This window comes from Trachypithecus francoisi, unplaced genomic scaffold, assembly GCF_009764315.1.
Source record: "Trachypithecus francoisi isolate TF-2019V2 unplaced genomic scaffold, Tfra_2.0 Lachesis_group13, whole genome shotgun sequence".
In the NCBI taxonomy this organism is placed as follows: domain Eukaryota; kingdom Metazoa; phylum Chordata; class Mammalia; order Primates; family Cercopithecidae; genus Trachypithecus; species Trachypithecus francoisi.
In genome coordinates, this window is record NW_022681458.1 from 82003696 (window position 1) to 82075784 (window position 72089).

Genomic DNA, 72089 nt, shown 5'->3' on the forward strand with positions numbered 1-72089 from the left:
TAAATGAGCTCATCAAAGTTGTGGGATATAAGAACAAAATACAAAAAGCTACTGTATTTATGCACTAGCTATGAAAACTCAAAATATAAAACTAAGAAAAATATTACATTTATAATAGCATCAAAAAGAATAAAATGGAGATGGGGTATGGTGGCTCATGCCTGTAATCTCAGCACTTTGGAAGGCCAAGGTGGGAGGATTGTTTGAGCTCAGAAGTTTGAGATGGGCCTGGGCAACACGGTGAGACACCATCTCTACAAAAAAACACAAAAATTAGTCAGCTGTGATGCCATGTGCCTGTCGTCCCAGCTACTTGGGATGCTGAGACTGAAGGATCTCTTGAACCCAGGAGGTTGAGGCTGCAGTGAGCTATGATCATACCACTGCACTCTAGCCTGGACAACAGAGTGAAACCCTGTCTCAAAATTAATTAATTAATTAATAATAAATAAATTAAATAAAATAGAAATAAATTTAACAAAGAAATATAAAGCATTGCTGAATGTTATTTGAGAAAATATAAGTGGAAGACACTCCAAGTTCATGGATAAGAAGATTTAATATTATTAAGATGGCAATATGCCCCAAACTAATCTACAGATTCCATGCAACTCATATCAAATTTTAAACTAGGCTTTTGCAAATATAGACAGGCTGATCTTGAAAATCATGTGGAAACTCAAAGAACCCGGAATAGCCAAAAACAATCTGGAAAAGAATAAATAAAATTGGAGAACTCTGATTTTCCAATTTCCAAATGTTATACAAAGCCACAGTAATCAAAACTGAATGACACTGACACAAGTATAGTGAATTGATTTTCATCAAGAGTGCCAAGACAATTCAATGGTGAAAGAACAGTCTTTTCAACAAATGATACTGGGACAACTGGATAGGCATATGCAAAAGATAAAGTTGAGTCCCTTCTTCATATTATACACAAAAATTAATTCAAAATAGATCATATCTAACATCACACCTAGAGGAACTAGAAAAATAAGAATAAACTAAGCAAAAAGCTAGCAGAAAAAACAAGTAAAATTAAAAGAGAGTTGAACAAAACTGATACCACAATTCTTAGAAGAAATTATCAAAACCAAAAGTTTGTTCTTTGAAAGGATAAACAAAATTCATAGAACACTAGCTAGATTAACAAAGAAAAGAGGACAGAAGATCCAAATAAGCATAATCAGAAGCAACAAAGGTAACATTACAACCAATCCCACAGAAATACAAAAGATCCTCAGAGACTCTTATAAACACCTCTATGTACACAAATTAGACTATCTAGAGGAAATAAATTTCTGGAAACATATAACCTTCCAAGGTTGAACCAGAAAGAAACTGACCAGATCAATATCAAGTTCTGAAATTGAACCAATAAAAAACTTACCAACCCAAAAAAGCCCCAGACCAGATGAATTCACATCCAAATTCTACCTGACATACAAAGAAGAGCTGGTACCAATTCTAATGCAATTATTCCAAAAAAAACGAGGAGGAGGGACTCCTCCCTAACTCATTCTATGAAGCTAGCATTATCCTGATACCAAAACACAGCAAAGACACAATGAAAAATGAAAACTGCAGGCCAATATCCCTAATGATCACAGATGTAAAAATCCTCAGTAAAATATTGGCAAGCTAAGTCTGGCAGCATATCAAAAAGTAAATTCATGGCCGGGCGTGGTGGCTCACATCTGTAATCCCAGCACTTTGGGAGGCTGAGGCCGGCAGATCACGAGGTCAGGAGATCGAGACCAACCTGGCTAACACAGTGAAATCCCGTCTCTACTAAAAAAAAATACAAAACATTAGCCATGCGTGGTGGCGGGCACCTGTAGTCCCAGCTACTTGGGAGATTGAGGCAGGAGAATGATGAACCCAGGAGGTAGAGCTTGCAGTAAGCCGAGATTGCACCACTGCACTCCAGCCTGGGTGACTGAGTGAGACTCCACCTCAAAAAAAAAAAAAAAAGTAAATTCACCACAATCAAGTAGGCTTCATTCCTGGGATGCAAGGATGGTTCAACATATGAAAATCAATAAATGTGATTCACCACATAAACAGAATTAAAAACAAAAATTTTATGACATAGAAAAAGCTTTCAATAAAATGCAACATACCCTCATGACAAAAACTCTCAACAACTTGGCATCAAGGGAACATGTCTCAAAATAATAAGAGCCATCTATGACAAACCCACAGCCAACATCATACTGAAAGGGCAAAAGCTGGAGGCATTTCCCTTGAGAACTGGAACAAGCCAAGTATGTCCACTCTCACCACTCCTATTCTATGTAGTACTAAAAGTCCTAGTCAGAGCAATCAGGCAAGAGAAATAAATAAAAGGCATCCAAATAGGAAAAGAGGAAGTCAAGTTAACTCTCTACACTGATGATACGATTCCATACCTATCAGTTGGCTTGCTCCTAAAAGTAAAAAACAAACAAACAAAAAATGATTCTATCCCTAGAAAACCCTAAGGACTCTGCCAAAAGGTTCCTGAAACTGATCAATGACTTTGGTAAAGTTTTAGGATACAAAATCAATGTACAAAAATCAGTAGAATTTCTATACAGCAATAATGTTCAAAGTGAGAGCTAAATAAAAAATGCAATCCTATTTACAATAGCCACAAAAAAAAAAAAAATACAATACCTAGGAATACCTCTTAACCAAGCAGGTGAATGATCTCTATAGGAGAACTATGAAATACTACTGAAAGAAATCACAGGTGACACAAACAAATGGAATAAACTTCAATGCTCCTGGATTGGAAGAACCAGTGTTCAAATGGCCATACTGTCCAAAGCAAACCACAGATTCAATGCTATTCCTATCAAATTACCAACATCATTTTTCACAGAATTAGGAAAAACTATTATAAAATTCATAGGAAACCAAAAAAAGAGTGTGAATAGCCAAAGCAATCCTAAGCAAAAAGAACAAAGTTAGAGACATCACATTTCTTAACTTCAAACTATACTACAAGGCTACAGTAACCAAAACAGCATGGCATCTGTACAAAAACAGACACATAGACCAATGGAACAGAATAAAGAATCCAGAAATAAAGCTGCACAGCTGCAGCCTTACCTTGGACAAAGTGCACACGAATTAGCAGTGAGAAAAGGACTCCCTATTCAATAAATGGTTCTGGGATAGCTGGCTAGGCATATGCAGAAAAATGAAACTCAACCCCTACTTTTTACCATATACAAAACTTAACTCCAGGTAGATTAAAGGCTTAAATGTAGGACTTCAAACTATAAAAATCGTAGAAGAAACTCTAGGAAATACCATTCTGGACATCAGCCTTGGGAAATAATTTATAACTAAGTCCTTAAAAGCAACTGCAACACAAACAAAAACTGACAATTGAGAACTAATTAAAGAACTTCTGTACAGCAAAATAAACTATGAATAGAGTACACTGACAACCTACAGAATGGAAGAAAAGTATTCACAAACTATGCATCTGACAAATATTTAATATCCACGATCTACAAGGAACTTAATTCAACAAGCAAAAAACAAATAACCCCATTCAAAACTAGGCAACACACATGAACAGACACTTCTTTAAAGAAGACATATAAGTGGCCAACAAACATATAAAAAAATGCTCAACATCACTCATCATTAGAGAAATGCAAATCAAACCCACAATGAAATACTATCTCACACCTGTCAGAATGGCTATTATGAAAAAGTCAAAAAATAACAGGCAAGACAGTGAGAAAAAGAGAACACATATATACTGTTGGTAGGAATGTAAATCAGTTTAACACTTTGGAAGGCAGTTTGGAGATTTCTCAAAGAACATAAAGCAGAACTACCATTTGACCCAACAATCCCATTACTGGATGTATACCCAAAGGAAAATAAATTCAAAAAGATACATGCACTCGTATGTTCTACCAAAAAGACAGTGCTATTCACAATAGCAAAGACATGGAATCAACCTAGGGTCTCATCAACAGTGGATTAGATAGAGAAAATGTGGTATATATCCACCATGGAATACTACACAGCCATCAAAAAGAATGAAATCAAGTTCTCTGGGGCAACATGAATGCAGCTGGAGGCCATTATCCCAAGTGAATTTACTCAGGAACAGAAAACCATATACCATATATTGTAACTTGTAAGTGGAGCTAAGCATTGGGTACACATGGACATAAAAATGGAAACAATAGGCACTCAGGACTACTAGAATGGGAAGAGAGGCAGAAGGGCAAAGGCTGAAAAAGTACCTACTGGGTGTTGTACTCACTGCCTGGATGAAGGGATCATTTGTACTCCAAACTTCAGCACCATGCAATATACCCATGTAACAAACCTGCATGTGTACCCTCTGAATCTAAGACAGAAGTTGAAATTATTAAAAAAAAAAAAAGACAAGAAATGAATTTTAGCTTTAAAAAATGCATTATACACCTAAATATAAGACCTAAAACCATAAAATTATTAAAGTATGAGAATAAGGGTGGCTACAGTTAACAATATTGCATTTTATATTCCAAAATCGCTAGAAGAAGGGATGTTGAATGTTTTCACCATAAAGAAATGATTAGTGTATAAGATTATGGTCATGTTAAATACTCTGCTTTGGTTCTCACACACTGTTTAAATGTATCAAAACTGTATGCCATAAATATGTACAATTATTATGTGTCAATAAAAAACAAAGGAGAAAAGTATGGGAGTACATCTTCGTGACCGTGGATGAGGTAAATCTTCTTAGATATGACACTGAAAGCATAAGAAACAAAAAATAAAATGGGTAAATTGAACTTGATTAAAATTTAAACTTTTGTACATGAAAGGATACTTTTAAGAAAGTGAAATGGCACCCCACAGAACAGGATAAACTAATATGCAAATCAGATAAGGGTCTAGTATCCAGAATATATAAAAAGAACTCTTACAGTTCAATAATAAAACACAAATAGCCCAATTTAAAAATTAGCAAAGGACTTGATAAATATTTCTCCAAAGAAGATATACTAATAGCCAACCTGAAGCTTTCTTACCAGCTGATTCTCAATAATTTGTCTTTCCTCCACTCTTGCTTCCACATTCCCCTGGCTACACCCCAAAAGGGGACATCACAAGAAATTGTACTCTTTGAAAATCTGAAGTACTTTAATCCCAATGTTTCATCACTAACTGTGCCTACTTCATTGCTTTTTCAATCTCCTGAGCCCTCTCATCTCTTTTTTCCCGTCTATCAATGCTTCTCCTGCATACACACATAAGTACACATACAAAGGAATGATGCTGGGTATTATATCCCTAGTGATGGACAAATAAACAAGGTGACAATGATGACAATGATTCTGATAAATGTATACCAGTAAGTGATCAAAGGCCTCCCTGGAGGAAACTCCATCTCCCCGGTGGGAATGTACTTCACCCCCTTTCCAAAATCAACAGAACCTGATCAAAGCAAAAGGATATGTTATGCCTCAAGTAACCTCCTAGTAGCTAATGGCTTTGCCAGTGTTATTGTTCTAAGCCCAATCACTTCAAATAAAATTATCATGCCACATTCTGAGACCTAAAGCATTTCCTTTCTCTGCTAACTTTGTCTCCTTTTCTCCCTCACCCTCCCTTGAAAACCTCTTTCTTTCTTAGAGTTCCCGCTACCCCATGTGTCTTCATCTTGGCTAGGAACGCATGCTGGTCCCTCTGAGGGAAATGTCCATTTAGCAGCCCTCGTTTCTCCGTGTGTTTTTGGTCTCCATAGGCTGCTCCTATGACTTCTTATGCCTGCTCTCTAGACAGCTGATACTTATCAGCAGTGAAAACCTGCCCCAGTGTGATAAATAAAATTTTCGTCCGTTTGGCAGCAGGTTACACCCAAGGAAGTGCACAGAAAGCTGCTAAGAGGTACATATTCCCAGGGTTACCTGGCTAACAAGCAACGATGAGGGAACAAAAGATCAAATGAATTGGGTAAATGCAGTAGAGAGAGAGGGAAGAGGCTCAATGTATGATAAATTGTAAAAGATGCAGGTTTTGAAAAAAATGGACCAACTTTAATAAAGAAGATTTTAAAAGTTGTTTAGATGTGTTAACTGGCGTCTTTAAAAAACACACACACACACATAAAACATTTCTTGAATTTCCTGCTAAAAAGTTTAAATCATTACAGTTCTATTTTGTTAATTTTTGCAATACTTAAACAAAAAATGGCATAAAAAACCCCACCTTAGAAGACCCTGTTCAGAACTGTTTTCTCTGTCCCTCTCGAGTTCACACTAATTGGTGTCCTCTTTCTGCAGGGGCCTTGTATCTGTTCTGAGCCACATCATTACGTAAATGCTCTGAAGTATGAGGTAGGAGTGGTTCCCTGGCAGTGGTCTATGTTTGCATACCCACAACGATTCTAGAAAACATCTGGGCCATATGGTGCTCAAGTCCTGGATGCCAATTTGGATGCACTGAAAGAACTGAAAGACAGAAGTAGAGATGCCAAGCAGGAACCAGGGTAAGAGCAGGTGACGTTTCTTAGGTTCTTCTCTTGCTGGGGGGACCGCAAACCCTACCAGACCACCCAGCATTGCAAAACCCTTCCTGCCAGGGCTGCAATCTGGAAGTGCAATTCCACACCTCACCCTAACCCAGGTCTGAACTACCACGCAGGGGGCAGGGGTCAAAGCTTCCCATTCATACCCACATTCTCCGATTTGCAATCTTAGCCTCAGCCTCTGTGTTGTCATTCAATTCAGAGAAAGCCTTTCAACGAGGCCACAAAGGTCATGGAGACGACTCAAGCTCTTGGGAAGGCGGAGTTTCCCATTTCCTGACTTAACATCTGCCACTCAGTTTGAGGCTCTCTTTCTTCCTCTTAGCTTTAAAGAAGAAAAATTATTGAATAGCCCAGGGCTAGGGGTAGCAAAAAAATCTCATTACTTCTTCTCTGCTGTCTTCTCTCAGGATGCATTTCCTAGTCAATATTCTTGCAACAAATCATTTTTAATTTGAAAGTCACACTCATCCATAAAAATGTACACAAATATTAGGAGGCTAGGCAGGGAATTGCTGTGCTCAGCATACTGTAAATACAAGAACTGTTTCCCTAATGCAAGAGGAATAAATTATCAATTTATCTTTCCATGGCTGTTTCATCTGGTTATAAATGATAGCAGAGCTTTAACTAAATATAAATATAGAAGTTCATTAAACAACTAAGATTTCATCCAAAAACAAAAAACAAAACAGTGGAAAACTGGGACTTATGTCACATCTAAGCAAATGAAAATAGGGTAAAAATTGGTTTAAATTAAAGAAAATAATAATTAAATGTTGCTTGGAAGTTGATTTAAAAAACAAAGTAAACCTAAAGACTTGAATAAAGATGAAAATGACCTTTAAATTACTTTTACTTTATTACAAATGGAATTAAAACTAGTTATTGTCCCAGTACGGTGGCTCACGCCTGTAATCCCACCACTTTGGGAGACAGGCAGGCAGATCAACTGAGGTCAGGAGTTTGAGACTAGCCTGGCTAACATGGTAAAACCCCGTTTCTACTAAAAATACAGAAAAAAAAATTAGCTGAGCCTGGTGGCACACACCTGTAATCCCAGTTACTCGGGAGGCTGAGGCAGGAGAATTGCTTAAACCTAGGAGGCAGAGGTGGCAGTGAGCCGAGATCACGCCATTGCACTCCAGCTTGGGCAACAAGAGTGAAAAACTCCGTCTCAGAAAAACTAGTTATTTACTTGCAAATAATTTCTGAGATTCTATGAAGTTTAATTCTGAAAGTAATATTTGTATGTTGCTTATCATAGACTAAACCAGGAAGAATAAAAGTTATTTTTGTGTTTTTCCATGGACTTAGGGAACACAGCCTGAGAGATACTCCATGTGTGAGTTCAAGTAAAGGAGGATCAGTGTTTTACATTTCTGAGTATCAATGTGGGTGTGAGTGTATGTAAGTGTATGCATTTATGCGAGGGGTAGGTGTACATGAATAAAAACACTTTAAGGTTTTATTTTATTTACTTCTGTATAGTTTGAATTTTTGGTAAAATGAAAAATAATATAATCTCTGCAAATCATTTGAGAATTGATAAAACATATGAGTCATTATCTCTTCCTCCCCTAATTTTACCCATAAGCCAGTGAAGACCCAGAGGCAGCCAGTGGTTCTCATTCAATCTACAGTGTAGAACTCAGGCAGCCTCTTCATGATGCTATTTTCATGGTGCAGTCTTCTCAGGGCCTTCCTATTTTTTGTTTGTTACCACTTAAAATTTTAATTTTTTAAATAAAAAAGTATAAGAGGAAAACCAAGTAGAATCCATATGAGAGAAAACCCATTTCTGCACACTTGTTGTAAACTGTGGATCCTTTGCCCTCAGGTGAACATGTCAGTGATCAAGCTTTCATGGAATCAACAAAGTTCACTTCAGAAAGACTCACATTTTAATTTACTTTGAACATCTTAAAGATGCTCCACATGTATACAAAGAAGCACCTTTTATTCTTTTATGCTTATGAGAAATCTTTTATTCTTATGAAAAAACACTACTTTTGTGTAAAAAGTTTATCTTTTGCTAATAAAGAAGTCCTTTATTAAAAACTTTTTGTCAAAAAGAAAGAAAGAAGGAAAGAAGGAAGGAAAAGAAGGAAAAGAAAAGAAAAGAAAAAAGAGAAGAAAGAAAATGCCAAGTGGGTTATTTACTCTAGGCCTTTACGGGTGGCTACAAAACCAACCAACAAGTATCAGTTACAGTTGGTGGTGGGGGAAAACTGAAGCATCAGAGACAGAAAAGCAGTTCTGCGTGTCAAGTATCAGAGATGAAGCAAGACTATCAATAGGCAAACAAGCCAAGAGGTTGCACAATGAATGCAGGCCTCAGCTTTGGGAAAGAGAATGGGAGTCCCAATATTGTGTGGCTTTGGCTATGTGGCAAAGAGTGTTCAGAATATTTGTACATCCTCCTTGAAGCCTCTGGAAGATACAAGGAGAAAAAGCAGAAAACATTCACCCCAGAACTTCCTTTACATCATCTCCATTGATTGCACATGACACATACTGCCCTAGTCTTTGACTATTTTGTGTATTGGTTAGATAACATTTGCTCTGTAGATTGTCTTCCCCAATTAGATTATAAGCAATTTATAAATAAAGGCTAAATTTTACACAATGCAACCATCAGGATGCCTAATAAAGCTGTTTAATAATAGGCACTTATAGTATTTCTGTATAAATTACCAAATAAATTAGTAGCAGGACTTTTGCAAGATACTATTTAATCGATTATCCACCCAAAATCCAATCATATATTTATTATGCACCTATTATGTGTAAACTATTGGCATAGATGCAGGGGATAAAGAAATAAGCCATGGAAAGAAAAGAATTTCACCCTGTATGAGGCAGTCAAGCAAACACATCCTTATGATATCATATGGCTAGTGCCATGCCGAGAAGCAGTGAAAGCTGAAAACAGAGTAACCAAGCTCTTCGTGGAAAGTCTAGATGGGGTTATCAGGGAAGGCTTCATAGAAGAGGTGACTTTTTTCCCCTGAGTTTGAATGCTAAATTAGGAGCCTTTTAGGACGAGGTGCAAAAGTGTGTAAAACAACTCTTTAAGCGTATCTCCATCCCAGAGTTCTTGGGTTTAAAATGGTGAAGTATGATGCTGGAAAATAGGCATGGACCAGACTGGGAAGAGGCTTAGATGCCACAACAAGAAGTTAATCATCATCTCATGAGGCAATCATTCCTAGACTCTTGGATTTTACAGACCAGTAAATTTCAAAGACATTTGAAGATGGCCAAGTTTTTATGTTGCCAAATTAAATCATTTTTTCAAACATACATTTGCAAACATCATTTCATTTTAGAACATGATTTTTAAAAAATACCAGAAAGTAGGAAGGACATAAGTGCCAGGAAAAAACAGTCCCTTAAAAGGAGTCAATTTATTTCTATGAAGAGAAAAACCCAACAATTTTTTTTAAGTTTTGATACATTGAAACTTTTATCACAGAATGGTTGTCATTCCATGAACCTGAATCTGAGAACTTCAGATATAGCCAATGAGGAACCAATAAAAAATATCAAGTAAGAGAATTACAGAAACTTTTTTTTCCAAATAAAAATAACTCACATTCCATTTGGAACATTAGCTATGTGTTCCACAAATATTTCTATTTTATATAATTGTCTATTTCATTGTCTTAACGATATGGAGACCAGGATGTCAAAGGAGCATTAAGCATGTGGTGACAGCTATATTGAGGGCAGCAAACCCAAGGGAGATCAGATGTGGGCTTCACAGTCCACATACACTGCTAAATTTCCTCATGGAGGCAGAGTAAAGTAATCCAGAAAGTCACATCACACTCCTCAGAAAATGCTGTACTTAAACCACCCGGAAAATATTTGAAAATATAAAATTCTAAATACTTTTGAGACATAAATCTGGATCATTTTGCTCAGAGATCAATTTGATGTGTTTATTGGTTTGTTCATTTTTGCCCTTTTAACTCCAGAGGAGCCCAAGTAGCCACACTTCAAGGGATCTTGCATTTTTATGATGAATGGTGACATACAACCCAAAATCAGAGAAATGCGAAGTGATAGATGAAATTCTAAAGCTCTACAAGTTCAGTCCACTTGGAATTCACATCAAAATGTACAGAGGCATATCCCAGGCTCATGCTGAAACTGCTAAGTTGGGCAGTAAATCTAATGAGAGTTCAGCACATGAATTCTCTGGTATTTCCTGTCTTTAATTTGTCTGGAAATACTTCAAGGATAGCTTTTCTCATATTTCAGAACATGCTCTTGTAAAATGCAGACACACAGAAGATATTTGGTTTGTATTAATAAAGTTGGTTGAAATTTGGCTCAAGATTAGTTGTTATATTATTGACACCAATTAGTACATCCCCTAACCAAAGAAAACTCTTCACAAATAGCAAAAAACTATTTTGCAAGGCAACGTAAGTTCTTCTTTAATTTAAAAAAATACGACTTACAAACCCAAAGTTAAATCATAATGGCAGAAATTCATAAAGGCAGAAATAACATCATTTTTAGCTGGATGAACAAAACTTTTTTCCCAAAGCCATCAAACTCTTCACATTTAGTGTACAATGCTTTTTTTTTTTTTTTAATCATTCCCCTGCTCCCATTTTCCCTTTCTCTTTTTAGATAGCTCAAATGTCAAAATTCATTGACTCTGCAATCTATACCTGGTGCCCTCAAAATGATATATGCACATTTTTCTTAATCCAATGGTTTATTCCTTTGAGGACACGTATCTGTAATCTACAAGCATACGAGGAGAGGCATGACATAAGAAAAGAACAACAAAGAACTTACTTAAGCATTCACATTGATAAGGTACTTGACTAATTGATAAGCCTTCACCCCCATCTTTTTTTTCAAACTCTGTTGGGTTACAACCTGGGATTTGGTAAATGGTTCTAGTTAGTTTAGTGGCTGTCCTGTATAAACCTTATGCCAGCCTCTTGGCAAATAGTAAATTTGAGCTTCTCAGAGAAATAAGCATCTAGTAGACTTCATACATGGGTAGTTTCATGTTTTGTGGAATCTAAAGCTTATACAACAATTTGGAGATCCACCTTTAGGAAAAAGAATATAAAATTACAAACACAAAACTAGGCACAAATTAGGTACATTTTAGAATGAGAAAGGGAATCACAAGAAATTTTCAGTCTTGGAGATTTCTTCTGAGATCTCCCATCAGAAATGCTTAATAAAATGCTTTCCAGATTGCAACCTGACTTTCCCTGCCCACTTAGAATGCAACCAGCAGCTCCCACATCACCAGGGCTGCTGCAAGTGAGCAGAGTTTATCTTACGAAAAGGTCTTCAAGAATAAACTAAGACTTTTGCCAATTCTTACTGACTTTTACAAGCCTTTGAATGGGGCTGAGTCAAACTACTTGAATTTAGAAGACTGATGTTAGATTGGGTGTGGTGGCTCATGCCTATAATCCCAGGACTTTGGGAGCTGATTTGGGAGGACTGGTTGAGGCCAGGAGTTCAAGACCAGCCTGGCCAACATAGGGAAATCCACATCTCCACACACACAAAACATAATAATTTTTTTAAAAAATTGGCATTGATGTCTCTTTAGAATTTTATGAGACTACCACCCAGCATAAGAGAAAAGGATGGTGGTAGGAAAGATCTCTTGACTGGGCAGTTTACAATTGTCAAACAATTAAAACAAAGACAGATTTTGCCTTTTCTCCCAATCTGATAGCCATTTTTCATTACTTATCCAGCTATCAAGGGCCAACCTTCCTTAAACCAACCAAGCTTAAAAAGATTAGAAAATCAACAATTCCCTTACACATAATTAATGTAGTTTTAATATGAGAGTCTAGGGATGAGTTTAATTTAAAAAAAGAAAACCAGTCCTACTATGTAAATATTACCACAAAGAAGGACCTTGATGATTTGAATACCTAAAGTCAACCATTCTGCAACCAAATTAATAAATTTTTATGATTCGCTCCAACTTGTAACTTGTTTATGGCTAATTATTTTCACATGACAAATCTCTCCATTTGGTAACTTTGAACTGTATTTTGCAAATAATTACTTCAGAAGATATACCAAGAAGTGACAGGGATATAAAAACACAGTCTAGATGACTAGTACATACAAATCATTGTAGCTTTGGAAAAAAGCATCAGATTTTGGGATTGTGTTTGTTCATTTGTTTGCACTTTGGTGTTGGTTTAAAATTGATTTTGATGAAGTGAGAGTCCAGTCCTGCCAGTGTGAGTCCCTTGTAGGTATCCATGCGTTCAAGCACATATCCTTTTGAAATCCTTAATTTTCACAGCAAGAGGCCTACCTACCTCCACAATGCACACACACACATCCCCACACACCAAAGTTTGGCAAATGGTTAAAGTGTATGATTTGCTACTTATTCTGCATCCCAAAAAACTGTTCCCACTCAAGCAAACTGGGACAGTGGCTCACCACACTTACATGAAAACAAACATCTTGTAAAATAAGTCCTCACTCCTGCTAAACCTCAAGAATACAGATTGGGACTGGGTTCTTAACCTGGAACTTTCAAACCCTTAACTCTGTAACTCCTTTAAATGGTTGGTAAAATGTGGTGTGTATATGCAATTTTCTGCTCAGAGGTCTGCAGTTTCCATAAGATTTTTAATGTAGTTCGCCTAGAAAACAGTAGAGGAAGCCTAGCTATGAAGGATTGCCTGAAAGATGTGTGGTCCATTTATTTGTCTGAATACCCTAATTGTTTTCTTCACTATGCTTTGGAGGAGACCATCAGTTACTAGAACTACCCAGAGACATTTGCTGCTATAGGGATACTGACAAGAACATTGTTTTTCATGCTGTAAAAAACAATGGAAACAAATATCTGTCTTGTCTTGCCATCAAAATTCATTTTCTTTCTCTGGGTAAGTATGCTTTTTTCTTATGGACAAATAACTGACCACATCTGTCTCCTCTTATTATCCTCTAGACATCTTATAAAGGAGTATCTGACCTGCCTATAGAGAGCGTATAGCACTTCACAGTACATACTTTTAGTACACACTGTAGATAGATTCCTGGGTTTGCTTTATGTTCCTGCTTATGTTTTCCTTTTGTTTCATATTTCTCACTGACTGTTATTCTATCCGTTAGGCATTAGGTTTGGTTGTAAGCATGACAAACTCCTCAGATAGGGGCTTAAAAAGTAGAGTCTTATTTTGTTCACATAACCGGAGAGAAGACTATCTCCTCCACAATTGTCTTATGCTCTCAAGATGGTGGTTCTACTCCAGCACTGAATCCTCAATTCCAGGGATGAAGAGAAGAAGCACAGACATCAAAAGACATCTGCCATTTCTGCTTATTTTCATTAGCCAGAACTTTATCATGTGACCAGCCCCAGCTGGAAGGGACCCTGGGAAATGTAATTTTTTTGCTGGTCCTATTACTACCTGGACAAAATCAGGGGTTGATTGACAGAAAGAGGAGGAAAATTACAACCTACAGTGACCACCAAAATTATCTTCTGGAACTTTGTTATCTTTGTAAGCTACTTTGAGTCCTTTTAGGAGGGTGTCATAATAACAAATACATCAGATTACAATGGGCTACTGCAAAAAGCTCGCAAGTGGTTTCTGATATGATGTCATTACAACTCCAATATATGAAGTATAATTCCTGACTAACCTGGGCTCTAATTGAAAATCTCAAAGTTGTTCCATGGTGAGAATTTGGGATACTCAAGCAAAATTGAAGTAGACTGACAAAGAGATCCACTCCTCGTTTCCACTGAATATCTGCCTTATGCCAGGCACTATGCTGGGTTCAGGGACTTTGAAAATTAACCAGGTTCAGTTAATTCCTAGCCTGAAGAAGCTGAGTTAAGTATATGCAACATAGAACAGACCCACAATTGTGATAGTGTGATAAGTACATATCCATGGCACCAATGGGAGCCTGGAGAAGAGGCTGTAACCTGCCTGGGGTGGAAAGGGCAGAAGAGACCTTCTGGAGGAGAGAACACTTGACCTTGAGGATGAGTTGGGATTATCACATGGATGTGATGAAAAGGGGATTTATAGCCTGATGTATGTAAGTGGAGAGGTTGCAAATAGCCCTGAAATATGCCTGAAATGGCAAGCAAGAGATAATATTAAAGAGTTCCAGACTGCAAAAGGCATGTACACTGAGCTAAGGAGTATGGATTTTATATTCTAGACAATGGAAAAAGTAGCAAAAGTTTTTTCTCATATGGAAAAGAATCATGTTCATACACATGAGTATTAAAAAGGCTACCTTGGCAGCTGTGTACTGCATGTATTGGAGATAGGAAGAAATGTCTGGAGGCTACTGTAATGGTCCAGGCAAGAGAAGCTGAAAGACTGAGCCAGGGCAGTGTCTCTGGAGGTAGAGGAAAGGGGAGAGCTGTTTTGAAAGCTGTTAGGATTAGAAACTTGTCAGGGCATGATGACTGATCACATGGAGCAGGTGACTGTTACTAGAAGTTTAGTAACCCTATCCTCAGAATTACTATGTTCTAAATGAGGCTTTTGAGTCATAGGTTGATATCATTTACCAGAAGAGAGGATACGGGGTAAACAGCTGGGGGCGAGGAGGCTGGGGAGGAAATTTCAGGAGAGGGGTACTGAAAAGTGGAGAGAAGATTTCCATTTTTGACATATTGGAAACAACTCTGCAACACCCATGTGAAGTTGCCTAGAGGTAGTCAGAATTCCATTTCCTTCTAACGTCTCCAGGAACCTTCTGTAGCAATTATCCCCTCTCCCATCTTTATTTTCAACTTCACCTCCTCTGGGATCTCCTTCCCTATAGCCTGCCATGTTCCTCATGTGACTCCCATCCCCATCTCCACCTCCACCTCAACCACTTCCCACCTTCATTCTCTGAGCTCCAGCCACACTGTACTCCCTATTGGTTCCAGGTATGTGCCATGCTCTTTCCTACCCCATGGTCTTTGCATTGCTTTCACACTCTGCCTAAATGCTCTCTTTATTCTACTTCCTTCCTTTCACCTAGCTAACTCCTATCCACCCCTACCCAAACCCATAGGCCACCTTTGTTTTACATTCCCAGAGCACCTGATATTTCATGTCATTTTTGTCTGATTATAATGTTTTACTTAATTATTTATAATTACTTGTTTAATGCCTGTCATTCATGATGGACTTCTGCTCCATAAGGGTAAGGGCCTTCCCTTGCACAGAGCTTAGCTAAAGCACTCAGAAGACATTTGCTGACTGATGATACACAAGATTTTATCATCTTAAAAATGAAAATAGGAGGGCAGAGCAAGATGGCCAAATAGAAGCCTACACCATTCATTTCCCTTACAGGAATACCAAATTTTAACAACCACACACACAAAAAAGCACCATCATAGAACAAAAAATCAGGTAAGCTATCACAGTACCTAGTTTTAGTTTCGTATTGCTGAAAGAGGCATTGAAGTGGGTAGGAAACAGTCTTGAATCACCAAAGCCACCCCTCCTCAATCAACTGGCAGCAACCAGTGGCACAGAGAGAGAGTCTGTGCATTTGGGGGTGGGAGAGTGCAGTGACTGGTGGACTTCACATTGAACTCACTGCTGCCCTGTCACAGTAGAGTAAAGCCGTGCTGGGCTCAGCTGAAGCCTACACATGGAGGGAACATTTTGACCAGACTTAGCCGGAGGAGAATCACCCATCCCCGTGGACAGAACTTGAGCTTCTCAGAAGGCCTTGACAGCATGGGTGAAAGTGCTCTGGGGTTCTAGGTAAAGTTGAAAAAGGACTGTAATTACTATCAACTCCTAGTGCTGGGCTGGGCTTAGAGCCAGTGGACTAGGGTGGCACATGACCTAGAAAGACAACAGATAGAACAGGTAAAGGAGTGTTTGAACCACCCCTCCCCCAATCCCAGGCCGTGCTGCTGGGAGCAACAGAAGTCACTTCTTCCTTCTGCTTGAAGAGAAGAAAGTGAAGAGTAAAGAGGACTTTGTCCTGCACTTGAATACCAGCTCAGCCATGGTAGCACAGCTATAAGTGCCTACATCAAAAAGGAAGAAAAACTTCAAATAAATGACCTAACAATGCATCTTAAAGAATTAGAAAAGCAAGAGCAAATCAAACCCAAAATTAGAAGAAGGAATAAGAATCAGAGCAGAAATAAATGAAATGAAGAAAACTATACAAAATACCAACAAAACAAAACAAAAATGGTTTTTTGAAAACATAAATAAAACTGACAAATTTTTAGCCAAGCTAACCAAGAAAAAAAGAGAAGACCCAAATAAATAAAATCAAAGATGAAAAGAAGCATTACAACTGATACTGCAGAAATTCAAAGGATTGTTAGTGGCTACTATGAGCAACTATATACCAATAAACTGGAAATCTAGAGGATATGGATAAATTCCTAGACACATCCAACCTACCAAGATTGAACCACTAAGAAATACAAAACCTTAACAGACCAGTAACAACAAGATAGAAGCTGTAATAAAAACTCTCCCAGTAAAGGAAAGCCTAGAACCCAATGACTTCACTGCTGAACTCTACCAAACATAAAAGAAAAATTAATACCAATCCTACTCAAACTATTTCAAAAACTAGAGGAGGAAATACTTTCAAATTCATTCTTTAAGGCCAGTATTACCCTGATACCAAAACCAGACAAAGACACATGAAAGAAAAACTACAGGCCGTTATCTCTGATGAATATTGATGCAAAACTCCTCAACAAAATAGTAGCAAACTGAAGTCCACATTAAAAAGATCACTTATCACGACTAAGTGGGATTTTTCCCAGGGATACAAAGATGGTTCAACATATGCAAATCAATTTTTGTGATACATCACATCAACAGAATGAAGGACAAAAACCATATGATCATTTCAATTGATGCTGAAAAAGTATTTGAGGCCAGGGGCGATGGCTCACGCCTGTAACCCCAGCACTTTGGGAGGCCGAGGGGGACAGATCACAAGATCAGGAGATCAAGACCATCCTGGTTAACACGGTGAAACCCTGTCTCTACTAAAAACACAAAAAATGAGCCGGGCGAGGTGGCGGGCGCCTGTAGTCCCAGCTACTCGGGAGGCTGAGGCAGGAGAAAGGCGTGAACCCAGGAGGCAGAGCTTGCAGTGAGCCAGGATCGTGCCATTGCACTCCAGCCTGGGAGACAGTGAAACTCCATCTCAAAAAAACAAAAAGTATTTGATAAAATTCCATATTCCTTCAGGATAAAAATCCTCAAAAAACTGGGTATAGAAGGAATATACCTCAACATAATAAAAGCCATATATGACCCACCGCTAGTATCATACTGAATGGGGAAAATCTGAAAGCCTTTTCTCTAGTATCTGGAACACAACAAGGCTGTTCATTTTCACCGCTGTTATTCAACATAGTACTAGAAGTCCTAGCTAGAGCAATCAGACAAGAGAAAGAAAGGGCATCCAAATTGGAAAAGGAAAAGTCAAATTATCTTTATTTGTAGATGATATAATCTTATGTTTGGAAAAACTTAAATACTCCACCAAAAACCTATTAGAACTGATAAACAAATTCAGTTAAGTTGCAGGATATAAAATCAACATACAAAAATCTGTAGCATTTCCATATCCCAACAGTGAACAACCTGAAAAAGAAATTTAAAAAGTGGCCGGGCGCGGTGGCTCAAGCCTGTAATCCCAGCACTTTGGGAGGCCGAGACGGGCGGATCACGAGGTCAGGAGATCGAGACCATCCTGGCTAACACGGTGAACCCCGTCTCTACTAAAAATACAAAAACTAGCCGGGCGAGGTGGCGGGCGCCTGTAGTCCCAGCTACTCGGGAGGCTGAGGCAGGAGAATGGCGTAAACCCGGGAGGCGGAGCTTGCAGTGAGCTGAGATCTGGCCACTGCACTCCAGTCCGGGCGACAGAGCGAGACTCCGCCTCAAAAAAAAAAAAAAGAAATTTAAAAAGTAATCCCATTCAGAAGAGCCACAAATAAAATTAAATATCTAGGAATTAGCTTAACCAAAGAAATAAGAGATCTCTACGATAAAAACTATAATACTCTGATGGAGGAAATTGCAAACGCCAAAAAAAAAAAAAAAAAAAAAGATATTCCAAGTTCATGAATTGGAAGAATCAATACTGTTAAAATGTCCATACTACCCGAAGCAATATACAGATTCAATGCAATCCCTGTCAAAATACCAATGATGTTTTTTGCAAAAATAGAAACAAAATTCTAAAATTTATATGGAATTATAAAAGACCCAGAATAGCCAAAGCTATCCTGAGCAAAAACAAACAAACAAACAAAAAACTGGAGCAATCACATGCTCTGACTTCAAATTACACTACAGAGCTATAGTAACCAAAACACCATGGTGCTAGCATAAAAACACACATATAGAAAAATGGAACAGAATAGAAAGTCCAGAAACAAATCCATATAGCTATAGTGAACTCATTTTCAACAAAACTCCCAGGAACATATTGGCAAAGGACAGTCTCTTCAATAAATGGTGCTGGAAAAAGTGGATATCCAAATGCAGAAGAATGAAACTCGACTCCTATCTTTCTCCACATTCAAAAATCAAATCAAAATGGATTGGACTTAAAGCTAAGACCTCAAAGTATGAAACTACTACAAGAAAACATTGAGGAAACTCTCCAGTGCACTGGTCTGCACAAAAATTTCTTGAGTAATACCCCACAAGCACAGGCAGTCCAAAGCAAAGGTGGACAAATGGCATCATATCAAGTTAAAAAGCTTCTGCACAGTGAAGCAAACAATCAGCAAAGTGAAGAGACAACCCACAAAATGGGAGAAAATATTTGCAAACTATCATTTGACAGGGATTAATAACCAGAATATATAAGAAGCTTAAACAACTCCACAGGAAAAAAATATATATATCTAATAATCCAATTAAAGAATGGGCAAGAGATTTGAATAGACATTTCTCAAATGAAGACGTGCAAACAGACATATTAAAAGGTGTTCAACATCATTGATAATCAGAGAAATGCAAAGCAAAATTACAATGAGATATTGTATCACCTCAGTTACAATGACTTTTTTTTTTTTTTTTTTTTTGAGACAGAGTCTCACTCCATCATCCAGAAAGGAGTGCAATGGCGTGATCTAGTGTGCTCACTGCAATCTCTGCCTCCTGGGTTCAAGTGATTCTCATGCCTTAGCCTCCCAAATAGCTGGAGTTACAGGCACACACCACCACACCCCACTAATTTTTGTATTTTTAGTAGAGATGGGGGTTTTCCTACGTTGGCCAGGTTGGTTTCAAACTCCTGACCTCAAGTGATCCACCCACCTCGGCCTCCCAAACTGCTGGGATTACAGGTGTAAGCCACTACACCAGGCTAAAATGACTTTTATCCAAAAGATAGGCAATAACAAGTGCCGGCGAGCATGTAGAGAAAAGGGAACCCTTGTACACTGTCAGTGGGAATGTAAATTAGTACACCCACTATGAAGAACAGTTTGGAGGTCCCTCAAAAAAAACTAAAAATATAGCTACCATATAATCCAGCGATCCCAGTGTTGAGTATATACGCAAAAGAAAGGAAATCAGTATACTAAAGAAATATCTGCACTCTCATGTTTGTTGCAGCCCTGTTGACAATAGCCAAGATTTGGAAGCAATCTAAGTGTCCATCAATGGATAAATGGATAAAGAAAATGTGGTACATATACACATGGAGCACTATTCAGCAATAAAAAACAATGAGATCTTGTCATTTGCAACACAAATGGAACTGAAAGTCATTATGTTAAGTGAAATAAGTTAGGCACAGAAAGACAAACTTCTCATATTCTCACTTATTTGTGGGAGCTAAAAAATCAAAATACCTGAACTCATGGAGATAGAGAGTAGAAGGATGGTTACCAGAGGCTGAGAAGGGTAGTAGGGGTGGGGGTTGGCAGGAAGTGGAGATAGTAAATGGGTACCAAAAAAAGTAGAAAGTATGAATAAGACCTAGTATTTGATAGCACAACAGAGTGACTATAGTCAATAATTATTTAACTGTACATTTAAAAATAAATGAAAGAGTAGAATTGGATTGTTTGTAACACAAAGGATAAATGTTTGAGGGGTTGGATACCTCATTTTCCATGATGTGATTATTATGCATTGTAGGCCTATATCAAAGTTTCTCATGAATCCCATAAATATACACCTACTGTATACTCACAAAAATTAAATATTAAAAAATTTTTTAAAAATTTTATGAAAATAATCACCCAACCCAACATTCACCTTTAGTCTCTGCCATGTATTTCTCCTCTGTCTACCATCACACATCTTAAAGATGTTCCCATGCAGATTGGGAGATGGGCAGAGAAGGCAAGCATAGACCAGGCAAAGATGGCATGAAAGAGGCCTGAATACTCCCCTAAACACAAAGGGTTCTACATTCACTACTTTCATAGTATCTTCTACCACTTATCCTTTTCCCGGACCCTGTCCCTCCGCCTCCCACCCCCACTGATAATTGCTTCTCCATTCGTTCGCTTTGTTTTTGACTATCTAACAAATGCCAGGTTCTGTCCTTAGTCCCCTTAGCTTTTCCTTGTAACACTGAACTAATCTTACTAGTAATCAAGTCACAATTTGGGGTGCCACCAAAATCCCCCATGATGCCCCTGTATGGACATGTATTTCACAGGAAGAGGAAATTCCACTTCTCTCTGTGAAATACAGGTCCATACAGTGGGATTGTAGGGGATGAGATTGAAAAGGTCCAACTTAGATGTAGATAAGTTTGGAGGGTAGAGGCTTAGGAGTTTGCCTGGTGGCCTCTACTTCTTGGTGAGGAAGACAGGAGGTTTTCTGGGACTGAGGGTGGCATATGTGAAATAATGAGGAGAGAGGTAAACATGTGGAGTAGAGACTGAGAATTGGAGAAGCACCCAGCCAAGATTGTGTACTATATTGTCAAAGTACTACATTGTCAAGCACTGAGGAGTGGGGGCCATCACAGAACTGGGAGAGTTTCTCTAGAAGTTTCCAGGAGCCACTTTGGCTTAGTTCAGAAAGTCATATTGGCTGAATCTGCCCAGAGCTGGAGATTTATATGGCGGGTTTCATGGGAAAACAAGGGGGAAAGGGAAATGACAGTGCTGGGGAGAAGATAGGTGAAGACACAGAATGTAGAACCTGAGCTACAGAGGGAGAAAGAGGAGCCAGGAAGGCACTAGTAGGCTGGGAAAAAAATTAGTGATCAAAGAGTGTCTAATTCCTAGCAACTGAAGGGCTGCTCTTGAAGGATTTATCTCCATAAGAAAAGAAAAAGGAAGAGGTAGCCAATTCTCTTCCTTTTCTGACTTCAGCTTGCTTTCTCTTTGTTTTTGCATGTCCTCCTCTTACACCAGAATCATATGAACAATTGCACCATGAGCGCTAGCTTTGGAGTTATACAAATCTGGCTCCTCTATTTACCATATGATCTTCAGCAACTAGAAAAAGGTGATAAAAATAATCCTTCATTCATAAGGTTGGTGTTAGAATTAAGTGAGTCTACACATACAAAGGTCAGCAAGGTACCTGGTACATAGTAAATGCTCAATAAAAGTTAGTTCTTATTATCACTAACATCTGGGGAAATTAATATTTGCTGAGGATTATTAATTTCTGAACAGGAAAAGTTTCAGGTAATATTTCCATTAAAGTTGTAAATTCTAATAAGGATTTTCCACCGTGGGAGCATATACTTTGCTGAATTGGCAGAATACTTGAATTGGTGTGACTCATTTCAGTAGTCTAGGTCTGATTGTAAAATGCCCACATGGGCTTTTATTTCAACCTTGGAATACAGAAAGCTTGAGATTCACAAACTTTTGGAGAAACAGGCAACTTTATTCTGAAAGCATACTTCCTGGCCTGGGAGGGACAATGTACACTCCTCATTTGTCAAATTAATGTCCTCAGATTTATGGCATCACTTCAGTGTGCCTTAAGTTGGAATTTAGGGTGGATAATAACTTTCTTGAGCTGTTTTTGCCAATCACTGGAACCAAGCAACTTCTGAATTTGCTCTATCAGAATGACACTCTATTCAGTTGTCATTCTTCATAATCCTGTGAGAAGGAAGGCAATTATCAGGGTGCTTACCAGGTTGTGTTTGGGAGTCAGACAGAGGTAATGTCTAATTCTGGCTATGCTTCTTACTGGCTTGTGATTTAAAACAATCTCTGTAGGCCTCAGGGTACTTATCTCTAAAATGGGATGGTAAGAGTGCCTACCTCATAGATTTGTGATGACTATCAAGAACTATATTATACAAGAAAAAAATGTATAGTACAGCACAATCAGCACTCAGAAAATATTAGCTAATTGCAAATGTTTATTATTTTTTCATCAGTCTAACTCATGTGGTTTTATCCACCTAAGTAAAAGAGCAGCTGAAAGAAACAAAACTGAGTTACGGGGTCAGTCTTACCAAAAAGAAGTATGGCTATCTTAGCCCTCAAACTAAAGACTTCAGTAGCCTCAAATGATTTAATCACTTTAAATATGTAAGAGTAAATCAACAACATGGAAAATTTATTTTTCAAAATAGTGTATGAACAAAATGTAAGATTGTCAATCTATCTGACATTTCATGGATCAGGTGGTGCCATTTCCATGAGTGGGTTCAGCAGTCTTTGCTGTGATTGTGGTGGCTGCCACTGTGGTTGGTAGTGTTTTATGCTTGCACTACCATCTTTAGAGAGACAGTACAAGGATCAGGGGGCTGGGTACAAATCCAGAGAACAAGTCAACCCTGTCTCTGCATCTGTGGCCAAAATGCTTTTATGGGTCGTTTCGGTTCAGCTAAGATTCCTCAGTCTCTGCTGACCAGGACTAAAGAGGATAACACTGATAGAGAAGCCATTCAATAGTTCTTCCCAAGCAGAGCAAGAGATTTACAACCCATCTTTCCAGCTTGGACCTTGGAAATGATCCAACTTTAAAATATGAAAAGGATATCCCAAGCATCAAGAGTTGTTGCTTACGAGCTCTCAAGGATGGGTTCTTCTGCCTTAACTTGACTCTCTCAAAGATTAAACTACTTTCCCGTATTCTTTCCTCAAGTAGAGACAGATGGCAGAAATATATAGGCAGGCATCATGGAGAGTGAGGGGTACACAGCACATCATAATGACAGTCCATCCTTTTATATTTTATACTCTTAGAAACCTCAAATCATAGTGCATTTTTATCATATGCTTCAACATATGCTTCTCTTGATTTCGTAAAATTTATTTTAATTTTTAATTATCTTAATATTAGAAATCAATAACATATTCATCAACTCTAAAAGTATTCTTTTTGAAAATGACATGCAAATTATACTTACTGTCATTGGCAAAATGGTCATTTTCAAAAAAATAGCACTATAGATCCCACCTAACTAGATTCCATGTACTGTTGTAAACAGGCAATATTAATTTTTCAGTTAGTCTAAATAGCTGCTCAACTTCACTGGAGCCAAATTTACAAGTGGGACTTTATGGATCAAATCATATTTGATGCAACAGTTAAAAAAAAATGTTATTCTAAGAATCTGTCACTATCTCCACTAAATAAAATATTTATGTAGCCTGGTTTCTGCAGAGCACAGTTTTTTTCATTGATGGCTGCTGCATGTTACTCCAAGGTCAGTAATACTCTGAGACTACTCAACACAGACAAAAGTTCTATTCATCACGCACATTTCATTCTATGGATTTAATTTCACATTTACATTAGTTTGCCATAACTTAACAACAGAAATCCACACAAAAATTACCAACTAAGACTTCGAAAATGCTTCAGTTTATAAGCTGATATTTTCCAAACACAAGCAAAGGGAATCCTTTTGCTGACACCACAAAATCTAACCATGCCTATTACAAGATTCAGGAAAATTCCAAACTCAAAGCACAGAGAGAAACAATCTACATGAATTCAGAACACTTCCCATGCACCTCCCACCTCTGAAAAATTAGGCCTCTCGAGGTCAAGGAGGAACACCTGCCTGACTGCTAATAGGCTATCACTTGTCCTGTGTAAATTACACTTTTGCAAACCTCCAAGTGAGGTTGATAGCTGACAGAGAGGGGGTTTCCCAGTCTTCCTCCAGAAAACTCACTGGAGTTTTTAACAAGCTTTACTGGAGAGATTCTTCTTTGAATCTAAACTAAATATTTGAGACACAGACCCCTCCTTTATCTTTTTCCTCTTAGGTTTGCTTTAGCTTAGAAAATAATTCCTACTGTTTCTACTGCTATCAGGAGGGTGTGGTAAGCAGACCAGAAAGTGGAGCCAACGTCTCTGCTCAGAATGCAGCTGTTCATACCTACAAGGGTCATGCTTATCATTTACAAATGTTTTTGCAAGAGAAATTTTTGAAAGATACACACATATAAAAATACATACCTGCATGCACACACATACAGACTCTAATTCTTACAAATAAATGGTTTACACTTTTTTTGTGTGTTCTAATTCAATCACTGGCCACATATGTGGCAGATGGTTCCATCTGAAGGTGGTTGTAAAATATCTCCCATTCCGCATGCTCTTCTGAGAGAGTCTTTGCCACTCCCTCATCAAAAAGTGAAATCTCATTACTCTCTCTTGAATCTGGCTGGCTCTGGTGAGCTGATAGCCCACAGGATGAGGCAGAAGTCGTGCCAAATGACTTCCACAGGTTGACCAGAAAAGGTCATGCAATGTCCATCTGGCTCTCTTGAAATGCTGACCCTCCAGACAGGGTCAGCATATTGGTGACTAATGAAAGCCTCTTTTGGGGTGTCCCTCTGAGAACACAGCCACCATGCTGGGAAAAACCAAAGCCACATGGTGAGGACACACATAGTTTGCAATCAGTAGTCCTAGCTTAGCCCACCGTTTGAGTTCTCCCAACCCAGAAGCCAGGATATGGAGAGAAGCCTCCAGATGATTCTAGACCCAGCTGATCCAGTCATCTCCAACCATTCAAGTTTTCCCAGCTGAGATCCCAGACATTGTGACACCCAGACAAGAAATTCCCACCTAGTTCCTGACCAGAAAAAAAATCTATGGGCATGTTAATATGATTATTGTTTCATACCGCTAAAATGTTTGCTACTTAGCAATAAGTAACTAGAATAGAATACATATGTGCTTTTTCTTCGCTATAATCATAGAATGTGTGATTTTATAACCTTTGCTTTTTTCCACTCAGGCTTTTATTAATCACCAATATGCTTATTGTCATCTAAAGAACAGTTTAAATAACATGGAAAGAGTACAGGCTTTAGAGTCACAAAGTCCTGGTATCTGGATATCTCAGGCAGCTGAGAGATAACTACTTATTTGTTTCAAGTTTCCGTTTCTTCATCTATCATTGGTAATACTAACATTTACCTATTGGGATTGTTGGGAGGATCAAATGAGATAAATCATATGATGCTTGACACATAGCAGATTTCTGGAAATGGCTTCCTTTTCCTGTGTAGGCTTCATACCTATCACGTTATTGGTGTTATAATTACTTTAAAAATACAACAATTTTGCCAACTTCTAGTTAATTAGCAGAATGGCATAAAAATAAAAACTTAATATTTTTTAAAAATGAAATCTCAGGTCTTTCCCCCCATGTAGGCCAAGAACTTAACATCCTACATTACATACATGCTTTTAATTTTCCCCCAGTGTTAACATATGAAAGTCTAGAAACCTGACTGGTATCGGGCGAATGCCATACAAGTGTTTAGCTTTTGTTGTCACTTGCTACTTATTTCTATTGAGCTGTATTCTATTGGCTTCTGACTAGTGTTCAACTTTACTAAAGCAATTTTGAAGTTGGAGTTTCTAGGCAAAAATGTTTCCATAAGTGATCTCACTCTATTCAACCTTTTAATGTCCTGGCACTCTTTTAGTCGTGTTAAATATAAAACAAGGTAACTCATCACATAGCCCCAAGCTCTGACTGCGGAACCACTTGCCTCTTACAACCTCCATGATGGTACAAAAGTCTGAGAATACAATCTGTGTTTTCAAATCTATTTTGTAAGCTAGATTATTAATGAAAGTGAATTGCCAAGTCTAGAACTTAACCATCAGTAGTACTGTATTTCAGATAATTCATTCCTATGTAGGTAAATTATTCAGGAAGGAGAATGCCCCATAGCCTGACAATGTCCCAAAGAATAAGCCTCCACGATCTCTGATGGTTACATATCCCAACGTTTCATACCTAGAAACTCCTAGGAAAAAATATTTTCCTAATTTTTAACATAAATTCCTCCTGCTGCAGATAGTTTATTCTCTCCTTAAGTCATTCATACAGACAAGTTTCGCAAAAGTGGCATCCTCCAAATATCACTGCAACTTCTTGGGGCTCTGAACTGCCCCCATAGCATTTTATCTATGAGACATGTAGGAATCTGGCTTTCAAACTTTAAATCATTTATATGGTCCTCCAAGTGGACAATGAACTAACAGTAATAGTTCTTTAATGTATTCCATATATCACTTAGATGAGTATCTGTTAAAAGAAATCTGTCAGATTAACAGATTAACCCATCCTAAAGTTTGTCATGCCAAAATTTTGATGGTGATTCATCAATATATTTTTTCTGGGGACTTAAAAATGAAATTTTAAGATAACACTTCTCAATATATTTTGTAGATGTGAAAATTAAACATTCTTTTATGCTCTTCAGAGTTATCCCTTAGAATAATACAGTAATACCTTCCCAACACTCTTACTCCTCTCAAATTCTAAAAAGTGATAGCAGCTGCATATGTAATGATTTCAATGAATTCCTGTGGATATTTATCATATCCAATTTATTTTGAAATTCATCATCAGTTAATTCCTCATCCCTATTCATTCTCCAGATTCTCTGTTCCTTGTCAATGCTGATCTCCTGGGTTAAGTAAAAAATGAATGCACAATGCCCAAGCTTCTAGTTGTTTTGTGTGACCTTACTTTTTACCCAAGTTTATCTTTTATATTCATCCTTATCTTGAATGTGTGCATGTACATGTGCAGTTACACATGTGTGCGTGTATGTGTGAAGGTTTGTATGTGTATTTTTTCTACTCCTCTCTTTTCATCAGTTATAGAAACAACGTTATTTCTCAACTTCTTTTTGTCCCCGATTAATTTTTTTAAAAAGGTCTGTATTTCTTTCAGGTCTCTTTTATTTTAACTTACTCCTTAATTTAGCAGCTCTGTTTTTTACTATTAAAACCTATTTTTTTTTTCCTTTCAGCTGTCTGTTTCCATTTTATTCACTTAGTCACAAATATCCAGTAAATGACCACTGAGTAAAAATGCACAGTGGTGGGCTTAAGACATATCCCCAAAGACGCAGGTCAAGGATCACGTCTGGGTAAATGTTGGGTTCAATGCCTGGTCTGCTCCCAGCCCCACAAGATTTCTACTGGTGAAATAAGATAAAGATGAATATGAAAGAGAGGCTTGGGTAAAAAATAAGGTCACACATGAACAACTAGAAGCTTGGGCATTGTGCAGAGAGAAGTAGAATCAAGATCATAGACTGAGCACATGGACTCCTTCCCTTCATGCAAGTTCTGGGCATTGCTCTCGACATCAGCCAGCACTCATTTTCTCTCCCTTCCCATAAGTCCCGGACTCCCTTTCCTGCAGGGGTCTTGATAAGTGTAATTTCTCCTAATGAGTTACATCTTATGCTTCAGAAGGGAAGAGCCCTGAGCTCAGTGGAGGTGACATTTGCAGCAGTCTCAGGCTTTTTCCAGAGAATCACCAGCTTTGGTGCTCTGACTGTGCCAGAGCCTGTGAGCTCAGTGACAGTTTTCTGTAGCTCTGATCCATGTTCAGTAGAACCTCAGATTCCTCCAAAGCTGGTGAAGAACCTTGGGGCAAGCTGAATCCCTTCCCTCAACTTCCTGGGCCTTTGGTTCTCTGGCCCTTCCAATGACTTTTCATGCACCCAATTTCCTGTCCTTTCTTCCTTGGAATTCCTAAAAGGTTCTCTGCTTTAGAGACTAGACATTGACTGGTACACTGCCCCAAATCCCTTGAAATGACAGGTAACATATTTTAAAACCATATTACACATACAATGTGCCATCAATAGACCAGAAAATTTAAGTTATGCTTGAAATACGGCAAGCAGATGGAATCAGATCTAGAGAAAAACAAAACTGAAGAAAACCATCATTTAAAAAACGTGCCTGAGAAAACTGTTGTGAAGGTGGGACTGGCACACGGCAGGTAGTCCAAATTTAGAACCACTGCAAACAGGGAGTGAGACAGTATATGGCACATTTAACAGGGCAATTAATGGACTGGACTTGGTACTGCCTATCAGTCTCTCCTTGGTCTCCTGCCTGTGCTAAAGCAGTGAAGCCTAATAGACGATTTCAGGTCAAAGCAGCCAAGAAGACCGTGGAACTAAAGGGGCACAGTATTATTACCCAAAATAGCTGTTTAGCACCAGGAGGATGTAGAAAGGTGCCTGAAAGGAAGACAAGCTACCAGAACACCCTGATGTCAGCCTGTCCTGTCCCTTGCCTACAATTGTCAGTGGAAATATGTAATAAGCACAGATAATATTCACAGAGCAGTAAACAGGGATTTACAACTTCAAAAATGAGTGGACAAACAAGAATTCTTTAAATATTTGTAGGAAGCCAGTAAATGCCATGAAAGAGAGGCCTGAAACTCCATTTACAAAAGAAGAATTTATCCCCAAGGAAAAGAAATTAATACAGCAAGAGAGGACTTTGAAATAAGTAAAATTAATGTCTGCAAGGAGATGTGAAAGGATAATGCCCCTGTGAAAAAAGTCTGAAAAATTTCCCATTAATATTTTGTCGATAATATTAAAAATACAACGTTAATTTGAACAAGAGAACATTTACAGGTAAAAAATAACTTACCAAGCTAGAAGGTCATTCCAAAGAGTCTGTCACAGTGCAGCTAAAAGGACAAAACTGTGGAAAGCATGAAAGCTAAATAGGAGACATAAATGATAGACTCAGGAGTCCAACCTCTATGCAGCAAGAAATCCAGGACAAGAACAGACAAGATGGAGAGTGGAGTACAGCAAGTGATCAATAAAATAATCAAATAAAATTTTAGCTGAAGAAAAACTTGGTTTCTCAGATTTAAGAGCTCAACAGAATTACAGAAATATAATACTTAGAAATGTCATGGTGAACTCTCAAAGCTACAGAGAAAATCCTCAAAGTTTCCAAGAAGAAAAAACTCATATAATCATATTAAAACGACAATCAGATTGGCAGCAGTTTTCTTATTGGCAATACCAAGTGTAAGAAAATAGTAGAGAGATTTATCAAAGTTAAAGAGAAAAAAAAATTTAATCTAAAATCTTATGTTTTAAAGCAACTGTGGTATTTTAAAATACCAGGCAACACCAGACAAAATAGAATTTTAGGAAAACCACATTTTTAGAATGGGAAAATAAAGTTGCATTTTCTGTTGATTAGAGGTATAATCAAACAAGAAACTTCACACAGCAAACAAAATTTTAACTATGTAACACAAAATAGGATAGGATTATAAGGAGAAACCGGTAAATACTCGATCATAATAATAGACTCTAACATACCTCTCTCACAAATCAGAATAGCAATTAGATTGTGCATCAAAGGACACAATCAACAGAGTAAAAAGACAACCTAGGGAATGGGAGAGAATATTTGCAAATCATATATCTGATAAGGGGTTAATATCCAGAATAAAGAACTTATTCAACTCAACAACAACAACAACAACAATCACCTAATTTAAAAAAGGACAAAGAGTATTTCTCCCAAGATGGCCAACGAACATGCAAAAAAAATTCTCAGCATTACCAATCATTAGGGAAATACAAATAAAAACCACAGTAAGCTATCACCTCATCCCTTTAGAAAGACTGCTATTAAAACACACACACACACACACACACACGCACACACACACACACACACACACACACAGAGAGAGAGAGAGAGAGAGAGAGAATGAGTGAGAGAATAACCAGTGTTGGTAAAGATGTGAATAAATTGGGACCCTGTACACTGCCAGTGGGAAGGTAAATGGAGCCGCTACTGTGGAAAATAGTTTGGCAATTTCTCAAAAAATCAAAAACATAATTCATGTATGATCCAGCAACTCCACTTTTGGGTATATATTCAAAAGAATTAAAAGCAAGGTCTTGAACAAACATGTGCTCACCTGTACTCATTGCAACATTACTCACAATAGTCAAGAGGTGGAAGCAACCCACACGTCCACTGACAGATGAATAGGTAAACAAAGTGTGGTGTATCCATACAATGGAATATTACTCAGTTTTTAAAAAGAAGGAAATTCTGCCACATACTACAATGTGAATGAATCTTGAGGACATTATGCTAAGAAAAATAAGCCACAGAAGGGCAAATACTGCATGATTTCACTTATATGAGGTACTAGAATACTAAAATTCATAGAAAGTAGAATTGTGGCTATCAGGCGCTGCAAGAAGGGAATAATGGTGAGTTATTGTTTAATAAGCAGAGTTTCCATTTGGGATAATGAAAAAGTTCTGGAGACAGATGGTGGTGCTACTGCCACCGAACTATACATTTTTAAATGGCTAAAATGGTAGATTTTATGTTGGGTGTATTTGACCACAATAAAAAAGTAAATTTAAAAAGAGAAAGAAACCACACGTAAGGTTGGTGGCATCTTGGAAAAAGATGTGAGCTTTACTTGTCAGAATGTGGTTCCATTCCCCACTGGGTGAAGACACCTCACAGAGGTTCTTCCCTAACACGGATTTCCACAGTAGAGTGGATGTAAGGAAAATCAAGGCAAAAAGAAGCCTACAGTTTCAGAGCGCCTCATTGGGTGCTGTACTTGAATTCTCTCCACAACAGTCATAGCTGTCTGTTCCCTCTCTAGTTTATCTATGTGTGGGTTTGTTATCTGGCCCTTCCCACAAGACTATAATCTTCCTGTAATCTTCCTTCACTGATCTATGTTTAAAAGAGTGCTGGCTTCATGAATATTTGTTGGATGAATAACTATCTTGAAAATGAATCTCAGTGCTTATAGGCAAGTATTTGTGTAAGATGAATTCTTGGAGATAGAAAAGCTGCATCAAAGGGCATATGCAGTGTAGGTATTAGGATAGTTGGTATTTCCAGGTGGTTTGAGGCACTTGAAATAGTCAGTATGCATTAAGTGGGCACCACATCTGGAGAGCTCAGTGTGCTTGGGTTCACCTATGCATCCCCAGATGGTTCTAATGTGCAATCAAGATGAAGAACCACTCTTCTAAGCCATCTTCTAGGTTGTTCTCATTATAAAATACACGAAGGTTCAACTGGATGTGGTTTTCATATAATTGCTCCAGCCAATTCATCTATAATTATTTATAGTGATTCATAAAGCCCAGTTTTTTTATTTATAGATGTTGACACTGGCATATAAGAAATAGAGAACGATTGTTTACAGGAGTCATGTGGTTATCTAACATTTAATTGGTCAGTCTTCCTGAAGTAAAGTTCGTGACTGGTGCAGCGTATGATGTTAAACACGTCACCCATTTTGGCATTTGATTTCTTACATAGGTATGTTTATATAAGAAATGTGCATGCAACTGAGATGGTCACAGAGATGGGCTTTGGCAAATTCTGCTTATATGGTCCACAAATTCCATGTGCTTATGGACAATGGAATTATCTTGCAAGAGCCCTATCTTTGTACTTACTAAGTATGTGACTCAGAAGAGTAAAATTTTTAAATGCCTTGGAAGTGAAATATGTGAATAAAGAATCAAAATGTGTTGGTGTTTTATTGATGTTTAAAAATGTGTAAGAATGATGTGTGTTATCCCAGGAGAGTTAGTGAAGAAAAAAATGGGCCAGAAATAAAATGACAAATAGACCAAAGAAATAAGAAGCCAAGAAAAAAATTCTTAAAAATTGGGATTTCCACACATACTGGGGCCTGTTGGGGTATGGGGGACAGGGGAGGGAGAGCATTAGGACAAATAGCTAACGCATGCAGGGGCCTAAAACCCAGATGATGGATTGATAGGTGTAGCAAACCACCATGGCACACGTATACCTATGTAACAAACCTGCATGTTCTGTACACGTATCCCAGAACTTAAAATTAAAAAAAATAAAAAACTAAAAATAAAAGCTACTCAGGAGGTTGAGGCAGGGAAATTGCTTGAACCAGGGAGGTGGAGGTTGCAGTGAGCCAAGATCGCACCACTGCACTCCAGCCTGGGTGACAGATTGAGAAATTTGTCTCAAAAAAATAAATAAATAAAATTTAATTTAATTTTTAAACATTGGGGCTCCCTGAAAAAGAAACTATAACTAATGACTAATGACAATTGTAAAACTATAAGAAAATGTTTCTGAGGGAAACTGATATATTCTCATACGCGCGCACACACACACACACACATCAAAACTAAACTTATAGCTAAATAAATCCTAGAAAAATATCTACATGACCAAAAGAAGAAACATCCCATAATTTTCAAGAATGCAAAACAATAGCAAATTATCAGACTAGCTGCATAACTGTTCAACAACCAGGATATGATTGTAGTGTGAACCTAGAACTCTCAGATGTGTCATTCGTGTGGGTAAGCAATAGATAGTTGCACATGAGGGCTCAGAAAATATTTCATGCAAGAATTCTTTCCTCTTCTCTCTCTTTCTTTTTCTTTCTTTCTCTTTCTCTCCTTTTGTGTGTTTGAGACAGGGTCTCACTCTGTCACCCAGGCTGGCGTGTAGTGGGCAATCACAGCTCACTACAACCTCCACCTCCCAGGCTCAAGAGATCCTCCCACCTCAGCTTCCTGAGTAGCTAGGACTACAGGTATGCACCACCATGTCTGGCTAAGTTTTGCATTTTTTGTAGAGTTGAGGGTTTTGCCATGTTGCCCAGGCTGATCTCAAACTCCTGGGCTCAAGTGATGCACCCACCCTGGCCTTTCAAAGTGCTGGGATTACAGGTGTGAATTGTCACACCCGGGTGCCTCTTCTTTTTCAAGAAAAAAATAATTACTTGAAGATGTACTCCAGCTGACAAAGAAATTAATGAGATTAACAATTCCAGCTTTTAACCTATAAAATGAGCAATGATCAAAAAGCTTGATGGCACACAGTGTTGGCAAGCATGTAATGGGACATAGGTACTCATTTCTTATTCAGAGTATAACTTGGTGCCATCTCTTTTAAAAGTAATTGTAAATATTTAACAACATTTGAAATGAGTATATCCTCTAGTGTCTAGCAAACTACAAACTGCATGGAGGCGATATTGGAGGAGGCATAGGATTGTCATGGCAACATTCCAGAGACAGCTGAGGACACCAAGATTTGTACAAAGGGTAGAAGGGTAGTATTCATGGAGTAAAATATTTGGTAGGGTGTAGAGAAAAATGAGAATTTCTTAACAACCACTTGGGTGCTGAAAATCCAACTAAGGAGAGGCAAAACCTAAAGCTTATTGGGACAGATCAGAGAATTGTCATGGGCTTGGAGAATAATGAGAAACCAAGATGAATTGCCACCTCTCCTTAGCAAATGCCTAGAATCAGAGAGAACATGCAGAAAATTGTGTTTAATTGGTGAGATTCTTTCACATGGGCATCAGAGATGGAGAAGAAGACCCTTGACTGTGAAGAAGAGCACACCCTGGACATTAAAGCTGTCTAACTTCCTTCTCACCCAGTTTTATTTAATCATGGTGATCTCATCTCTCTTAACTGGTTCAGGATCCGTTGAGAACTGGGATTGGTTAAAGAATGGACATGTTACCAGTGAGAAGTGAGGGAAGGTTTGCTGAGGGCCTCTGGGAAAAATGTCCTCTTAAGAGAAACCCCTGGAAGACATCCTTTCTCCCTACTCTGGGTGCTGTTTGTGTATGCATGGGAAGACAGGAAAAATTCTGTAGACATTTTCTGGCCACTTGAAGAGTAATGGCAATAAAAGAGGGAGACAGAATTAAGCCAAACTTAAAGCCTACCCTACTCCAGGACTTTAAGTCAATGAATCATTTCCCTCTCTTATTTATAAGGTAGTGTGAGTTTGGCTTTCTTTCACAACAGTAAGTCCTCTTAAGTGATACAGAGGATACTGTGAGAGACGCAAGCTAACCCTTCAAGACAACTTGGCCATGCCTAGCCCCTTACACAGTGGAATGGGGGTAAGTTCAGCAATCCATTGTCACTCCCCTAAGGCCTTCTGGAAAGTCTTTCGATTAAAAAGAATGGGACTTCGCCTGACACTGTGTAGTATAGGTAAAAAGAGACTGAGATGTAGTGGAAGAGACTTGATATAAAGAATTATCACTTCAAGTTTCATGTAAAATGGGTTCCAAAATGAGTTCGGTGGCTCACGCCTGTAATTCTAGCACTTTGGGAGGCTGAAGCAGGAGGATCACTTGAACCCATTAATTTGAGACCAGCCTGGGCAACACAGTGAGAATATGTCTCAAAAAATAAAATAAAACACTATATGTATATGGGTAGGCAGGTGGGCCTTGTTTATATTCTGCTAGTACCTCCTGGGTTCAAGTATGTATTACTGCTGCATTTATCATCCCCAATGTCTTTTTTCTGCATCTTCTTTTTGTTTCTGAGCACTGCCCAATTCCTTTTCTCCCCAAAAATTGTGTATAGCAGACTCTACTGCAGATGTCAGGCTACAGAGGATGTTAACAGGGGAACAGAGCACAGCCAACAACTTAACATCCATCATAGACACCCATTTCCTCACAAAGTCCCCTTTATTTCTGGCTTTCTCTTCTACCTGAGCTTCAATTTATTGCTATATTGCTGATTCTCCTTGATCTTTATACCTTCTTTTCATAAACTCATTTAGTCCCTTGAAAAAAAAATATGATTTCTTATGAGGAACATTTTACCTGTTTCATCAACTCATCCAGCCTATTCCAGCTATGCCCATAAAGACTTAACTATCTTTAAAATAACGTATTTGGCCGTGCTTACTGGCTCATGTCTATAATCCCAACACTTCGGGAGGCCAAAGAGGGAGGATCGCTTGAGGTCAGGAGTTCAAGATCAGTCTGGGAAATATAGGGAGACCCCATCTCTACAAAAAAAATTAAAAATTATCTAGGTATGGTGGCACACATCTGTAGTCCCAGCTACGTGGGAAGATGGCTTAAGCCCAGGAATTTGAGGTTATGATGAGCTATGATGGCGCCACTTCACTTGAGCCCGGGTGACAGAGTGAGACCCTGTCTCAAAAAAAAGAAAAACATATTTTTTATTTTTACACATTTACAGGAATAATAACCAAACAATGAAAACAATCTTACTCATCATTTAAGCAAGTTGTAGTCCATTTATATAGTGGAATACCAAGCAACTATCAAAATCATGTTGTAATCTTCCATTTCATTGTGACCAACTGAAAACATCTCAAAGTAAGAACAGTAAAGAAGTACAAAAAAGGTAAGTGTAATGGTCCCCTGCATCTGTCCTCCTAACCCCTGTTGGATTAAGAAAGACTAAAGACCAACCCTTTTTCTGGAGAATTACCTTCCTCCTTCCTGTGTTGGCCAGGGCTGTTGGAACAATGTGAGCTTTCTCAGTGATTTTTTGCAGTGTTGTTCCCTCCCTCCAGGTTGAGAGGAGATAACCACTAACCTAGGAATTTGCAACAAATTTTTATTACTTTAAGCTGAGAAAAAATTAAGTGCATAACAGTATTGTGAAGGAGAGGAGAAAGTATCAGGGAACCAGGGCTTTTGATATACCTCTGGAAGAGAGAATGTAGAATGGATACTGAAAAGGCTGCAAGAGGGATAGGAGCCATTTTCTCAGCAACAAAGTAAAAGAGAGGCTCTGAACTTGGAGGTAGCTGGACTAAGAAGAGGGACAGAAATCAAGATGATTTAGGCAGGGATTATTTACACAGCAATTGTACTACTTGGCCCCTTCCCAACCCCATCCCACCCTCTCTAAGATGGTCACAATGTTTGCCTCCACAATAAAACCAAAGAACTAATATCTAAAGAAACTGACTAATATGCCAGAAACACTTCAGAGCAAAGCCGTCCTTATTGGTATAAAGCAGGATGGAGTTGGTCTGTTTGTCTGCCTGCTTTCAGATCTTACTCCCTTAAGTAAAACTTTTTAGTGACCATATTCACACTCAGCTTTCAATGAATGGGAGAAATGTGTTGGTTCAACGAGACTGTACACTTGTGAGGAAACTCAGACATGCTCTCTCTGTTAAATAGCTTGTTGTTTTGTCCGTTGTTTATAAATATAATGAGGAAATAAAACAATGACCTCAAAAGAAACAGTGATAATTGAGGGAACACAAAATAACTTCCAACTTTAAAAACATTAGAGAACAAGTTGCCTATAGAAAACAAGAACACCCTGCTAAGAAGAATATGCAAAGAATACCAAAGAGTTCATGGAAATTTTAAAATGTCATTGAAAATACAAGAAATTCAATAGACTTTGAGGAAAAAAATTAAAGAAATCCTCTAAAGGATACAAAATAGAGCTTGGAAGAAAAGTTAAGACATAGAAGATCATGTCCCTGTTAGTTAGATCTCATCTAACAGGAGTTCCTAAATGACAAAGAATGTAACAGAGAGGGAGAAAAGGTAATAAAAGGAAATTTTCTAAAACTAAGAATAATGTTTATGAATTGAAAATTCTTACTAAATGTATCTGGTAGAATGTTTCTAAAGATGGTTACAGTATCTCTTATCCCCCTTGACTGTTGCACTGAGACTTTGTCACTCTTTTCATCAAACTGTACTGCCCCTACCCTTAAACTTGCACTTCTCCTGAGACTTGCTTTTACTAACAGAATGTGGCAGCAGTGGCACTGGGTAGCTCCTGAGACTAGGCAGGATGAGGCATTGTACCTTCTGCTTAGCCTTCTTCGGGGAAGCCAGCTGTCATGCTGCAAGAAAGCTCAGGTTAGAGAGTCAAATAAAGAACACCATCTGGAGAAAGCGACCATGTGGAAGAGCACCAAGGCAACAAAGATATGAATGAAGCTTTCTTGGTCCTTCCAGCCCACCCCAGCAGTCAGCTGAACATAGCTAAGTGAGTGATCCCAGTTAACCCCAATGTAGCAAAGCAATTGCTCAGCTAAGTTCAGCACCATTTCCTGGCCAATAGAATAATAAGAAATAGTAACTTGCTATTGTTTTAAAGCATTAACTTTTTGGGTGGCATGTTATAATGCTGTTAATATTTTTTAAGGCCCTTACTTGAACATATCCAGCATTTTTTCAGAACTCTGATGATAAAGGTAAGCTTCTACAAGGTTACAGAAAGAAAGAATAGTTATGTATAAAAGATTGAGAATCAGAATGGTATCAGACTTTTTATAAGGGGCATTAGATATTATAATTCAGTTGAGCAATGCCTTTATACTACTAAGAAAAAAACTATTTTGAATGTATACTTCTATAGCTGGGCAAAACATCAATCAGATATGAGTGCAGAAAAGGTATAGTTTTGTGCATGAAAATAATCAGAAAGTTTATCACAACCCACAGACTATCTCTGAAAATACTACTTCAGGATACAATACAGCAAATTGAAAAGGTAATTTCAAAAAGATATGAAATCCAAGAAACAATAATACAAACCCAAAGATGCAATAAAATTTCAAGTTGACAGCAGTCAGTAAGTCTATACAACAACAGCTAAAACTTATAATAGTCACAGCCTCCAAAAAGAATATCTTCAAGGGGAAAAATATTCATAATATATGATTAAATATCTAAATTATCTTTGTAAAAAATATATAATCATGCTCTAATGAGAGAGATGAAGAGAATGAAAATTAAACTATCCCTTTGCCTCTTTCTCTTCCTAATTTTGGTAAGATTTTCTTTGGATGACACAGACTTAGTGACATAAAAATACCTGTCATATTTTCCAGAGACAAATATTATTTTATATTTTGAACTCTCATATGGTTTGAAATTTTGTTCGTTGTATATGTTACTTTTAAAAAATATTTTTATATATTGTTATCAGATATTTCTAAATATTGCTGTAGAAAAAGTTTTTTGTTATATGGGAAATACTTTTTTAATTTTAAAAAAGGATATATATAGAAATAAAAGATATCTTTTGTTTAGGAAATTATTAATGATATTTTTCTTTTGTGGTCTTTCAGATTTTCTATATTGAAAACTGAAAACTGAGAATTATTTAAAAAGAAAACTTACAGCTCTCAAAAATAACCAGAAAGTAAAAAATTCATCAGGCAGGTCATGTCAGAAAAATTGAAATGTTTTGTAATGGCCCATGCCTTCCATGCTTAACTTCTCAAAGCTCATATTATACCTTTGAATATTAGAAGCTGACAGATCTATTTTTACATCAATTTTAGTTCTTTTAGTGTCTTAAAACCTGTATATGAAATGTATACTTAGAGTTCTTGACATACAATGTCCAGAAGCTTCTACCCTGTTTAAAGTATAAATATTTTAAAAAGCTGAAACTAACACACTTTTTATTCTCTATGTAATTAATACTTTTAATTATATAAAGGAGAGATTTTGTCATGATGTAATTTTCTTATTTGTTATTTTTGTAAAGAAAGATATATGTTAGTATTTAAGCCTTAAAATTCTGCCAGTGACAAGAGCCAGCAGAGATAATGATATAAAGGTAAATGATTGGAGAATAGTTTAGTTACCTCTTAACATCACCCATCTGGACATGGAGGTTGTATAAATCCTGTAGGAACTAAAATGATTTTTAGTTGAAGTACAGGAAATAAACCAATGCAAAAATTTTTAAGTCAAAGTGGTTTGAAGGAGAACATTAAACAGGATAGAAGACAAAGGAGGTGCATGGTGGGCCATTCAATTCTGTCATATTGGTTTTGGAGACCAATTGGGACTGGACCCAAAGCATCTGGTAAGGTACTTGGATTAAAAATGAACCAAAATCCAGGGGAAAAATGTTTTTCACAAGATAAAAACAGTTTTGATTCACTCTTTCCAAATATCCTTTCCAAGTAACACCAATTCTAATAAAAGTTGTTTGTTCCTGCCTGGTTGGAGGTCAACAGGGCAAATCATTTGCTGGCTACCTTGAAATAAAAACAGCTCCTCTATTATAAAGCTTGGTTTTTAAAGCCTGGAACTATAAATCTGGGTATAAGCAGCACCAAAATGCAGGCTCAGACTCCAACTCTGATTCTGGAAAGCTGACTCTGGAGGGCAGATAGAGAAAGTCTGTGAAATCACTGCAGGGTCCAAAGCCGTCATTCCTGGTGGATAGTGCCATTGCAAAAGAAAGACCTTTACTCAAGCCCCGGCGCCTTTTGCTCTTACCAAGATGGGGCTTACTGAGATGAACAAAGAGGGCCCAGAAAGATCTGGAAAATAAATCAAAAAAGAAAAGGGGAAAATGAAAGAAGGGAAAGAGAAAAGACAGAAAGGAAAAGGGAAGAGGAATGAAAGGGCAAGAAAATAAATCCACCTGGCATGTAAAGTAGGCTCAGGGCGAACTCAGGATGGGAGCAGCACTATGCCCTCTCTCCCACCTTCCCTCAATTACTGAGTTCTCACCCGGGCAAGAGGCTCCCTGTTCTGGATTCTGAATATTCCAGAGCCCTGTACTGCTCCTCCCCGAGCTGTGCTCCAGACTACAGGAGACAGGGCCAAGTGGATGTGGTCGTTGTCCTCACTTCTAGATCTCATTCTATGTACTTTAGACCCTGTAACTGCCTACACAAATGGCTCCTGGAAGCTATGCAGGTCCCCATGGTCTACATGGGCCTCTTCCCTGCACCATCTCCCAGAAGGTGGTCTGTACCTCTTATGTTTGTATTTCTAAGGCCTGAGGGGTGGCCCAAGAACAGTCACTTATAGTACGGCATTGTCTTACAGCTGGAATTTGGATAAGGAGTGGGTTGTTCACATGTGTGCACATAAAGCCCTTCAGTGTTGGATGGATCTGGGGAAAGGAAGAGAAAGGGAGACAGGAGGCAGCAGTCAGGAGCAGCCTCTCCCATCACATTTGGCATAGAACTTCTACAATTCCAAAATTCTAAAATGAAATCGACCTCCCAGGTTGTAATAAAGGAATATTTGTCAAGGTGAAAGGAATAGAAATGACTTCACTTATGTTGCTAATTTGATTTGAAACTATTAAATATTTAAATATACGATATGTGGTTCTGCAGCTGCACTCTTGCTCCAGGCCTGCAAAGCTCATAAAATAAGGGCAGGACAGACAGACTTTATGTGTATCTATATGAAAGAGAATTTTTGAAAAAAGAAAACATCATTAGTACTTCTGTGTAACATAGTAAAGTAGATCTACAATATACCCTGAAACATAAAATAAATTTGACTATTTTAAGTGTTGGAGAAAGATGCTTTTACATACAGTTACCTGATTTAGTAAGTTACTAAGTGTGGCAGATTGTGGTTTCCAAAAATGGCCACAACAATTCTTTGCATCCCATATGTTCTTCCAGAGCCTTCTATATCTCCTTTCTTGAACCTGAGTGAGCTTTTGTGGTTTCCTCAATTAGGGGTTTATGGCAAAAGCATCACCATGTGATTTTTGAATGTAAGTTATAAAAGACAATACAACTTCCTCCCAGCTCCCTTTCAGGTCACTTGCTTTTCAAACCCAGTCACCACGCTATGAGGAAGTCAAGAACTTACATGGAGAGACAAGGCGTAGGCATTCCTGCCCACATTTTTAGCTGAAGTCTTAGGCAACAGCACCTACCATGCATGTGAGTAAACAAGCCTTCCCAATATCCCGGCCTCCACACACCCACCCTGGTTTATATCACATGGAACAGAGATGTACAATCCCTTCCAACCCTGCACAAATCAATGGATCATGAGTTAATAACTGATGGTTGTTTTAAGCCACTAGGTTTGGGATGCCATTTATCTACTATTCAGCAATAGATAAATTGAATCTTAAGTGTAAAATAATTTTATTAAAAAATGTGTTGTTATGTAACACATGCCTAATGTTTTTAAAATGAACTTCAAAAAGGATAGGCGACTTAAGCAAACATTGAATTATGACTTTTTCTACATGTACAGGAGGCATAATTCTATTTAATAATTTTAGTGTTTGAATGTAGTTAAAATTAATTAAGTCTGGGCACAGTGGCTCATGCCTATAATCCCAACACTTTGGGAGGCTGAGGTGGGCAAATCACTTGAGGTCAGGAGTTCAAAACCAGCCTGGCCAACATGGTGAAACTCCATCTCTACTAAAAATATACAGATTCGCCGAGCATGGTGGTGTGTGCCTGTAATCCCACCTACTCAGAAGGTTGGGGCAGAATTGCTGAACCCAGGAGGCAGAGGTTGCAGTGAGCCAGGATCACGCCACTGCACTCCAGCCTGGGCAACAGTGCAAGACTCCATCTCAAAAAAAAAAAAAAAACAATTTAAGTACTAAATCACAACCATTAAGACAACTACTATTTAAAAAAAAAAACCAAAAAAAAACAAAAAAAAAACAGGAAATAGTAAGTGTATAAGTATCAACCAGAAAGTGGAGAAATTGATACCCTTGTGCATTGTTGGTGGACAAAGTTTAGATGCTGTGGAAAACAGTGTGGTGGTTGCTCAAAAATTCAAAGATAGAATTAGCATATGATCTAGCAATCTCACTTCTGGATATATACCCAAAAGAATTGACAGCAGAGTCTCAAACAGATACCCATGTTCATAGCAGCATTATTCACAACAGCCAAAAGTTGGAAGCATCCCAAGTGTCCATTGACAGATGAATGGATAAGCAAAATGTGTAATATACACACGATGGAATATTATTCAGTCTTAAAAAGGAAGGAATTGCTGTCACATGCTACAGCACAGGTAAACCCTGAGGACATTATGCTAAATGAAATAAACTGATCATAAAAAGACAAATACTGTATGATTTCATTTATATCAAGTGTCTAGAGTACTCAACTCATCATGACAGAAAGTAGAATAGTGGTTGCTGGGAGCTGAGGGCAGGCGGAATAAGGGGTAGTTGTTTAATGGATACAGAGTTTCAGTTTTACAACATAAAAAGAGTTCTGGAGATTGGTGGCATAGCACTTTGTGTACTAACACTACTAAACTGTATGCTTAAAATGGTAAACTTTATGTCATGTATATTTTACCATGACTAAATGTTTTTTAATTAATCAGTATGTTTTTTATCTCAATGATTCCAGAGTTCACCCTACTCTTAGTCATTCTCTCATCATATAGGCATAGCTAATATTTATTATCCAATAAAATTACCAGATTTCCTTCTAAATTTGCAGAAGCAAAATGGCTCATGAAATTTAATATTTAGGCCAACAGTTTGGGAATCAGACACTTATCTTGTTGGTTCGTTAATAATGCATTCTGTAACCAATATATGGTGGCATGTAACATCTTTTTTAAGGCTGATAATCAAGGTCTTGGTCAGTGTTTACTTCTATCAAAGTTCAAATCTTGTGATCTATTATAATGCATTCACATTTTATATTTCAAATTTGAAATATATACAAACTATCTGATTCTCATACAGTTATATTTCTAGATGTGATTTTATTGATGTTTATGGTAGAGGATTACAATTTTCAAAACTGTAAAACCTGCTTTATTTGCTCTGTGTGGCAAATAGTTCAGCTTTCTCATTTTACATTGCAGAAAAAGTTGAAAATACTTTGCAATTACTTTGGTTATTAATTTCAAAAAAGAAAATATTCTATCATTATTTCTATGAGGGACTTGTAATTATAATTTCAGAAGCCACATGCCCAACAGATGGACTTTTTTTTAAGGATACCCAAAGGCAGGGTTGAAGTTTGAAGACAAAGAGAAAAATTATAGGTAAAAAAATAGTTTTTTATTAAAATGAAAAAAAAATCATGTAAGAAATTATAATGAGGCCAGGCGTGGTGGCTCACACCTGTAATCCCAGCACTTTGGGAGACAGGCGGATCATGAGGTCAATAGATCAAGACCATCCTGGCCAACATGGTGAAACCTCATCTCTACTAAAAATACAAAAATTAGCTGGACGTGGTGATACACGCCTGTAGACCCAGCTACTTGGGAGGCTAAGGTAGGAGAATTGCTTGAACCAGGGAGGTGGAGGTTGCAGTGAGCCAAGATCGCACCAATGCATCCAGCCTGGCAATAGAGTGAGACTCCATCTCAAAAAAAAAAAAAAAAAAGAAAAGAAATTATAATGAAAACTAATTTTAGAATTTAAATTGTTCCCTAATGCCTTTTATTTATTTATGTTGAAAGGGAAGGCTACTCATATCAGAGATACCTTCATGATGACAGTGCTGAGTAAACGTTTTGACCTAAGTGATTTGTAGTTACTTTTGCTTTCTATCTTAATACTTGGGTATGGTATCACACACAGAAAAATAAAGAAGAAAAAAAAAGAAAGGAATTTCCACTCTACATTCCCCAATTTGAGATTATTTTTCTATTAGGAATAATTTCAGAATTTTGTCAAGCAATTTTCAAATAATAATACTTTTTGTGGTTTATAATACCATAATCCACATGGTTCAGTCTCAGAGCAGTATTATGGCTAAAAGTATACAGTCCCTGCAAACAAATTTAATTTAGAAATAAATGAAGCCCTTTTCTTGTATGTACAGAACACTACGATGAAGACATGAGTTTCAGCAATTCTTAAAATCCTCTTTTTTCTCCCCTCCACCCATCACTATCACAAATAATGTCTGTTCCCGAACCTTTTCTCAAATCTCCAAAAAGTCTCCTCTACCTTCAACCCACATGACTTTTTCTATTATTTCTCCACTTACTTTCCCTCTTCTAGCCCCTCATTATACAAATTGACATTATATATAAATGGGAAATAAAATATATATTGACACTAAATCATTCTCCCTCATCCTCCTACTGTTCTAGTGAACCTCTCCGCCTGTTTTTCTATTCTTTTTCTTCAAAGTCAAGAGAAATGGAAAGGCACTTTTTGAAAGAGAAAAAACAATGCCTGAACAAACCTGAAATTCTCTTTTGCAGACAGGTGGTAAGTATGAGAGAGAAACTAAAATTCTTCATACACCCATAATTTTTAGTTGGTTGCATTCTAATGGCTACAAAATTTACTGCCCTTTCAATGAAAGTATAAAGCTGTTCACAGAGAGTATCTATACTTAAAATCCTGAAACCATCATTCCATGCAGAACGTACTTTTTAAATATTAGCAGCAAGAGCTTAATAAATTGAAGGTTCTCCTCACTTCCTTTTAAGTACCTCAGAGAATTTAAAACCTAGAAGAGAGAGTTAGTTCAACTGTTTTTGCTCTACACATTCTTGCTTTGGAGAGTTGTGGTAGTTTGGGTTAAAATTTCGACCCTAAGCACTGTGAAATTCCCTCCCACGATGTGAGTCCCAAGAAACATCTGGAGTCTTCTGCAATGAGTCTCTGAATTTTCATTTCCCTATGCGGTACACATACAGGTTGCACATTATGATTTAATCAGCTGTCTAGAAAAATAGGCTCTTAGAATTCTAACACACTGGAACCAGTTGTGGTGTTTTTAAAGTAACAGCAGGACCACACTTACATCCTAAGACGGCACTCAGTCAAGAGTTCTTTATATCTCTTTTACAGTTCCTCTCTTCATACAAAGTAAACTTTTCTTCCTTTGGTCAAAAGGACATAGGACGAGCTATCTAAATGAAAGCACAGTTCTCTTGTGTCCCATGAATCACTAAGTGACTTGGTTCAACATTAGGTCACCGTGGAACACAGACTGTAACAGAAACACATAAAAGCTCTGAAAGGGGAGGGGAGAGATGCTATTCTGGAATATCGTTGCCAGAGTAACATAAACCTTGTGTGTTTTCACAAGGAAATGAGTCAGTTGTTTCTGTTGGCTAAAACTCTGTTTTCTTTAATTTCATATTTTAGCTGTCTAATATATGCTGAAAGAGCCCAGGGTTTCCAGTCTTCAGACGGAGATAACTTGCTAATTAAAAGCTCAACAGAGGGTTTCGCATGGTAATTAAACAGAACTGGATAAAAGAAACACTCAAGCAAACAGGAGCACATAGCAAATGCAAGGGTGAGAGCACTCAAACCACAATCAGTCCTCCAAGAGAGGGCCTGGGGAGGGGAGAAATACCCATTGAGATAATTCAGAAGACAACAACACTACAAATAACATTCGCTGTACCCAATTTGCTAAGAAAAAAGTATAATATACCCAGACAAACTCAGGATATTTTGCCTGCAATTATTGAGTTATTTTCACATTTTCCTTTTTTTTATGATTTACCATTAGAAAGACTTACAGCAGGGGCTACACATGCAGAAGCCCTCTGAGCTTGGCTGGTGACAAACTAGTGATGTAGGCTGGCTATGGGACAACAGGGAGTGATGGGGACTATGGCATTTAGTCAAAAAGTTTTAAATGCTGTGCTTTACATAATGTATTTAATATTTTATCTGTGAGCCAGATTCATCCTATAGGGTACTAGACCGGGACCTCTATTCTTGAGTGGCAAAAAACACACGCTTCTTCATTTTTATTTGAAGACTGGTTTTCTTTTAAATATATCCACTGATAAAAATGTCAATATTCATTCAAACTTTTAAAATTATTGATATAGATGTCTATATTAAGAATCCTGATACTTAATATATACATATATATATGTATGTAGTCCTCTTCCAGTTTCTTTGCTTTTACGTCCTGAAACATATGGCCATTTGGTACTACTCTGGCCATATTTTTTCTCCCTGTTTTTCTTGATACCTCTTTAAGCAAATAGTCATTACGATCTACCTACCTCTAATGGGTTAGAGCCTCTTCTCCCACACCCCAGAAACCTATCCTCAACTGCCCACTTGACTGGAACTGTTGACCTATTAATCGCCCGCCCTCGTGGACCTTCCAGCCCTGATTCCCTTAGGCCTCCCTAACTCTGTTAGTCCTTACTGGGGCTGCTCCTTGTTTGTAATACTCTCCTTCATCAGTTTCCCCCTGAACCAAACTATGTTAATTCTCCTCTTTATCCTTCAGTCCTCTGTTGACTTCCATATTTAAATTACCCAAGTCTGACCTCTCTCCTTAATTACCTTCTGAACATTATTACTGATATCCAATGTTCCAATCCAACATAATATTTTAAAAATCACACTCCCCGTTTTCCTCCTCTAAACCAGCAACTCTTCCTGACTTCTTTATCTCTGTCAATGGTACTATCATTCTCTCCATAAGACAGTCTCAAACCAAGAAGCTGTCTTTGATTCTTCCCTTTCCTTTCTTTCTCCTACACACAGGATTAGTCGCCAAGCCTGTTGGCTCTTGTGAAGTAATCTATTCCATATCCAAGCCTTCTTTTCTGATCTCATAGCCACACCCTTGACCAGAACCTTAGTTATTATCACTTCACGCCTAATGTATTCCTACACTTCCCTAATCAGTCTCTGCCTGCAATCTCTCAGTGCTGCAACCCATCCTGCTCACTGCAGCCAGATATGCTATATTTTAAACTCCATTGTCATGGCCGACCCCTGCTCAAAAATTCCGGTGGCATCCTGTGCCTGTAAGAAGTTCAGACACGGCAGTGTAGTATTCAGGTTCTCCAGAAGGGTACCTCCTCTTACACTCTTGTTTTCCTAATCTCCCACCTGAAGTCCTTTTCTTTCTGTACTGTTTCACTCCTTGTCCTTGAGCCTTTCCACCACCCAAATGATGCTCCCCCTCCTAGAAAAAATGACCCTTCCCATTTTACTCCTACCCACTTTCTTGGCTCACCTCACTGACCACCTCCTCCCTGAAGCTTTTCCTGATCATATAGGCACTTTCTGCCATATTTCAGCTTGTATTTATCAAGGTCTTCATGAGTTTGGGTCTTGTGTTCTTCAAGAATTCTTAGCCCTCTAAACACAAGAAGTCTTGTTCATGTATACTGTAGTCACAATGATATAGTTGCCATAGCTTTTCTATAATTATTTAAGACGGTAATTATCTTAATACTGTCATCTACAGCTACTAAGTTGTACACTGAGTTGAATATACATTTCAATGAGTGTGTTATCAAGATTTTCATGACTTCTTTTACAGACATTTGTTCATTTTGCATGCATGTCTGAAAGATTTAAGAACATTAATTAAATGTCTAATCAATTTGTATCATAATTAACTTCATCCAAATCCTTTTTTAGCATCCATGTTCTTTCTTTTCTCCTTAGAAACGTTTCCTTCTCAGAGATTTTTTTTCCTGCATTTGTATTGATATCATATATACTTTATCAATTCTCATTTTCTTCATTTTTTAAAACCTGTTATTCAGTTTTTGGAATTCTAACTCATAATGTAGAATGTATATAGTCTCCCATTTTTCAATTGACTAGGATAGTCTCCAATAATAGAATTGCTGGGTCTAAGTATATATGAATTTGTAATTTTGACAGATACTATCAAATAGCTATTTATAATAGAAGGAACTATTTTCTCCCACAAAGATGATGTCCAAGACTGCCCATTTCTCCAAAGTAGGACTAACACAGTGCATTATCAAACTTTTGGGGTTTTGTCAGTTTAATAGGTGGAAAATTAAGGGTAGTTTTTAACAGTCACGTTTGTTGCGGTATAATTTATGTAATAAAATTTGTTTTATGTATGTTTTGAGTTTTGACAAACATATATGACAGTATTAATGTAATCACAACCACAAACATATATAGAACATGTATAGAATATCACACCCCAAATCCTTCATGCCCCTTTACAGCAAATTCCCTAACCCCATCCCAAACCTCTGACAACCACTAATTGGCTTTTAGCCACCATGGTTTTGCCTTTTATAGTACTTCATGAGGAACCATACAGTAGGCACTCTTTTCTGTATGGCTCCTCCTATTAATAAAATGGTTTGAGCATCATCTGTGCTGATGTGTGTACCAATCTTTCATTCTTTCCTGTTGTAGCATAGTACTCTATTGTAGGGATAAATTAAATTTTGTTTATCCTTTTACCAGTTAATAGACATATTGGTTATTTTCAGTTTGGGCCTATTATGAATAAAACCACCAGGAATAATTGAGTATAAGCGTTCCACACGGACAGGTCTATGCAAACCTGCCCCCCAAAGCCTGAGGACACTGAGAGGCCAAATAAAGTGGCTAACAAATCCAGTTTCTTGAAAATAAATATTTAATAGGGACTTATAAGCAGAAGTGATGTCTCAGGTGGCTGTGAGATACCCACACCTGCCCTTTGGAAAATATCTTTTCTATAGCAAGCTTTTAGGGCAAAATGTGCAGCTGGTCACATCTCAGATTTTCTTGCCAAAACTCATGACTACTGGAGAGGTTGGCTAAGCATCTTTATGAGAGGTTATTTATCCTACAGGTATTGTTTTAAGACCTTGCTGCCAAACACCTTGGTATGCAGAAGTCATCATTGATTCAAGGTGGTGTCACTCTGGCCATACGACAAATTGTTTTTCTACCAGAAGTGTTTATGTGAAAACATGTTTTCAAAAACAAATTTTTTAATTAAAAAAAAGAAAAAAAGAAAGCAGGCCAGTTGCAGTGGCTCACATCTGTAATTCTAACACTTTGGGAGGCTGAGATGGGCAGATTGCTTAAATCCAAGAGTTCAAGACCAGCCTGGGCAACATGGCTAAACCCTGTCTCCACAAAAAATACAAAAATTAGCTGGTCATTGTAGCGCACACCTGTAATCCCAGCTACTTAGGAGGCTGAGGTGGGGGACTCCTTGAGCCCAGGAGGTCAAGGCTGCCATGTGGCATGAGAGTGCCACTGCACTCCAGCCTGGGAGACAGAGCAAGACCTTGTCTCAAAACAAAAAAAAATTCAAAAAAAGAAAATACTTTTATTTCTCTTGGATGAATCACTATAAATGGTATTGCTGAGTTGTATGATGTGTATTTTTAACATTATGAGAAACTTCCAAATTGTTTTCCAAAATTGCTATGACATTTTCTTTTATTCCCATCAGCAATATATGCAAGTTGCATTTGCATCATACCTTTGCCAATACAAAGTATTGTCGGTTTTCAGCTATAGTCACTTTAGTGGGTATGTAATGGTAATTGAGGTTTTAATTTGCTTTTTCTTCAGACTAATGATGTTGAGCATCCTTTCATGTGCTTATTTGCCATTTATATATCTTCTTTGGTGAAGTGTCTATTCAAATATTAGTTTTTTTAATTATTGAGTTTAAGTGTTCTTATATCTTCCATTTAAGGTCTATTTTAGAACTATATTTTACAAATATTTTCTTCCAGACTATGGCTTGCCTTCAATTTTCATAAAAGAGTTTTTTGAAAAGCAAAAGAATCTAGTTTTGTATTTTAATGAAATCCAGCATAACAACTTATTAGTTTATAGTTTGTATTTTTGGTTTTCTATCTAGCAAATCTTTGCTAACCAAGGTCACAAAGATTTCTTCACATACTTTCTTCTAAAAGTTTAACAGTTTCACTTTTATAATTCTATAATCCATTTTGAGTTAATTTTTAAGTATGATGTGAGGTAAAGACTTATGGATGCCTATTTGTTGACAAGACCATAGTTACCCAATTGAATTACTTTGAAACCTTTGTCAAAAATCACATAATCATATAATATATGTCTATGTCTATTTCTGAGCTTTCTATTGTGTTACATTAATTTATATATCTACCTTGATGTCAATATTGCACTGCACTAGTGACTTTACAATTAGTCTTAACTCAGATTGTGGAAGTCTCACAATTTTGTTATTTTTCAAAATCCTGTTGGTTTTTCTGGGTCCTTTTTATTTCCGCGTATATTTTAGAATCAACTTGCCAATTTCATAGTGTTGAAATATTGATTGGTATCATGATGAAATTATAGATTAGAGAAAAACTGACATTTTAATATTAAGTCTTCTAATCTGTAAACATGACCTTTCTCTTCATTTATTTAGGCCTGCTTTCATTTTTCTTGGCAACGTTTTAGACATTTCACTGTACAAATCTTGAGTATTTTTAAAAATCTAATTAATAGAAATAATGTTTTAAAATAAGTTTTTAAAACATTATTTCAGATGTTCTTATAAATTTTATTTCTATTTCCATTTCCAAATATTTGTTGACAGCATAGAAATACATTGGATTTTTGTATATGACCTTATATCCTGAATCTTTGATAAATTTATTTTTCTGCATACATAATCATGTTATCTGAAAACAGAATTTTAATTCTTTCTATCCCTCTTTGTCTTTGTTCTATCATATTGCCCTAGCTAATAGCTTCAGTACAATATTGAAAAAAAATGATGAGTTCCTTTGCCCTCTTCCGACCTGAAAGGGAAAGCTTTGATATTTCCTCATTAATTGTGATTTAAAATGTAGGGTTTTTGTGGAAACCTTTTATTATATTGAGAAAGTTCCCTCCTTAGTTTGCTGAGAGTTTTTTTCATGAATGAACACTGAATATTTCCTGTTTTTTGTGGATCTACTGAGATGATTATGCATTGTTTTCTTTTATAGTCTATTGATATGGTGAATTGCATTGATTTTCAAATGTTAAAACCTTATGTTCCTGTGATGAACTCTACCTGGTCATGATGTATTATTCTTTTTATTGCTAGAGGTGATTCACCAAAATTTTGTGAAACATTATTGCTTCTATGTTTGCAGATTACTGATCAGTGGTTTAATTTCCTTGTCTTTTGTGGGTTTGGCTTTTATTGATTGGTATTGGTATAACTCTGACCTAGTTTTGGGGAAGTATTCCTTCCTAACTTGTTTTCTGTAAGAAATTGTATAGAAATGATATTATTTTTATTAACTATTTGGTTAATTTACTAGTGAAGCTTTTGGGACCTAGCATTTTCTTTCTGGAAAAGCTTTTAACCATGAATTCAATATCTTCAGTAGATTTGGTACTGTTACCTATTTCTCCTTATGTGCACTTAGCTTGCATCTTTTAGGGGATTTGTTCCTTTTATCTTTACATAAAATTTGATGCCATTAAACATGTTTCTTTGTTGTCCTTTTAATGCCTGTAGAATCTGTTGTAATTTCACCCCTTCCATTCCTAAAATTGTTTGTTTTACTTTTTTTCTGAACAATCTGACTATAAGTTTACCAATATTATTGCTTTTTTGAAAAATATAACTTTTGGTTTCACTGTGTTTTTGGTTGTTTGTTTTCTATTACACTGATTGTGGGTTTGTCTATATCATTTTATTCCTTCTGCTTATGTTAGGTTTAATTTACTGTTCTTTCTCTAGTTTTTTTCTTTTTTCTTTTTTTTTGAGATGGAGTCTCGCTCTGTAACCCAGGCTGGAGTGCAGTGGCGCAATCTTGGCTCACTGCAAACTCTGCCTCCCGAGTTCACGCCATTCTCCTGCCTCAGCCTCCTGAGTAGCTGGGACTACAGGCACCCGCCACCACACCTGGCTAATTTTTTTGTATTTTTAGTAGAGACGGGGTTTCACCGTGTTAGCCACGATGGTCTCGATCTCCTGACCTCGTGATCCGCCTGCCTTGGCCTCCCAAAGTTCTGGGATTACAGACGTGAGCCACCGCGACCGGCCTCTAGTTTCTTAAGATATACACTAGGATCATTGATTTAAGACTTTTGTCCTTTTTTTAAATAAGCACTTACTGATATAAATTTTCTTCTTATAAACTGCGTCTTACAGATTTTGTTTCGTGTTTCCACTTTCACTCAACTTAAAATATTTTCTAATTTCATCGTGATTTCTTTTTTGAACTATGAATTATTTAGAAGTGTGTTGACTAATTTTTAAATATTTAGACTTTCCAGATATCTTTCTGTTACCAGTTTCTAACTTAATCTTACATACAGAAAATAGATTTTAGGATTTTAATCCTTTTATATTTATCGAGACTTGCTTTTCAATCCAGAATATGGGGTCTATCTTGATAAGTATTCTATCTGTGTTTATTTGAAAAGCATTTGTATTTTGCTGTTGTTGGACGCAGTGTTCTATAAATGTTAATTAGGTCAAGTTGACTGATATTGTTTGAGTAGTCTATATCATTTCTGATTTTCTGTCTACTCATTCTATCAATTACTGAAAACTGAAAGAGCAATGTAGAATCTCTGTCTATAATTGCAGGTTTATCTTTATTTCTCCTTTAAGTTCTATCCGTTTTTGTTTTCTATATTTTGAAGCTCTGTTATAAGGTGCATGTACATTTAGAATTGTGTCCTTCTGATGAAATGACCTTTATAAAGAAATGTTCCTCTTTGTTATTTCTTGTTCTAAAATCTATTCTGTTTGATATTAATAGGGCCACTGTAGGTTTTTTATTTAATGTGTTTGCATGGTATAAGTTTTTCCTTTTTTTACTTAAAGCTATATCTTTACGTTTTGTATTGGTTTCTTGTAGACAGTATCACTGGATTCTGCATTTTTATACAGTTTGACAATCTGCATTTTAATTGAGGCATTTAGACTATTTAATGTGATTAACAACTTAGTTGAGTTTAAATCTACCATATTTCTACTTATAACTTTTTTCCCGTTTACTCTTTGTTCCTTTTTTCCCTTTTCTTAACGTCTTTTATGTTAATTGAGGGTTTTTTATTATCTCAGTTTATATTAACTATTGACATTAGCCATATCTCCATTTCATTCTTTCAGTGATTGCCTCAGGGCTTGCAATTTGCATCCTTAGCTTATCACAGTCTACTTTTAAATATATTCCTATTTCCTCTCTCCTGTCCTTTGTGCTACTTTTGTTGTGCTTTGATTTTACTACCATATGTGCTATACCTTCCACAATACATTGTTAGTTTTGCTTTAAATAGATAATTAGCATTTAAAGAAATTTTAAAAGTAAAACTATGCCTGTTATATTATCTATATACTTTCAATTCCTGGGGTTCTTCATTCATTTGCATAGACCCAAATTTCCCTCTTCCCTGATGAACTTTTTAAAATATTTCTTGAAGTCAAGATCTGTTAATGATGAATTCTTTCAGCTTTTGTATTTCTGTCTTTGTCTACTTTTCATTTTGACTGGTTAAAAAAGAATAGGTTGAAAGATTTATTTTCTTTTAGTACTTTAAAGATATCTCTCTTCTGTCTTCTGGCTGTAGAATATCTGATAAAAATTATCCTATCATTTTTAATCTCATTTCTCTGTATATAATGTACCTATATTCCCTATCTGCTTTTAAGATTTTTTTCTTTTTCAGTGGTTTTCAACAATTTGATTATGATGTGCTTTGTTCTGGTTTTAGGTTTAATCTGCTCAATTCATTGAGCTTCTTAGATTTATGGTTTTCATCAAGTTTGGAAAATTTTTGATCAGTGTTTCTTCAATAATTTTTCTATCCCTACCCCCTTTTTTTGGACTCCAATTAAATACATATTAGATCACTTGATAGTTTCCTATAGGTCACTGCTGCTCTGGATTTTTTTAGTATTTTTTTTTCTCTGTGTGCTTCACAGATTCTGTTGCTATCTCTTCAAGTTTACTAATGATTTATTCTACAGATGTTAGTTTGCTATTAACCCCATCCAGCACATTTTTCATTTCAGACACTGAATTTCTATTTATTTGAAAACTTACCCCAGTACTATTTATTTCTTTTAATGTCTTCCATTTCTCTCCTTGTAATTGCCATGTTTTCTTAAATATGTGAAGCATATTTGTAATAGTCCTTTTAATATCATTTGTGTGTTTGTTCAAATTGATTTTTTTTCCTAGTTATGGATCATAAGTTTTGCATTTTTGCATGTCTGAGAGTTTTGGGGAGGATTATGATATGTTGTTTGTTGCTGGATTTCCAGTATCCCTTAAAATAATGTTGAATTTTGTTTTTATGTACAATTCAGTAATTTGAAATCATTTGGATCATTTCAAGGCTTGCTTTTAAACTGGGTTAAGATAGATCTAGGTGGACTTGCGTCTAGGATCAACTTTGCCCTACTACTTAGGATTCTACTTAATGCCCATGTATTAGGTCTTTCCACTTGGGCTCATGTGAACACAAACTATTACCAGCCCTGTGTGAGATCCTGGAATCTGTCTGTCCACTGATTTCCAGTGGTTTTTAACACAGCCTGAAGTCGTTTTCTCTCATTCATCTGTAGATTAGCAATCAGTGAAAGACTCAGAGGATTCTTCTGCATCCCCTAGAGAATTTTCCCAGAGCCAATCCCTCCACTCCAGTGTACTCCACAATAACTAGCCCTTGTCCTCCCTGAACTCCAGTCTGCCTCCTCCTCACCGTAAGCTAACTGTGTTGGGTTTCCTCTGTCTTCACTGAAGCCTGGAAATTCTCCAGGCATGAGAAGCTAGTGCAATTATTCAGGTCTTTATTTTTCTTTCTGTTACTCTTTATTTCATTATTGTTGTTCGCTTTTTTCATTTTTCTCAGGGTTCCCAGACATGGGCTGCTTGTTGTCCAAAGATGGAAAACTATTGTCTCAGATTGTGTCTAGTTTCCTACTTTGTTAAGGCAAAAGATTAAAGCTAGTCTCTCTTACTCAGTCTTGGCCAGAATCAGAAATTCCTATCAATTTTAATATTTAATTTCTCTTACGATAAAAGAGATTATCTCTTCATGTGTTTAAGAGGTTTTAATATTTCTGCCTTTCTCTGTGAATGTGTTCACATCCTTCATCCATTTTTATTGTGTTTTGATTCTTTCATCAGTTTCAACGGCATCATTTAGCTTCACTGATTCTTTATAGTTCCAAAAACAGTTTTTATTGTCCACCGATATTTCAATAGCTTTTCCTAAAACAATTTTCAATGCTGTTCTACTGGTGTCTTAAAGAATCTTTATCCCATTTGTACATCTGCATATTTTTATACTTCAGTGTAAACATCAGTTAAACAAGCATTTCTTAAGTATCTAAGGCTTGCATGTAACTGTTCTAAAGCAAAGAAGGATCAAATTAAGCAAAAGATACATATTATGATCTTAAAGAGTTTATGATATAGATGTGGAGAGATAAAAATATATGTATGTTTATCTTTTAAGTTGGGGGTCTGGGGAGGGAGACAAAGCCAAATTATAAAATGAGCTAAGAAAGTCATAAAATTATTCTTGGAATAGATGAATCTTGAGAAGAACTTTGAGCAAAGTGATAAAATCTAAATATTCTCAATGAGGTAGGCTTTCCAGGGTCAATTGAAAAATGAGAAAAGGAAAGAGAAGTAGAATGAGGGGGGAAATAAGTCAGGGAGGCTCTGTGGGGTGGCAGTCTCCTCTCAGACCCCACTTATATCCTGTCCATTAGAAGAAAGTAAGAGTTCTGAGAAACAGAAGTCCAAGTTCACAGAAGCCTGGAAAAGCTGGTCTCAGAGATTTAAGAAAACACAGCACTGCCTCCTAAATAGTTAAGAACTAGATTCCCTCATTTAACAATGTATTAATATTTTTATGGATATTGATACATTATAGGGTTCTATTGGTGAGTTCATTGCAGTCACGTTTAACTTAGGGAGCATGAAGATACAGTAACAGGTTTAACTGCAATTCTACATTTGTATAAAATTCTGGTCCTTCTTACTAGTGATCTCTAGGCTCCCCACCCACAGAGGGATTGACCGATCTCCATTTCCTACCCCATACTTATCAGCATTCCTCTGACCTCCTGGCCACGTGGAATCAGATACTGTCTCCTAAGGCAGACCCCAGAAGACCTCCTGGAGAGGGGGTTCATGTCAAACCTGACTAAATGCTTGCATACTGATCCTTCACTGCATTGGTAGCAGAAGCCTCTTAACCCCATTTTCTGACCTCTATGGCTTGCCTTGTAAGCCCTCTGTGACTACCCAGCAATGGGCATTATCTCTCTTTTATGTTTTCTTGATCCTAACTTCTTTATGAATCTACTTTCTTCCATTAGTGGCTCAAGCCCCTAAAATCTTATTAGTAGGAATGAAAAGAATATCACTTCCTGAGGCTCATCAGTCACCCATGAATTGACTAAAGCCCGGAGCTTTTCAATAGTTCAAAATAGAGGGTTGATGCAATAGATAGATAAATGTGTGTTTAATCAAAAGGGTAAAGAATGGGAAATACCAATGGTAGAATAGAAATATATAAGAAAACTTGTAAATTGACAAAGGCAATTAAAGAATGAAAAGTTGATCGAACTTACAAGAAGAAGAAGAAATAAGAGCACAACAAATTACACTGTAAGCACTAATTAAAATGGATGGAATAAAATCAAGTACACGAATTACAACACGGAATGTGACCAGGTTTTCCTATTTAAAGACAGATATTTTTACTTTGGTATTAAAAATAGAAGTCTGAGCTATATGTTGTTTATCAGAAACACATTTTCAGTAATAAAAATTTTTTAAAGAACTGAAAACAAAACGGAGGGCAAAATAATATTAGGCAATCACAAACAAAAATAAACAGCATAGGCAAGGCGCGGTGGCTCATGCCTGTAATTCTAGCACTTTGGGAGGCCAAGACAGGTGGATCACTTGAGGTCAGGAGTTCAAGACCAACCTGGCCAACATGGTGAAACCCCGTCTCTACCAAAAACACAAAAATTAGCCAGTTATGGTGGTGCAGGCCTTTAATCCCAGCTACTCAGAAGGCTGAGGCAGGAGAATTGCTTGATCCCTGGCAGCAGAGGTCGCAGTGAGCCGAGATAGTGCCACTGCACTCCAGTCTGAGTGACAAAGTCAGACTCTGTCTCAATAAAATAAGATAACATAAATAGAAGAAATACTAATTTCATAAAAGTTAAATTTAAGATTCAAAGCACTAAGCAGGATAAAGACAGAATATGATGACAAAAGTCACAAAAGTTATGTAAGTCATATGTGGGAGCCTGCCTGGGAATACTGGGTGCTATAGGCTTAATAAATAATTAATTATTTAAAAAGTCATATCTTCCAAAGAAGATAACATCTTCCAAAGAAGATCTATATGCACAAAACAGCTTATGAACAAGAAAAATCTTTAGAAATGCAAACAGAAAAATATTTAAAAGCGTAATTATAGTAGGAGACTTTAAAATCCCTCTTTCCGAGTGGTTTGATTAGTAAGAATAAGAATAGGCCGGACATGGTGGCTCACGTCTGTAATCCCAGCACTTTGGGAGGCCGAGGCGGGAAGATCATCTGAAGTCAGGAGTTCAAGACCAGCCTGACCAACATGGATAAATCTTATCTCTACTAAAAATACAAAATTAGCTGGGCGTGATGGCACATGCCTGTAATCCCAGCTACTCAGGAGACTGAGGCAGGAGAATTGCATGAACCCAGGAGGCAGAGGTTGTGGTGAACCGAGATCATGCCATTGCACTGCAGCCTGGGCAACAAGAGTGAAACTCCATCTCAAAAAATAAAAATAAAAATAAAAATAAAGAAAAAGGAATTAAACAGTACACTGAATGAGCTCATAATAATATAAGTAGAGATTCTTCAACTAGACAATATCCTTTTTTCTTCCTACATGTACATAAGACATTTACAACATCAATTTTGTACTGGCCAGAAAACAATTGCCCGTAGCAAAAGTTTTAAAACAGATTTTACAGGCCACATTCTGTAATCATAATCCAATAGTATTAGAATAGATCATAAAAATACCCAAAACAATTGCACGTACATGAAAATTAAGGCCCATACTCCTAAATAATCCTTGAAAACAAAAGTGGCTGCTAAAAATGGTATGCAGACGAAGAGACCCGCACGTTGCATGTACACAGCCCTCCCTGAGAGATAAGAAGTCATCCTTCATTCCCATTGGTCATTTTTATCTTTAGCAAAGCCGCTACACCTATTCGTCTTATCTCCTGGTGTCTGTCTGGGATTGATATTTACTTGTTTATTTATTTATATCACTGATTTGTTCTGTTAAAAATAAGCCAGTAATTCAAGAACAAATTAAATTGCCAACTTCTTAAAATCATACAAAGCATGTGGCTAGTTTTGGTATTTTCAAATATGTAGTTTAATATAGTTTTATGCATTGAAGTTAATAATGTGAAACACTTAGGGCAGGACACAGCAGTGTGTCCCACATGCAACATTAGCTGTTGTATTCATATGTCAGTCCCTATCTCCTCAGCTGAGTAGAAAGTGCTTCCTCCCCAACCCTAACCAACCTGTAGGTTCTTCCCCTAATGTGCTCCAAAGTCTCCCAAGGTGCCTTTTTCTCCCCATAGGGCCAGTTCCCATTACTCCCAATTCCTGGAGCTGGAATTTGGACATGTCTTCCTGAAGCTGGAAATACACCAGAGAACTTCTTAAAGCAGCTAGAGCTTCCCACGTAGCACTTGGCCCAGCTCCTCCTTTCTAACTGTGCTTGTTGCCTTCCCGAGAGAAACACAGGAGGGCCTTCTTTCCAGCTCTCTGGGGAATGGTCAGGAAATGGAAATGCACAGCCCTCTAATTTCAGGTTCCAATGTCTGCCCAGAGTTCCCAAGCATGTAGGCCTCATGGAAATTACATTCTAATGGAGGAGACAGAAAATAAACAAGTAAACCAATAGTAATATAATAACAGGTGGTGACAAGTGCTATGAAAAACATACAGCAGGATAGACAAATCAGGATCCAACCAGGAAAACAGTCCAATACAGTATTCCAGGGTTTAATATGGGAAATTAGAACAGCGTTAGAAATGCTTAAAGAGCAAACATGACAATAAGGCAACCCGGGGATTTGCAATTGCCTATTGGGCTGGAGAATAAAGGAAAGAAGTGATATTATTGAAACCCAGAGGCCAAGACCACTTCGCAGATGCTGGAATCATGGGGGAGATGCAGCTGTATCTGGAGATGCCACCCAAAGGAGAGAAAAGGTGAGAAATCTCCCAGGTCTTTCCACTTCCTTCTTTCTCCTTTCCCCCTTCCCCCAAAAGAGTAATGACAAAACTTAACTTGAAGCCAACTGGCAAAGGAGGCTAGGAGATGTGGTTTGCGGAGATGAGCCTCCATAGTAGAAAGTGGAGGAAGGTGGGGCATGGGTCTGAGATGAAACAGACAGAATCCCAGTTTGCTGATGGAGGGATTGCCAGTGGTGACAGGTGATGGGAGGGGACTATTTTAGAGAGGATGGTTAGGAAAGATCTGTGAGGAGTTGACATGATGAGCAGACACCTGAATGAAGTAAGAGAGTAAGTCGTCTAAAGATGTGAGGAAACCACACACTGGACAGAGGGAGGAGCCAATGCAGACTCTGAGAAAGGAACTAGCTTGGCACATTCAAGGAGCAGCCAGGAGGCAGATGTGGGTGGGGCAGAATGAGCAAAGGATGAAACAGCAGGAAAAGAGATCAGAGAGATGGAAGAGGCCAGAGCATGCAGGGCCTTCTAGGCCACCATGGCCAGGAACTTGGAGTTAGTGACAAATGTGATGAGAAACCGTGAGAATATTTTGCATAATATAGTGGTGTGAACTGATCAACATTTTAAAAAGATTCTGTTCATATTGGAAATACAAGTAACCTCAGCTGCTGAGCACACACTTGTTCCTGTGAATTTCTGTGTCGTTCTGCCTCCCATCCTGCCCCTCTGGTGCCATCACAGCAGCCCTGCAGAGCCAGGGTTCAAGGCCTCTTCTCAGAGTCCAAGGAAAATGTTCCTGAGTGTGCCCTTATCTTTGGAAATGACTGGTTGTAGTGAGAGAAAGATAACCTCTGACAGCTTCTCTGTGTAGCAAGACCACATCTCTGAGAGACACTAGTTAGGAAGGTGGAACTAAGTTCACTACATCAGCCAGGGGTCCAGACTGCCCCATCAAGAAGAAGAAAAAAGTCTTTTAAAAAGATTCTGTGTAGGTTGTAAGAAACTTGTAATTCAATGTCCAAAGCCCTCCTTCCTTAGCCACTTCCCTGGAAACTCTTACAATTATGGCCCTAAACTCCTCATACAGGATCATTTGTCTGGTTCTGCCGAAATATCCAGACCCAAAGAGCACATCCTCTATTAGTCACATACTAAACTGTTAAGCAGAACATCCCACGACTCCCATCTGGAACTTGCAAAGCTTGATATGGCACAATTACAGTGTGGGCATGGTGTTACTTTTTCCAGAGCAGCTCTATCACCACCATTGTCTGTCAAGCATTCAGATGGAAGCAGGCTTGAGGGGGATGATGACTGAATTTTCCGGATTCTATCAATAGCAAAGCTGTCTACTAGTTAGGATCAGAACTATGAAAAGGTCAGAAACATTTTAATGAGGAATACAGGTTATTGGGGGTGAGGAATGCCAAATAGTTCTCTTCCCACTGGAATTCCAGCTACTAGGATTCATTCACCCTGTTCTTTACAGAAAGTTAACTGGAATAAAAATACAAAGAAGTTTCATGTGTCAGAAAATATTATTCTCATTATTTTCTCCAACATTTAACAATATAAGAACCACACTTAGAGCCATATAAAAATGAGCAGTGGGTCATTTTTGACCCACTGGTTTGGCCTATGGGCCTCAGTTTACCAACTCCAGCCCCAGGATGGAGTCTAGCAGTTGACAAAACCCTTCCTCCATATAGAAAGCTTCTCATAGCTTGTTTAAATGTGAATGGAAAGCCAGAGATCACTAGATAGGTGAGGAAAGTCTCTAACAGAATAGTTGGAAACCAAAATTTAAAAACAGCAAAAAAGAGGAACTCACACGGAACAAAACCAATGCAGAGAATATGAAGAAATTCACCCCGAGTCACATGGGTCCTCAAAGGGACTCATGAGATGAAAAAGGAGAAGTGTCACAGACAACACAGACAAAAGCTCCAGAATCAGAATGCCATTGGATTATTCAACTCCAGCAGTAGAAGCTAGAAAACAATGGGGCAATGACCAAAATGTTGAGCAAAAATGATTTCCAACCTACAATAGGTAGCAGGCCTTGAGAATTATCAGACTGCATTGGAACATGAACATAGAGAGTTAGGAATGAATTAGTCAGTGTGTATAGATAACCAAGCTAACAACAACAACAACAAAAAAAACATTAACAGGAAAAAGAAGAAGGTCAACAGGAAATGAAATACTATATACCACATGACTCAGCTGTGACTAAAAATCATATTCAGAACAAAACAAACACTGAATTGTGATCTACCTTGAAATTATATAGTTCTATAGAAAGTTAGGGTGGGACTGAGGAGGGCAGGTATTTAAGAAAGCTAAATTCTCATCTTCCATGGTAAATAGAAAGTCAAAAGATAATATCTAAAACAAGAAAATCAAGTAAAAGCAGTTTAAATATGCTTTTTGAAATATAGAGGAAATACCTAAAGAATAACTCTCAAAAGAGTTGAAAGTGGTTATTCCTAGAGACTGAGAATGGAGGTTGGAGACGAGGTAACTCTTTGTTATTTATGTGAAACATCCATTTTGGAGTATAAAGTTGAGAGTCAAGTGAAACATTCAGCTCTAGCGCAAGAAAATAACTTCCCAGAACTATAGTTTAATGGTGACCAGATGCTCTGATTTTCGTAGGATATTTTTTTCCCCATCTTTGAATCTAATTTTGAAAAACCATTCCTGTAAGATTAAGTGTCTTGAGTAGCAATGTTACAGGACCCTTGCGGTGTTGCTCCACCAGCCGGAAACCTCTGTGGCCAGTAGCGCCTCTGCCCGAGTTTTGATGTGGCCCACTGGGCTCATTTCGCCCATTTGGCCTGACAGGTTGCGCTCGGCTCCCACTACCAGCCTGGATCCCATGCCTGCCAAGGGCAAGCCAGGTGTGGAGAGGTGAGGGGTGTGTGAGCGAGCATGGGATCCAGCCACTGTGCACAGCCAGGCATACCAGCTGCAGCAAGACAGGCACCTCTAGGCACCGGCATGGACGCTAGCTCCCTAGGACTCTGGCTTGACGGGGCATACCATAAGCAGCTTCCATGGCTGACACTGGGGAACACAGTGTGGCACCCAGAACTTTGGAGATGCCCAGAACCACAGAGCCCTAAAGAGGGTATCACAGCCCAGGCTCAGGGATCTCCTAGGTCTGGGGTCCTCAAAGGACCGCAGCTCTTTTCTCCTTCTCTCCTTCTTGTTGCCCGCAACGTGGTGGGCAAAGGTCCTGTTTCAGCCCTGTTTGTGCTACTGCTCTTTCAGCCCTGCCATTCAGTGGGTCCTGAGTTCTTATCCTGCCTCCAGGAAGAATTAGGTATGCAGACAAGTGGAGGGTGAGCAAGACGAAAAGGAGCTTTTTTGAGCAATAGAACAGTTCAGAGGAGACCCGCAATGGGCAGCTCCTCTCCGTAGCCAGAGTGTCCCGACGAGTGTTCAGCTCTCAGCAGAGGGTAGCTCTTCTCTACAGCTGGTCGTCCTATCATTGTTTTAGCTCTCAGCAGAGAGGGTAGCTCCTCTCTGCTACGCAGGTCATCCCAACGAACGTCCAGTTCTCCTCAGAGAGGGTAGTTCCTCTCCAGAGCTGGTCGTCCTATTGTCTCATCAGCTCTCAGCAAAGAGGAGACTCTGGCGTGGGCAGCTACTCTCTGCAACTGGTCTTCCCATTGCATTCTAGTCTGGCTGAGTCCAGGCTTCACGAGCCTCAGAGGGGAGGAAATGCATGCTGATTGGTCCATGGGGAGCTATGAGAAGGCCTGGAAAACGGCATCACCAGTTCCCACTCTTGTCCGCAGGACTGGCAGCCTGGCCCCCAGGCTTCAGGCCCTCCCTGGCTTCACGGGGGACCTGCCCCCTTCCACTCAGTCTGTCTGCCTCCTGCCACTGTTCATGGCGCCCATGCTGTTTGTGCCAAGGGGCACCTGCAGACCAGTGCCAAGCTGCCTTCAGTGCCCCCTCAGCCTCCCTCCCATGCTTGTTGGCATCCAAAGTCCAGAGGGGGCTCAGGTAGCTGGCATGTTAGCACTGTCCTGAGCGTGAGCGCACCCAGCCAGGTTGTGACAGCACCTGGGCTTGGCTTCAACTTCGCTCTGTGATCAGAACATGCGCTAACAGAGGGGAGAAGCCAGACAGTGGGAGCAGACACCTCTGAGCCTATAGGGGAAAGGGAGAGCTTTCCCGGGCTCGGGAGAGTGCAGATGTGCCTGGGTCCCCAGCTGCAACTTGGGCAGCTGCAGCCACGCCTGGGAGGGCAGGGCTCCTGCCTGCTCCTGCCAGCTCTGTGGAATGTGGCACTGCCTCAGACCCAGCTCCACCTTAAGGCCTCTCTCTGCCCGCCCCTCTGTGCCTGACCACGCTGCCCACCCCCACCGGTGGGAGACTAGCTCAGCTCCCAGGACAGTGGGTGAGGTAGAAGTGGCGCAGCACTCGGACCAACCTGGCGCAAATGAACCTGATGCTCCTAGGGCCCACCCTGCGAGTTGCAGCTGCGCTGTCGGCCAGGTACTTGCAGCCCCTGGCATGCAGTAGGAAGTGAGGTTGAGGCCGCAGTGGAGGCCGGGCCCGGGAGCAGGTGCTGCCGGGCCATGCGAGGGTGGAGGTGATGCAGTCGGCTGCCTTGGGGACACAGGGCACAGGGGACCAACCGCCACCACTGCTGCTCTCACAATTGCTCCTACTGCCACCTCTTGCGCCTCCCCACTGCAGCCCGCATGATAGCAGCGGCCCCTCCAGATGGCCTGCCGCTGCCATCAGCAAAGTGAGTGAGTCATTTTGTCAGTACTCAAAGAAGCCTATCTAAACGACGTACCCCAGGATTGTTCAGTGCACAACCTATGCAATGCTATCAACCTGCCTCATACTTTTTACCTGCTCCATGTTTACAAATTATAAGATAAAATCCAGAATTAGTGGCACTGATTTGCTGAAATTAGATCATCTCTTTATGGAACAAGTTGTTACTGTTTTCATTTAGCCAATTATTTTAGAATAAGCTTACTACCAAAAACCTAATATTAACTGAATGGAGACATTTATGGATACGCCAAACCAAGCTAGAATGGAGAAAAGCCGTATCTGTGGCAAAGAGCAAGCTTCTCAGAATTGCTTTCTAGAGGCATTTTCCAGTAGAGGCACTTTCTCTCCAACTCTCTGTTTGCACCTGAATCACATCAGAGTAGCCAGATGCCAAGTCTCTGAGAACCACTGAAGAACACTGGACACAGATTGATGTCAAAATGGGGAAGCAAACCAAAGCAAAAAGGCTACTTAACCAGAAAACTTGGGTAGAAAACAGCTGTATGAAAAACGACAAAGCCATTCAAAGCACTCTGTCAACGTCTTCCCGAAGTTAGCATACGCCCCCAAACACAGTTGCAACACCCCTGAGCAGAGACTGAGAGAAAAGAGGGTGGTGCTGGGGCCAAAGCTGATTTTTTTTTTTCTCAAACTTTACTTTGCTCCCTGCCTTCCTGACTCTAGCCCCAGGGCTAGCTACTCCAGCCCCCACACGGAGGAGCCCAGAGCCGACTTTCAGGTTGCGTGAACCACCACCTATGTTGGCATCTTAACAGGTACCAGCCTGCCAGGTTTTATTACCTCTTACACAACAGGTCTAAAGACCGCAACTTCTGGGGAAGTGATAAGCTTCAGCTGGTTAGCTTGGTTAACATTCCTTTCCTTTCTTTCCTGAAATCCTTTTCCATTCGCTCTTGGGCTTTCTTGGCTGGGCTCTGCATTAAGTCCCTTAACAAAGACTCTCTTGTTACACAATTAACTAGACAGTGTCTTTTTGTTATGTGCTTCTTAATATGTATATTATTGTCTTAACTGAAATATCCAGGGAATTTTAGCACCTGGAAAGACTGTTCTATGCCTCCTGAATCCACCAGATCAAGTGTCTGTTCTAAATGTACCAGACACATGCGGTTAAGCAATTCACCTGGTCGTGTCTGAGTTTTGTTATTGTACTGATGCATTATTTGCCTGATTGGCATGGTATCTTGGCCAAGAATGCAAGAAGGCAGTGTGATAGGTATAACTTACTACAGCACACACACATTCATAGACACACCCACAATACTTGCTGAAGCAGATGAGATTCTTGCACTGAAGCCGGTATTTTAAAAACGGCTCTCCATGGAAAATGAGTCCTTTCTATTAGCAAACAGCATAATTAATTTAGAATGCTTTGGTGATTAGTTTCAGAAATGCTAATTGTGTTAAATTAAGAGGACTAGATAGTGCCAATTGAGGACTAAATAGACACTCAAAGACCTGAGGTAATATGGAAGGGTACATCTAAGTTTATTCTGCTAAAAAATATCTGGAAAAAAAAATCTGGGAATGTCCTCATAATTGACTAACTTTTGGTGTCTCTTAGAAACAGAGTTTTTCCTTCTATCAAATGGCAAGAAATCTTCCTACCAGACTGATGGGATAGTAGTAAAGTTCTATATACAGGAGGCTAATAAATTTCTTTTAAATACAATTATGTATTTTAAAATCAAAGGTACAGAAGTATAACCTATTGAACTAATTCTGCTAGGGCAGCAGTTATGCAGATGATAGGAGACACTATCCAAACAGCACTAAATATTCATATTCACCTGAACCATACATATATTAGCAATCATGGCTCAGATTATTAAATAAATTTCATCTTTTAGATTAGTGCCTCTCCAAATTGGCCAAAGTCACCCAGAGGAACTTTTAAAAAACACAGATTGCCTGGGCTTCCTCCAGATGGCAATGTCCAGGAGTGAGTCTGGGTTTTTATTTTTCAAAAGAGCCTTAACGATTCTGAGCTAGGTTTGGATCACTGACTTAGAAGGCCAAGATAATTGGCTCTTCATTTGTTGAGTCTGGTTACATTCTTGTCTTAGAAATCAACAGATGCATCATCTGGTCATCAGTAATATATATGGTTGAGTCAGTCAACATTCATGCAAAAATTTTTCCTAAAATAGAATCCTAGAGAGATCCGTCAATGTTTCCCCATCCCTGAAACTTTGCATTAAAGACCACTCTCTTGATCATCCCCAATCTCATAAATTTAATTTATTGTCAGGATGTAAGAAACCTGGGTCAATAGTCTAAAAAGTCATTGGAAAATTTAATGTAGTCTTGTTAATAATTCTGTGGCTGAGGCTGGGTGTGGGGGCTCACGCCTGTAATCCCAGCACTTCAGGCTGAGGTGGGCGATTGCTTGAGCTCAGGAGTTCAAGACCAGCCTGGTCAACATGGTGATACCCTGTCTCTAAAAAATAATAGTAACAATAATTTTATGGCTGGATATTAGTTTGATAATTACTCCACAGGCTTTTCCTCCTTATGTTTCTACTTCCTCCTCCTCCAATCTGTCTGTATCAGGCTTTCCTCCCTTGTTTGTAGCTTGATTATCTCAGAGATGGAAAACAGAGAAAGGCTTCCTCCTGCTGGTTTTCAAAAGCCTAATTTCTCAGGAGAATGTATAAGACTAGAGAGCCAAAGCTAAGAAGGGACATAAATTTTAAAAGGGGGGAAAAAATAGGTAATCTACGAAAGCAGGCAGGAGAAAGGGGCTACCCCTATCCCTCAAATATTAAAAATCCTCCCTGGGCTAGGAAAGGAAGCAAGGAAGGCATAAGCCAGTACCCCAGGATGTGTCAGTGCCTGAAGGTGGCCACTTGATATTCCAGGCAAAGAGATCAGAGGTTCTGGACGTTCCTGCTTCTAAAAACTACCTGAATCCTAAGCATGTGAACAGGGACAATGGCCTATTTAGCATTATCTATGTGGCCAGAAGATGACAGCCCAGACACACTGTCACCCCCACCCTTGATTTCTTACATGGTATAAGGCTCTGAATTAGTTTGCTATGGCTGCCATTACAAAGTACCGCAAACTGGCTGACTTAGGACAGACGTCTATTGTATCACAGTTCTGGAAGTCAGCAGTCTGAGATCAGCAGGTTGGCAGGCCCATGTTCCCTCTGAAACCTATGAGGAGAATCCTTCCTTGCCTCTTCCTAGCTTCTGGTGTTGCTAGCAATTCTTGGTATTCCTTGGTTTGTACATGCATCACTGCAATCTCTGTCTCCATTGTCACAAGGCTGTCTTCTCTCTTTATGTCCCATTCCTCCTCTTATAAGGACACCAGTCATATGGATTAAAGGCCCACACAACTCCATTATAATCTTATCTTAAATAATCATGTCTGTAATGAGCCTATTTTCAAGTAAGGTCACATTGGAAGGTGCTACAGGTGAGAACTTCAACGTATTTTTATGGGGGAAACAGTTCAACCCATAACAAGCCCTTCAATCTCAAGCTAACCCCGGAATGAGAAGGATCCCTAAGAATTCCTGAGGTGAAACTTCCCACAAACTGGTAAGATCAAGAGTTGGATATCATATTAACTGAGAGAAAGTAAAAAGGGGAGTAAAAAAATATATCTTGCATACTTGAGTTTGTAGACTGAAAATTACACGCACTATAATTTTCATTTGAATGTTTAATAGTCTATGAGGTGCTTAATTTTTTTTTCTTCTTTTTTTTTCTGAGATGGAGTCTCGCTCTGTCGCCCAGGCTGGAGTGCAGTGGCATGATCTCGGCTCACTGCAACCTCTGCCTTCTAGGTTCAAGCAATTCTCCTGCCTCAGCCTCCCGAGTAGCTAGGATTACAGGAACATCCTACCACACCCGGCTAACTTTTGTATTTTTAGTACAGATGGGGTTTCACCATGTTAGCCAGGCTGGTCTCAAACACCTGACCTTAAGTGATCAACCCTCCTTGGCATCCCAAAGTGTTGGGATTACAGGCATGAGCCACCACGCCCAGCTGGAGGTACTTAATATTTTAATAATCTATCGTGTGCAATAGATCTGATACTTCCTGCAACAGCTCCCTATCCCCACCCTCCATGTTTACGTTTAGCACAGTGGAAGTACCTCCCAAATAGCAAATAAATCAATAAATGTTTCATGAGATATTGCAACAGAAAACGTACAATTGACAAGATATTAATACAACCTGCTATTTTTCTTTGAAGGTATCAAACTATTTAAAATAAAGGTAGTTTCTTTGATTTCTGAACCTGGTGCTACTATAAAAACCATTTCAGTTAAAGCAACCTAGTTTCATTTATAATGCTCTTTACAACTTTCATAGTTATTTTTACCATAAATTTGTTTTTTTTCTTCTTCTTCAAAAAGTAGATAGATCACTGGGGAGTTGCAATCTCTCCAAAAATTCTAAATGCAGGTACAACATTTAAAACTCATTTGATTAAAATCATTCCTTAGAACAGTGGCTTTTTGAAAAGTTAATTTTCTTCTAATGTAGTCAGATTTCTGAATCAGAACGCTAGTGCTCTGGTAGCTGTATTTCAGAAATGTCAACCAAAAATTTAGGCCCTTATCACCAACTAGGGTAATAAGTTACAGAACTCATGTCACTCTTAAGTTCTAGCAAAAGGACATTACAGATTAGGTAGAAACATTTTTAAAGATGGGGCTTTGATTTGACTGACATATTTAGTGACCTTGTTTCATGGATTAAAATAGGCAAACTTTCCCCTGTGTTCTCATCTTTTTGAGGAAGAAACATAAGGATAAAATCAGACGTTTGCATTGTTGGGTTTGAGCTTCCCTACAGGGGGCATTTACAGCTTTTTTATAGCTCTTGAATTCAGAAAAAAAGATTTAGCTTTTAAAAAAATACTGTGTGCACCAGTTAGAATGGCGATCATTAAAAAGTCAGGAAACAACAGATACTGTAGAGGATGTGGAGAAATAGGAACACTTTTACACTGTTGGTAGGAGTGTAAACTAGTTCAACCATCGTGGAAGACAGAGTGGCGATTCCTCAATGATCTAGAACTAGAAAGATCATTTGACCCAGCCATCCCATTACTGGGTATATACCCAAAGGATTATAAATCATGCTACTATAAAGACACATGCACACGTATGTTTATTGCGGCACTAGTCAAAATAGCAAAGACTTGGAACTAACCCAAATGTCCATCAATGATAGACTGGATTAAGAAAATGTGGCACATATTCACCATGGAATACTACGCAGCCATAGAAAAGGATGAGTTCTTGTCCTTTGCAGGGACATAGATGCAGCTGGGAACCATCATTCTGAGCAAACTGTCGCAAGGACAGAAAACCAAACACCGCAGGTTCTCACTCATAGGGAGGAATTGAACAATGAGAACACTTGGACACAGGGCGTGGTATATCACACCCCGGGGCCTTTATTGGGGTGGGAGGCAGGGGGAGTAATAGCATTAGGAGAAATACCTAATGTAAATGATGAGTTGATGGGTGCAGCAAACCAACATGGCACACGTATACCTATATAACAAACCTGCATGTTGTGCACATGTACCCTAGAACTTAAAGTATAATAAAAATAAAAATATTATGTGCATGCATGCATGTGTGTGCATGTATGTGTGTATGTGTTCAGAAAAAAAGTTTGAGTTTACATCAATCTGAGAGACACAAATCCCCAATCTCTGGCAGTGAAGGAGAAACATCTTTATTGCTACTATAAAAGATGTCAAGCTGTACAAAAACAATTCAAGCCCATGAAACTAGTTTTAAAAATTAAATTCTTGTTTCTGAAATCATAAATATATAAGTCAAAGATGGAAGTTATAACCCATAAATAGATATGAGTTTAATTTTTAGTATCTGCTTAATTCATATCCATCCTACCACTTCTTTCCACATGTTTTAGTATCACATGTTAGGACTTGTAAGACTAAAATCACAGAAAAATAAGTTTGAGGAATTCATTTATTCTATCTCTCCTTCTTCAACCTGAACTCTTAAATCATTCTTAGATATTGAAGTTGGAGGGTTTCCCAAACCATTGTGTATGGATATTTTCTTTTGAGTGTGCAAGGCTTGGAGGGAACCAGAAAAGCACAGTTTACGAGTCTCAGCACAATTCTCTGCCTTTCAAATGTTGACTGGACAATGAGATAGAATTAGAGGAGCCCACAAACATTTGACCTTATTTTTGGCAGAATACTGGAAAAAATGCCTATGTCCCAGCCTTGACCAAATTCTGTTTGGCTTCAGAGTAACCAAAGGATTGAAAGGAGAAATACTTACTGTTCTCAGGGAAAAACATGACAGTGCTGAATCAGAGCCGAGTTCCACAAGAACTAAACTATTGTATTAGTTTAGGTGACCAAGGGCATCTCCTTTACTCTAGAACCAGGCTTAAAAAAACCAGTTATTTGCTCCAATCTTATCCTGATCAGTGATTGTGAAGTTCTTTAAATGACTGATTTAGAGACTGGAAATCACTAATGAAGGTATAAGGTGTAAAGAAGGTAGTTGTGGCTAGTACATTATTCACACTGTGAATTAAGGATTATCTATATTTAGAATATTTTCCTTTTCTGTCCAAATCTTAAACTTTTTTGAAATAAGAAACTTTAGGAAAATATGTGGTCATGGTCAAATAAAAGTTTTGGAAGTAGGACCATGAGGACAGATTTGAAACCAGAATTAGCCATCTATTATCTATTTAATAAACAAAGATGTAAAACAATATAGCTCCTAGTTATTATGCTAGGTGTCAGACATTCAAACGTGAAAACAAAGAGCTATCTTTAGGGAGCTTAAAATGTAGTCCAATTTAGCAATAAAAAAGAATGAAGTACTGGTAACAACACAGACAGACCTTGAAAACCAGTATATTAAGTGAAAGAAACCAGTCACATAAGACCACAGATCATATGCTTTTATTTATGTGAAATTTCCAGAATAGGCAAATCTATAGTGACTGAAAGCAGATTAATGGATGTAGGAGCAAGAGGGAAGGGAAAATGGGAACTTTCTACTAAGAGATACATGATTTTGTTTGAGGATAATAAAACAGATTGTGGTGATGGTTGCCCACTTCTGTGGACATATTTTTAAAAATTTAACTGTACATTTAGATAAACATGGTATTTAAATTATATCTCAATAAAGATGCTTAAACATATTAGTAGATACAGATACATTCTTAAAATGGCATAAACGACATGATTAGCTTTATGCTGAAAGTGATGAAAAAGGAGACTGAGCTTGGTGGCTCATGCCAGTAATCCCAGCACTTTGGGAGGCCAAGACCAGCAGATTACTTGAGTCCAGGAATTCAAGACCTGCCTGGGTAACAAAGCAAGACTCCGTTGCTACAAAAAAATACAAAAATTAGTCAAGTGTGGTGGTGTGTGCCTGTAGTCTCAGCTACTTAGGAGGCTGAGGTGGGAGGATCTTTTGAGCTTGGGAAGCAGAGGTTGCAGTGATGAGTCATGATCATGCCACCACACTCCAAACCTGAGTGACAAAGTGAGACCCTGTATCCAAAAAAAAAAAAAAACTAACGAAACAGGTATATAATGCACTGAGAAAGAGGCAATTATTTTCAAATACAAGGCAGGAAGATGAAGCACGTGACATTAATAGTCCCTAAATAATCAGTACATGGTCATTTCAGAATATTTCTCTGTAATTTACTCAAAAATGAATTCTACACAATGATATAATTCAGTGTTTCTAGACTAATATGACACTGAAGACACCTGGGTAAAAATGCAATCTTGAATGTATGCAATTATTTCCAACTATCCCCCAAACTAAAGTTAAATATGTTTTTCAATGTTAACAAAAAGCCACAAAGGTAAAGAAAAAGCAAGAAATAATAACAATGGAGAAATGCTGTCAACACATTTGTGGAATTTTTATAAATCACACTGAAAGATGAAGGACAATGGAGCAATTCTTTCAAA